The 72,089-nt window shown below is 35.9% G+C and overlaps 1 protein-coding gene across 1 annotated transcript; it reads left to right on the top strand.

Moving 5' to 3' along the window:
• Window positions 1–284: 284 nt before the first annotated feature.
• Window positions 285–32,512, top strand: LOC149808600 (cytochrome P450 2D28-like). The gene is made up of 8 exons (XM_089979791.1): window positions 285–900; window positions 11,201–11,426; window positions 18,528–18,666; window positions 19,517–19,655; window positions 25,221–25,357; window positions 26,553–26,649; window positions 27,807–28,013; window positions 29,686–32,512. The coding sequence occupies exons 1-8, from the start codon at window positions 534–536 to the stop codon at window positions 29,868–29,870; spliced, it is 1,497 nt and encodes a 498-aa protein (XP_089835917.1). The 5' UTR covers window positions 285–533; the 3' UTR covers window positions 29,871–32,512.
• Window positions 32,513–72,089: the final 39,577 nt, after the last annotated feature.

A 72,089-nucleotide genomic window follows, 5' to 3' on the forward strand; every position in this document is an offset into this window, starting at 1 on the left:
CAACCACGTTATGTACCGTTTCAATCTCGAGTTTCCTACAAAAACATTTGTAACTTTCTGTCAGAACGAATTAAAATAATTTATCTATTATAACGTATGATGCCCTTCCGGGAAATAACCATGTCGAAGAACATCATGTGCATTTCAATACCCCAAGGTGATAGGTTTCTTGTGTTTTAGAGCGATAACTAAATTGCAATCGCCAATGAGCTTTCCTCGATCGCTCCCAGTAGAGCCCAGTAGTGCCTACTTGAATTGTTTATCGTAGCACGTGCCAGTATAAATATGGCTGACAGTTATGTATCGCAGGTTTTCGATAATTGGTCATTCTCAAAATGTTAAACCAGATAACGGGAGTCTGAGAATCTGCACCCCATTTCGTACGCTGGAAACATTAGATACGATGGAATATAGTTTATTCTATGATACGGAGTAATTAACTTAACAAAAAGAACTTGGATTTTGTATACAAGAGCATCAGTTTACAACAGCAAAACATTACGTTCTATTGCTAGAGAGTTTGCAGAGCTAAAATGGAATGGTTTGCACGTGCATTAAGTTACTTGCGAATAAGTATGAATTTTATTAACATATATGCTATTATAGCCATAGTTTTCGCATTTTACGCCGCAAAATATGTTGGAGACAAATTATCGAAGTATCCACCGGGTCCAGTTTCTTTGCCTCTGATCGGAAATTATTTTCAACTTGCTGGCTCAGAGAGTTTGCACCAAAAGCTTTTGACAATCTGGAAACAATATGGCGGTATTTATCGTTTGAACATTTTGGGTTACAATTTTGTCATCATCAATGGTCATGAACTTATAAGAGAAGCGTTGATCAACAAAGGTGATAGTTTCCGTTTTAGACCAGTTTCGTTTCCATCTTGCCTGGGAAAAGGTAAGTCCGTTATCATGACAGTAGAACATATTTCCTTATTTCTGTAACCAAACAGCCGTAGATTTTCCTTTTATGATATATTCTGAACTATATAAGATTTAGAGACCATATGGATGCTAGGATGCTAGTTTAATATATGTATGTATGTATGTATGTATGTATGTATGTATGTGTGTGTGTGTGTGTGTGTGTGTGCGCACGCACACACGCATGTATGTATGCATGTATCTATGAGTGCATGTTATCACTAGTTTACCATTATGATAACTTATATATTATCACTAGTTTACCATTATGATAACTTATATATTATCACTAGTTTACCATTATGATAACTTATATATTATCACTAGTTTACCATTATGATAACTTATATATTATCACTAGTTTACCATTATGATAACTTATCATTGATTGGGAAGCAAGCGGTTATATTATTAGGCAAGTGGACAAATATTTCTGGATCACGGTGTTTCACATGCATTTGTCTGTCCGTGCGTTGACGTAGCATCACTAAAACTTGAATGTTGTTTAGGCCACCACTGGAATAGCAGCATACGTGTTTCAAGTATCATTTAGCAGTTTTAAGCTACGGACTTGATTGAAAATGTACCCTCTAACACTGAAACCATCTGCTGCACAATTGTGCCTCAATAACTATCAACATGTATTTAATTTGCATGCTTCTCAGAAAATAGAAATCTAGAATAAGCATGGAAAGATGGACGTGAAAAAGATGATCCTGTTGTGAATACCGCCTTTCGATTAATTTTTGACCTCCTAGCCCACAGCACCTGAGTATTGTTACAACTCGTGATGTCATACCACGTAAAGGGAAGCTATACAAAATATGTCATCTATTACGGAGTGACAATTGCGTCGCAAATAGTACTTTAACGAAGAGGAAAGTGGACCCTGAACGGATCGAATTCCCACAAAATTACTCACTATGCTATACGCATGAAAAATAGAGTATGGGGATATTCGACAGTCGCTTTTGAACACTGTCGACAAAACCTTAGTCTGAAATATGGCTAGCACAAATGTTTCTCTGTAAAAGAATAATGTACTTGTGCACACAACATTCTTGACTCCGCTGTAACCAATGGAAGAGAAACGCGGAGAAAACGTATGGATGTCATTTCAAGGAAGAATATATTGCATGGCTTATCAAACGAAAATGTTCAGTGCTGCACCACCATGATCAAGCAAACGACTTAAACGTTGATGATAACAAAATAATTCAGCATAAGTTGTTAACATAAAATTAGCTGTCCAGTGTGTTTTTGGCAGGCATGTCCAACGTCCTACAGGGCACAGCCTGGATAAGCTGTTTTTAAAGTCACACCCTATGATGTAAAAAAACAGATAAAACCAGGTAGCTGGAGGGATCTGGCCAGTACCTACTTAAACTTCAACCCTTTTGTATACGCATCGTCTTTTTCCAAGATAGCATTTTCATTCCAGGACCGCTGTGGTGGCCTAGTAGTTAGAGCGTCCGCGAGGTCACGGGTTCGAACCCCGGCCGAGTCATACCTAAGACTTATAAAATGGTACTAATAGCTGCCTCACTAGGTACTCAGCATTAAGAGGTAGTGTTAAGACTGGTCGGCGTCAGGATGAGTGGGTGGGACATCATGCTACATATCTTCGACATGATACTCCAGTGCTAGGCATCACTATAAACTGCCACACTGCAGATATCGTAGCGATATGACTGAAATATTGTTAAAGCTACGTTAAAAATCAAATTCATAACACACACACACACACACACACACATATTTCCACTCCAAGCATGACAAATACGCATAGATATGTTGATTATTATCTTCCCATCCATACGTGCATAATAAAATCATTAAGTCCAAGCAATTGTTCTTTTAAATGAGTTTTCACATAGAACGGAAAATAATAATGTCTTTAGTTACCTTTTTCTGTTTTCTAGATAAAAAAAGTAAAGAGACATCAGTATAAGTCTCACGGGTTTAATTTCACCTTTTGCTTTTCATAGACGTACTATTTTCTCAAGGATCGTCCATCGGCAAATCCTTTTATCTTAAAAAGTAAATGCGCTTCAGAAAGTTTTAATGTCTTATATAACGAAATACTTAACATCGAGAAAAGGAGATAGGTGTTCTATGACATCCTATGACTGGCAAGAAAGGAGATATGAGTTCTGTGACAACCTATTACTGTCCGAAAAGGAGATATATGTACCGTGACATCCTATTACTATCGAAGAAAGACATATCAGTTCTGTGACATCCTATTACTAGTGTGTGATGTGTGTGATTTGGATTTTTAACGTAGCTTTAACAATGTTTCAGCCTTATCATACGTTGTCTGCAGTGTGACAGTTTACAGTGATGTCTAGTACTGGGGCATCATGCCGCTGACCTAACTTTAACCTGTTAATGCTTAGTGCCTAGCGAGGCAGCCGTTAGTACCATTTGTATGTCTTTCCTATGGCTCGGCCGGGGATCGAACCCACGACCTTCCGCATCCGAGGCGGACGCTCTAACCAATAGGCCACTAGGCAAAAAGGAGATAAGAGATCAGTGACACCCAATTACTGGCAAAATGGAGATATGAGATCGGTGACACCCTATTTATGGTTGTAAAAAACAGGAGATTGAGCTCCGCGACATCCTGTTATTGGTATAAGAAGAGATTGAGGTTTTGTGTTCCCTATTACTGGCAAGAAAGCATGTTGCAAAATTTATGTACATTTCAATTTCTTTATAAGGTAGCTGAATCACTGGGTCGTAAAATCTTAAGCCCTTAGTAATACTGGGATCATATAGTTAATATTGAAATCATATAAATTACTGCAGGGAGGTCTTAATTTTGTTTGGTATCCATTACGCGTCGTATTAGCAAAATAAACCCGAAGAAAGTAGTGAAATTAAAAGTATGGATCACCTTGTAGCTCAGGTAAATTTGCTTCGAATTTTCTTTGCCTGAATTTCAGTCCAGTCGAAGTTTAGAATTCGTGCAAAAAATAATTTCCTCCCATACTATGGCATGATACAATAATGACCCTTAGGCGTTTGTTATGTACATGACAGTTAAAAAGGGAATGTCAATCATCCAATATCTACTTGAGGCTAAAGCAACATTTCCAAAGCTACGCCATCAAAACCTCTGCCCGTAGACACAAAGTCAAATAAGGAAAATATCAAACATTCTGGATGTACAGAGAACATTCCGCCCGTTAAATGTGACGTCTTTTGATTTTAAATCTATATTTAATCGCCGAAATCAATCATAGTAATTAGTATAATAGCTTTAAATAGTTTTCGAAACAAATTACTTTGTGCTTTAGTTTTGGCTCTTGGCTCTTAAGTATAGTATGTTGTGCGATATGTTTGCTGGAATCAAGTTCCTTCCGTGGTGCCTCGGTTGCACAATTTCATTGCTTTATTAAGCGAATTTAGAATACGAAATCGACGATCCTTGTCAAGTCTTCTCCTTATTAAATGTTCCTGCTGCTGTCGTTGTTGTCGTCGTTGTTGTTGCTAATTGCTGATAGACGGTCTGGGCTTTCTAACTGGTTACCACTCTCGTCCAATACTCTTATAACACAAGCTGAGCGTCCATAGAATTAGTGACCATTTAGCATAACAATTTATTTTAAATCGATTGTTTTCCCCTTAAACAAAATCATACTGGTTGTCACAATGCATTTAAATAATTTCTGAAAATTTCATTTACGTTTGATGGACATATATGAATCTACAAAGATCACATAGCCAGCATTGTCTTGGTTGGACAAACTCTTGTCTGACCACTAATCTATTCCCGTATAATGCAAATCGGTAAATATTGACATCTACCTGAGTGATCAGATTGGGAAACCGTTAATTTAAATGTTTGCTATGCGATAGTTTATTGATATATGCCAGTCTTATCTAAGCTGTCATATGAAATAATGTTTTTATGTTGTGTTTAAAAAACATTCACGTGATATTTAATGATATTGCTTTGAGTCCAGTTAGAAATAGACATTTTTTAAATTAAATTAAGTAAATATCACCATGTATTTTAAAATTCCAATAATGTTGAGAAACTACTAGATATTGTTTCCAGCTTAGATATTGAGGTATTAGTTCAGCTCTGTGCTCAAGTAGCTTAATGTCTACATGGCCTTAGACACGCTCCGTTCAACACTAAATCATATCCCAAAATTATGAAAGCATTCTCGTGCTCAGACTCAAACTCCGCAAGAAACTGTGACATATGCCTGGCTTACGTCAAATCACCGATCAGTCTCACATCATACGTTTGAGTTAAGTATAATTTAAAGCACGGGAATGTTGTTTATAACTGGAAGGTCAAGTCATCTTAAGCGAACTCCCGTGCATAAACAAACCACGTACGGGGCATTTCATTTTTTCCATACAATGTACAGATGGTAAACAGTTTTTATACGGCTTGTAAACAATTCATGAACATCTAAAAACCTTATGAACAATAAATCTTCTGTCGAGCATATGGCGCCGTGTTCTTGGTCAGTCGCAGATGAAAGATTAGTAAACTTTCGCTATAGCAGATTTAATTAAAGAACTTGCAGTTAATTCATATAATACTCAAAGATGCAGTGGCGAAGATACGTCACGTGAAATGTTGGGGGTAATTAGCTACCTTTTGTTCTAGAAAATGTGAACTGATTTGCAGCTTTTGGCACAGCTGCAGTCACAGCAGGATGGTTCTAGTGAAGAAAAACATTAGATGAAGCTTTATATCAGGTTTCACTCTATAATTTCGTATTCTGAAAAGGAGTGACTTTCTAAGCAAAACGTAAATGCCAACATTTGACAAATAGGATCGTAGGTTTCGTTTTAAAGTAGAACCAATGATGATGGCGTCAATCAGTTTAGTTTTAGTTTAGAATCCATGCTACTGATATCTAGCTCAGTATGTCTACCGTATGGTTCGTATGCGGAAAGTTTCGTCATTTTTGGCTAGGTCCTGTGTTAGACTGAAACGGGCGTGGAATAATTCTGACTAAACGGTACGACAAAAAGATATGCTAGAAAGAGATATTTATTTTGGATTGTAAAAGACGAGAAATGTCACAGTTTCAAGCAGTTTGTTTACCGCAAATATTAAATATCACGCATACATAAGAAAGTGAATTTTATTGAAAATTGCGGAGCCTTACCTTCATTATCGTATATGTTCCCTCCAACAACAAGTCGTGTGTAACGTAATATTACACAGGTATGATTTCCTTGTCAAACGAAAGATTAAGATATGGCAACAACAATAGAAAGCCACAAAGTTATGCATAATGGTTACCAAATACGAGTCGTCATGCATATGGAACCGAACCATGGTAATAAAGAAACCTTCAAGCAGCAAACTGAATAAAATAAGATCTCCACAGTCATGCGTGTAGATCTGTTGAACACCAATAAGAGGTCATGTTCTGTTGACCTTGTGGTTTACCAATCAAATCACAACTTTCAAATCACAACTTTCACATTTCTGAAAGTGACGCACGCCATTCAGAACAAACATTCACTAACCATAACTCTTCCTGGCACGAATTTACAATGTTGTCTCTGATAGGATAATAACAATAAGTTAACCGGAAATTCCAAATGGTCACCAAAATATTCAATCTTTCATCAGTGTCTGTCAGATCCGGGATTGTGGAGATCTGATTTTAATCAGATTGCTTCGACAAGGGGAGATTTCCATCCCAGTGCAATGTGATTTATTCAGTTTCCATGATAAACATCACGTATTATCAAAATGAAATTAGATATATATATCGATATAAATAAACAGGCAATAAATAAAGAAACAAACAAAAAGAGAGAATTCCGCAACAGTAATCACCACGCGTTTGTGCTAAGTTTACTGTTTTGGCCGTAACATAGCAATTTTGAGGTTGAGGAAAATGTTTTAAAAAGGCGGGGTTAAGTTCACCTTCTGCGGAGATAGGTTTTAAATCAAGACTTTAGAAGTTGTGTATGATTGTTGTATTGATATTAGGTGCGGAATATCCTCTGGTATAATTTTTAACAGTACAATATCTCTCCAGCAAATGAACCGAAATTGCATTGTATGAACTGGTTTTCAAACTATTCAAAGTTTGGAAGCCACAATATAAACGTCGGATTTTGGTTTCTGATTTCATTCTTACGAGGCTCACGGTAGAGTTAGTACTGATTTTTGCCATATTATATACAAGTTCAATTTGAATGCCGATTAAGGAAATATTGATAAGAAGGCGCGTCTTGATAAATGGCAAATCAACAGAATATTGAAAGAGTAACTAAACCATAACATAACTAAGAGAGAGAGAGAGAGAGAGAGATGTTTCAACAATTACACAGCACTCTTTACTTAGTTATCCACTTCCCTCACCAACCCACCCACATATTCATCAAACTCTGTAATTGGCACGCAAATACTAATAAAACAATTGAAGATTAATTAGTTTCACTGCATGTGTTCAAGAACACATTTTTTAAAGGTAAAGCAAAATGCAAGTCAGCATTTTCTTAGGTTGTTATTTTTATGTTCCCTTTTTTTATGAAGTTGTTGGTTTTGCTGAAGTTTTCTTGCACTTTTTTAGATATTTTACCATACCAAATATAAGCGGTATTTTTTACTTGTGTGTGTGTGTGTGTGTGAGAGAGAGAGAGAGAGAGAGACAGAGAGAGAGAGAACATTTTGACAGTAGCTTTCACATAAACATTTTTCACATGACATGGCTTTTATGACATTCATAACTTGCGTCTTGCTGAATTTTGATGCTTTAAAAGGGTTCCAAGCATTATATCCGATTCTGGCTTTGGAACCCAAACTAGCAGTTTAGTTTTGGAAGTATACGCCAGGAAATACGGTTAATCATGAGAAGAAAGATGCAAAATTCGGCAAATATAAAGAGATCCTTAAAATTGTCTTTATTAGTTAAAAATTCTTTTCAGGATAGTTCAAGATGTTATGAATAGATTCCGTAATTACTGCTAAAAGCTTAGTGAGAATTTATTGTTGCCAATCAACACCCGGCACAATTCGCGATAGGCTACCTGGGAGCAATAGGGATCTTGGGGGAAGGATAAATACGAAAGGCGAGCAAGAAGACAATTCGTGTGTTCTTTGGTTACAAATTTCATGCAAATATGCCGAGGCAAAATCAAATAATAAAAGGGTGAAGTCGCTCTTTACGATTTTACAAACTTTTTGTTTATTTCAAACTTTATTGGTTTTTATTACTGTTATTTTCTGCTGAAATTCTGGAGCTAAAGATTTAAAAGTATAATCTTTCTCTAGCAAATTTGCCAAAACTTCTATTATGAAATGGTATAAAAAGTGTTCAAAGTTTCTAATTTTTTACAATCTTTTTCTCATAAGGTTAATCCGGAAGGTCCATTTAGTTTAAAATTTAAATGCCGAGGCCACAACATTGAAGTCCGATTATGGCATCTGCTTTAAGTCTTAGGCTGTCCGCTGTACAGTTTTTCGCTATCTGATTTGCATTTTGGCTTCAGTTCTTGCTTCAAGAAATATTGATAGACAGGTGCAACTTTATCAATGTTGACGCAGTCCACACATGGCCTGTAATAATATTGGTCATTAGGACCTGCGATCACCGATAAGCAGCTGTAGTTGTGTTGTTATGTTGTGTAAAGCAGAATGCAAAGCACTTCATGATAAATTAAGGATATAATTTTCACGTCAGTTTATTGCCATAAAAAGATAGTGGCCCGTGTCAAGTCAGTCGTGCTTAAGGATATAAGAGATCCGTACATATTTTGGCCACCGGTCGGTTCAGATTCTTGACTTTTAAGCTTTTACTATTGAAAGATGTTTTATTTTAAAATTCTTACTCTGCATTTTTAGCTGAATCGTTGAGTACCATTTGCAAATTTCTCGAAACCTGCCCTTTATGTAATTCATTACCAGTGCTTGCTTCGTATGGACGATACTACTACAATATTTAAATTTGTACAGTTTTTCGTAATGTGTCAGTTTAAATTAAATCTTTCCTAGATAACCTTGACAAGCTGCAGGCGATGAGTTAGTGTATGGAAAGGTTGTTGTTACTTTGTTTTTAACTGCACTGTCTGCTTCTCATCGGCTATCGGAAATTAAGTACCCTTTCAAATGAACCATGGATTAAAAGTCCGACAATCTACCATCTTAGATACCGCTCCTCCCAGTTCATTTATCACATTTGTCTTCGACTAGGAAAGCAGATTACTAAAACCTAGAAGCCAAGGTCCAATGAGTTCCAGGTCGCTCTTCCCCAAGTTCCCGAAAACATCCCCCCCACCCCAGTTCCGATAGCTTTTCTCCGATTCCATGATAATGAAAAGATGATCACATGAATATGTTAATCCAAAATGTTAACACCTTTATACACCGAATCATCGCTCTCAATTTGATCCATTTGATGATGGGAGGTTGTATTTTTATTTTTTACTGTCATATTTTGTGTAGACACCATCCATACTAAGAACATATTTTTTAATGCAAAAACCAGCTGTGCAAAAGAGCTTCTTCGACCTTTTAGTTACTAAATTTTGACTAAAAATATTTACACGAAATCCTAGGTGCGTTATCTACATTCTATGTGCAACTGGCAAGCGTGAGCAAATATGGACAGAAGAAATCCATACATTTTTTTACGGACAATTGTCATACAAATCTTGTTGTTTTATTTCTCCGTCTTGTTTACATGTCCCCAGTTCCAATCTCACCTGGGCACCTAACACCGGGTTGTCCGAAGTGAACATATAATGAGAAAATGTTTCAAAAATATGAATTGATGATAACAATTTAAGATAAATAGTAAACGTAGGTCAGTCATGACACTTGGAGCACGTGTACTGTATCGATTTAGTGTACTAGTAGAGACATTATAAAGAGAGACTTTTGCTTCTGTTGGAGTCTGTCGGTATGAGATCGGTATGACAACATGGCACTGCCGGACAATTTGACAGATGCATTTGCATACCATTAACTTCCAGATGAGTAGCAACATGTAAATGTTTTATTTGCATATATTCATGTATTTGTCCATTTGTATGTATGTGCAACTCTTCCTGTTTGCCTATCTATGCCTCTGTTATATTGGGGGGTCTACATATATTATGAACTTCTGAGAGAGTGGTGGGTGTAAGGTGAAGTTGTTTACATTTGAAACATGCACAAAGGAGAGAATATTGGTATACGTCTTGGGTACTTTCATGTAATGTGGCTGAAATGTCACTGAATATTGTATTTGTGCAAATTGTAGATGATCTAAGCACACTGCAAACTAAAATGACTGCTCTCTTGTGGTAAAAGAATCAGCCTGATTTAGTCTAACGTACACTATCTTTAGCAGCTATTACAAATGTAAAAAATGAATCTTTCCAGATAATACAAAAGCAGCTTCTGAAAGTGCAATGACTGAATCACCAAATATAGAAAATGTAGAATAAACTTGCTGGCTCTCTTCTTGTTACAATTTACCTCTGATCTCCAGGAAGTGAAAATGACCAAGTGGAGCTAGCAGATATTTTAGATGTGCACATCTGAAGTAAGACCGAGCTGTATACTCTATAACCCTTATTACACCCATCAATCATACAGTAAAATTAAGGGATTTAAAGGTTCTTTGAACAATACCTAAGGTATACAAAGTCATTTATAAATAGCCAGTAAAATCAGTGAGGAAACCCGGGAAAATTCGTTTTCCTTAAAATTCTAACCCCCTACGCAAGATACGAAACTGGTGTGCGCCACCTTAACCATATCCACTTCATAAATCTGAAACCTGCCTTCAGACATATTGTGTTTATACCTGACGGCCGTAAACACAGTCACGCGACGTAAAATACTGCATAAAAGTCAATTCTTTAATCGTCAATATAAAGGTCAAAATTTAAGGCAAAACGTAAGTTTTTGTCGTATCTATGGAAACACCCTGTGTATCAAAAGAACATTTACAGCTTTTGTTTATCTATGGAAACATCACTGTATGCTATAAACATTTGCAGCTTTTATCATAAATCTATATCGGTTACCGCATCTTTTATTTTGATTGTTTATTGTCTTCTTTTATAGGAGATAATTAGATTCATATTCTTTTAAAATTGCTAAACTTTGATATTTTATAGAATACCTCTTTATAAAAATGCCGAAGCATCTGTTATTCTAATTATATTCTAGAAGAGTATTATTATTGTAATTATTTTTAGTAGTAGTAGTAGTACTTTGCATTTAAATTTTTAGAGTAACTGTTAATGATCTTAACTCCTGATTTCATTCTAATAGAGTGCTGCATTTTTAGGCATTATCTGGAGCAACGGAGAAGAATGGCAAAAGTTTCGAAAAATCTTGCAGTTTGCCTCGCGAGATGTGTCTCTCGGACGTCACGTGATGGAGGAATACATAATGGAAGGCGTGCAAAATGTCGCAGAGGAGATGATAACGTCAATGGAACAACCAACCAGATTGAGGAACATTATACAGAAGGCGGTGCTTAGTGTATTTTGCAAATACATTTTGAGAGTCAGGTAAACTGTCACAATGGAGTGTCAGGGTTATAGTGGGAGAAGACATCAGTGCACTTGATGGTGAAACATGAATGTCCATTGGACTTTAATCCCTTTCGGTATATATATATATATATATATATATATATATATATATATATATATATATATATATATATATATATATATATATATATATATATAAGATAGATAGATAGATTATAAGATTCGGTCCATACAAGTTTTATTTAGAAATAGTGATCGTCATGGTCGGACCGTTCCGGAATCGACCTCTAACAAAATCGGTCCATTAGAGACTTAGTCCATTCAATATTAATTTTAAGTTAGATTTACTGTCACGGTTGGTCCATACTATCCAACAATGTCGATTTCGATAACAGCTAGCAGTTGTTTGTGATCCTTACCTTTGGTTTTGTTGTAGCATCACGATGTCAGGTTTGGATTAGATGTAAACAACGACGCTAAAACACTTTCGTGAATGAATGTTTATTTACAATATTATTGAACTTTGAATATGCATAGCGTGTAACCGGTTGGCTGACCAGAGAATATGGGGTGAAATTTGTAGCAATAATGCATATACTTGGCAGCCCGTATTGACAGTGCTAAATATATTGAAATATATTTGCTTCGCTCGGACTAGGCTTTCCAGGTCTTTTCCTGACGGAACAAAACCCTGACACAAGAAGTCGGGGCGTTTTCAAGAACCGTCGACATACATATCTGTTGGTTGAAATGAAGCGGTAGCTGATGTCTGTTAAAATGTGATAAGTTTCTTTAACGAAACTGGTCTGTCTAATCACTTTTGCGAACATCAGTGTGCATCTCTTGCAAATGTTAATTTCATTGGTTATCAGGAGGAGCAAATAATAATGAAGCATGTTTGCTTTTGTTGGAAAAAGTTAAAAAATTTGTAAAGGGAAAGCAATAAAAATGATAAAATGTCAGAAGAAAGAAAATCGTATGAAAGGGTCTAGAACATTGAAAAGGGAACACAATCGACTCATAGTAAATCATACAAGTAATTATGAAAAACATCAGCTGCAAACATATTCTATCGCCGAATCTTTCTTAATGTCCTTGTAATTATATTGACCGTTTGTTTTTTCTTGATAATGCTCATACTGGTTTTAATAATCAGTGTGATAATATGGCAAATTAAAGCACAACTTACTAAGATATTGTCACTGATTTTAATAGCTCGGATATGTGATTCAAAGAAAGGAACACACACACACACACAAACACACAATATTTCGCACACAACAACAACAAAAAAATAACAAAACGCGCAATAGTTACAAAACTCGTGCATGTATACTACTGTTCACAATTTTAATTTCTCGAATACTGCGTTTCGAAAAGTAATGCCCGACTTAATTACAATTACACTGATTTGCAAAGGTGGAGCACATAATTATTGGGACTTTGCACTCCAGTGAGTATATGGATTCAACCATTTAATTTATGCAAAGGGTGGATGGGTGGACTTTTCTTTCGAATCGAGATACTTGTTTTTGTTTTACATTACAGTCGTTATTTTTCAACTAATATAACAGATATAACAAGTTTAATCAGGATTACAGAATAGAGTTTCCTTCATATCTGGATTGTCGGTTGATTGAACGCCACTGAATCATAGTCCTTATGGTTTTTCTGTTCGGCCAATTAGAGGGTTTGTATGGTTCAAGTTTAATGTTAAGAATTGTTTTATGCATTTGTTGTCATTTCTTGTAATAATTGTTTATACATGAAGACGTCCGATCACTTCCGTTACTTTATAGGCATCTTAACATTAACAGAAATTCAGCTGTGTGTACAAGTTTCACGCTATCTAATTCGCTATCTCAATAACCAGTATCTGTTTAACATATAATCCTACTCTATGTCTGATTTACGATACCGACACAAATAGGAAATGAAACTGAAGCATTCAAGTTACGCTGATGACAATTTCATATCAATGATTGAAAACAAGTTAGCTCAGTAGTCAGCATCCGTTTTAAATAAGGTCATGCACTCGTGTTTCCGTACTTTGTACGATTCACGATAGCGACTAATGTCATGTTGCTGGCAATTTCATATCAACAATAGTAAATGAATGGAAGCAATTTCTCTAATACTGAGTAAAATGTAAACAATCAACGCATCCTGGTAGTTTGTACTTATGTATGCATTTCGTTTTCTTTATTGGATTTTGTCGTGCCATTGTATCCCTGTGTAATCGAACCTTGTTGTACTGTAAATATCTCGTAAGCTTAATCATATTCGAGCGCAACGAACACGGCATTTGAATGAGTCAAATTCATTCAAGCAAAGTCCCGCTTTTTTAAATGATAAGGATTTGTTTCGTCCTTGCCTCATGCTTTCAGAAATACCAAATCTGTGGAGACACTTGGTTTCTATTACCACATGACCATTCCGGATCAACGGATTGTCGCATCAAACCAGATCTAGAGGATTTCAGTTTAGTTTCCTAGGACAATGTGTTAACTTCTTGCATCATCTGAATGTGATAGGTTTCTTACGGGCAATAACTTGACAAATTATGTTTAAATCGTGCTTGATCTAACAATTTATCCAAGATCAAAGATCTTGTTAAATTGCAAATACACGGCAAATTTTGTTGGAAGTATGGAGAAGAAAACAAATTGCCTAAATATTCATAATTCCTTGATGTGCTTTAGGTTCTTGAAGGGCAATATCTTGGCATAATAATTTGGCGGATAATAGCACTGACAGGAAACTCTATAGGTGAATGATCGTAGTATCTTATTATTATAACCAAAACCGGTGCTACCTGAGTAATTTATCATTAAGCCCGTTAACATCGATTATAACCAATTACTTTTAACAGCACGCTAATATCGAAGTTATTTTCATCCGTTTTAAGAAAGAACTGTACAGGTAATTTGATCAAATTTAAAACAGAAAAAAACGTAAAGTCTACAACGTTTGAAAGCTGTTATGTTGCAAGATATTCGGGAATCAAACCTCGAGAAAAAAGATGAAAATCTTCCAGTGATTGAAGATACGATCTTGTAAAGATGAAAGTTGATCATATATTTGATTTCAACAATATTAGAATGCTTAATTGCTAACATGTCATTCGAATGCCTACTGTTTGGAGAAATGTAGCCATTAGCTCGAAAAGCGTGGTCACAATATATTGATTCACCTAAATATGTGATTCGCCAAAGCTTTACATCAACTTGGGTGCAATAGGAGACCAATATTCAATTATTGACAAGGCATTTGGTTGTCGATTGGATGCTGGTGAGGTGCCATAGCTGTAGGAAATGAAAGGCCTGTGCTCTCGAAGTCTTTCCCTCGGCTGTAGCAGCATAGTGTTTTTAATTAATGCAACAACAAAAAATTCATACGCATTAGAGGTTTCCAGTTTTTTCATGGATGAATGCGATTAAGAAGGGACGTAGTAATTTACTTAAGCAAAGACGAACTGAAACATATTAAAAGAAACAAATACAATACACGGTTTTAATGTTCACTCCACTAAGCGGTGAACGATGCAGTGCAAACGAGAGCGAGACACGCGTAAAATATGGTAGACATTTCATTAGAAATGAAGATGAACTTTGCCTATTCAAGCTTGATGCATATTTAGTTCACTTGACAAAATGTGCTTTCGATAAATTCAGTTCTAAAGGACAATTTGTTTTCGGCAATAACCTAAACAGCAATATGTTCATGTACCTGGCACTTTCATAATGGCAACGTGCTTTCTAAAGATGACGATTACACATAATCTTCATGTACAAACTCCTTGAGCCCCCTGGCCTAGCAACATACTTCAACAGGTTTTGTCTTGGTTCGGCGAATCACAATTTTACAAATACAACAAAAGCAAAATGGTCGATATATATATATATATATATATATATATATATATATATATATATATATATATATATATATATATATATATATATATATATATATATATATATATAATTGCAATAAAGGAAAAGTAGCAGGCATAATAACTTGTCTTAATCCACAAAAATGAAATACGCGTTGTTATTCGGAATCGAGACGACGCCATCTCAGCTCTACTATTATTGTACTTAGCCGCTTGGGGGGGGGGATAAATAAGATGTATGAATCATACTTAAATCATTGAATAAATGAGTCAAAATAATCTGAATCTAAACTAGAGTGAGTAAGAGAGATTGTAAATCTGTATCATCACTGCTAGGTTTCAAGCCAAAAGGCGAGTTCATTTCTGCTCCACATTATGAACGGAGATAAACATTGGTAAACTGACAACGGGGTATCCATTTGTATATTAAAAAGAACCATTTATAAGTTTGGAGCCATGCGGAGTTTCCTAGCGTGTACTGTCTGTGAAGCTGGTATACAGTAAAGACTCAAAAAACAAAACCTACATAATGCAGTACCTGAAAATAGTCTTTAAACTTCCTTCTGAACTATTAATTTCATAAACATACAGTATTTGAGTAATATGAAAAGAGTAGTTGCGTGACAAGATCAGGGCAACTAAATAACACTGCATTGAAAATGTAATGGAGTAAACATAATTCAAATCGTCTCCTTTTTGCACTGCAGGAGTAGGCGTTACATCACTGTTTTGTGGAAGAATCCAAAGGTACCCAAAAGGCAGCCAATCCAGCCGATCTAGATTACATTACTAATTTTCGCACTACTTCTGTGTTTACAAAGTTGGTATTGTACTGACATTTCAAGTTGGTATTGCAGTGACATTTCAAGTTGGTATTGCAGTGACATTTCAAGTTGGTATTGTAATGACAGTTCAAGCTGGTATTGTAATGACAGTTCAAGCTGGTATTGTAATGACATTTCAAGTTGGTATTGCAGTGACATTTCAAGTTGGTATTGTAATGACATTTCAAGTTGGTATTGTAATGACAGTTCAAGCTGGTATTGTAATGATATTTCAAGAAACGTTTGGACGAATATTGAAATTGCTAGACATTTTATATTTAATCAATATTGCGGCAATTAAAGAACACGCTATACTATGGAGGAATGAACATTTACAGTGATGATAATCATGAATATCACTCAGCATCTAAATGTCATCTTAACAATGAACAATGGTTTTATTACAGACTTAATAAGTAAAAAAAAAATTCCTTCTATGTCGGTTAACTGAAGCACACAATTTATATTTAATAAACTAATACAAAATGAGACTGATAACCAAATAACTGGACAATCGTCTTCTGCACTGATCCGCACTACTTCTTTCTGAGCATGGATATCACTCGCTATGTACAGTTTAAATACTACTAAACGCAACGTAACAAGTGATGGATCTAATGTGTAATAAAAACTCGCAAAAACAACACTGCAAATAATCAAAAATTCCTCTTAATGTTCAAATGTTTCAGTTTAGGTTAAATTAACGCATATAATATAGCTACAATAATTAATAACTTAAAACACCTTTGTTCGAATCTGAAAAACCAGCTCACAGGTTAATTGAGAGAACAAAGGATCACTCCCGGTGAGGAAATAATCAACGTTTGTTAAATACAACACACATATGTAGCCACGATATCTAAAAGAACAGTGTTTATACGCAAACTATTCTCTGATACTGGCTTTCACGATATTGTATCTACCATGCGAGCTATATACTCCATGGGAACACATGGCAGGTAGCGAGTACGTTCGACCTTCTGAGTGCTTTGTTATATGATCATTTCTTGAAATTGTTACTAATATTGTGGGGTACATACCTATGTATGCATGTCTGCCAGCCTATTTAAATATATATCCCTTTATCTTTGTTTGCATTTATATTGGTCTTTCAGTCGGACTATCAGTTGGTATCTCAGTCAGACAGTCAGACACTCTGCATGCATGCTTGTATGTATGTATGTATGCATGCATGCATGCATGCATGCATGCATGCATGTATGTATGTATGTATGTATGTATGTATGTATGTATGTATGTATGTATGTATGTATGTATGTATGTTTATGTTCGTTTGTTTGTCATCCATGGCCATGAAGAAACAGACGCCATGCTGGGATCGCAAACAGCTCTGATACGTTAGAGTTGTCCTTGTAGTTCGATGATTAACTGTGCTCTTTCATAGCAGTATAATATCTTTGTTATTTCAGTCTTGCATCTCCTTAGCAAAATAAACAAACCAGTAAACAAAAAACACCCCCCATACAAAAAATTTCGCAATCTTCAGCTCTCGAAGAATGAGACATCGGTAGTCCGAAATAGTTTATACTATCAGCGTTTTCTGCTGATATTCTGTTTTACACCTTTAGCAAATGTTACCTGTATCATTATGTAATTCTTATGACCTCAGCTTGTGTATTTCGCTCGTAAGTATAAGTTCTGTTAAGCATCAATTTTGATTGTATCTTAAAGAATTGCCAGAACATTTTGTGCTTTAAATATCACAGAACAGAGAGCCGTTTGTTCAGGTCAAATATTGGTAACGTCTGGATGAGTCGTAGATTAGTAGTAAAATACTAAAGATCGAGATCCTATCACTTTAATATTTGTATATGACTTTGGATTATTTGAGCCTAATGGTCAAGCTTCCAAGGCAATATCAGAGACTAATGACCGCTACTGTAAGACCACCTTTTTCTACTCCCACAACCCGAGTTCAAATCAGCAGGGATATATTTTTTCCCATCAAAGTCTTGTATCTTGTTACTTTTAAATATGACATTAAATGAAAATAAAAAGACAAAGCTATGATAGCTTTGGTTTGGTTTGGACATTCCAATGCAGCTAACCTTGGCTGGTCCAGTGGTGGGATTCGAACCAGCGCCTTTCTGACTACATGTACATGTTCCACGCCTTCAGCGATGACTTATCACTTCCATTAAACTAGTATATGACCTGATTTATTTATTTATACTCCAAAACAACATTTTTTCTGTTCTTGAATTCATCTTTGTCTTTTAAGTTGTGATTTTGTTAATGGTCGCGAGCCCTTATATCTGCATATATTTTCCACAATGCATTTATTTCATTTTTAATGAAAAAGAACCAAATGTAGTAGTAATATTATCAGTATTGTCATTATTAGCATCACCTGTACTATTATTATTATTATTACAGATATAACTTCGACGATAGACTGTTTATAAAACTTCTGGAATCCATTCGGACGATCTCTGATTCTGCTCTTTCCAAGTTCCCCGAATCCTTCCAAACCTTCAATCCTATCATTCCTCTGTCACTTCAAACCAAAATAGAGGTACACATCTAATTCTCTATCGTCTGCTGTCTATATGTCATGTATTGGTATATTTGTCACTTCTGTTCATTCACGGTGATTAATCTTTTATCGTTTTACTAATTCTGTATGCTTTTAGAAAATGAATAAACAAGTAAACAAAGTACAAGGTAACACGTGCTGCTGGATTAGTCAGCGTTAGTGATACAATATTAAAATAAACCTGAAAAATATGTCACAGTGCCTTATTTGTATGCGACACTCATTCGTTCTAAATGTAGTCACATTGTTTTTGGCAGTAGTATAATGAAAATCTGTTCTAACCCAGCAATGTCGAGTTAACTTCTCTAAATTTTGTCTCTTGCACTAATGCATGCCAAGAATGATAAACAAAAATGAAAACTTGGTTATATTAGTGAATTTTGGACTAGTGTCGACAGGAAGAACAAACGAAATGACGGACAGAAACAGGACAGCGAACGAGAGTAAACAATTATGCGAGGAGTCTGTGGGACGGACGCATTTGTGTGGACAAAAGAATGCGCAGCCCACGAACGCAGCTGTATTTTACGCGTTTTCAGGGCATAATTTTAACCATCTAGCCGTAAAGAAAACCTAATCATTGAAACTTTCATGGAGCCGTAGTGTGTGTGTGTGTGTGTGTGTGTGTGTGTGTGTGTGTTCGCGTATGTGTGTAGGGAAGCTATGTCTCGTCACCCATCAATATTACTATAGTCTGATTTAGCATATGTACTGGTATACACGTTCACCTGGAAGATAATTTGTAAATGTTTCTTGAGTTTCACAGGATTTACATTGTTGTTCTAATTATCCTATTGACAAAATACACTCGTCTTATTTTATTTGTCAGAATAAGAAATACAAGGAAGCAGCTGATACGGTGAAGGGTGTGATTCTCAGTATAATGAAGGAAATAATGAGGATTCCTTCTGGGCAAAAGGAAGGTTTAATTGGAAAACTTTTGAAGGAAAAGGACACCTCTATAACTGGTGAGATCATCACCCACCCCCACCCACCCCACACAAATACACCCATATATATTTTCATTTCCGTTTGTTTTACGAATTCTTCAGGATTTACAGAAATATTTTGTTGTCCTAAATTTCTTAATATCTATTTGCACAGAATGTATATATCTTAATTATGCATTTAAAATGACCTAACTGAATGTCGCGTACATAAATAGATGTATTGTTGATATCAGTAAAGCTGTTAAAAGATAACGCGTAAGGATACCGTACATACTGATAACTCGAGTTTCACGTAGCATAATGCGCCAGCAGATCTGTTTCTGTGATGTTTAGGAGTATTCAGTAGAAACAAACACACAGATGACCTGATTGACATGTGCATTATGTGCGGACATATCAGGGTCTATGTTGTTTGCAGCTACACTTGACTTCTGATCGAGTATAGGCGGCATTTAATTACTTTTTATTCTTCTCTGGCATAATTGAACGCAAAGTTGAGGGGAATAATGAAGCAATGCTGAATTTTCACCGGCTGATAATTTTGTTATTACCCAGTTAACTAATCCGTAAATCGTAATTTTATGGTCGCTATTTCCAATTTTTCTTTGTTTCGAAATTTGGCATTGAAGAATGAAACTTTTAGTGAAAATGTCTTTGTTGTTTTGGGTTTAACACCATTTTTCAGCACATGATACCTTATATGGCGGCCAGTATATTCGGTGGAGAACCCGGGAAAGAACATGGAAGAACCAATCTACTGGCAAGCTTTCTCAAACATCCAAGGAATGAAAAAGAAGCAGACATACGAAAAGATGACATATTTTGTTATAAAAGAAGTTTCGTTGCTTTTCATATATATATATATATATATATATATATATATATATATATATATATATATATATATATATATATATATATATATATATATATATATATATATATTAGCGAGCGAGCTCTTAAATTTATTCTGCATTTATACTGCATATGCATATAACCGATACCTCAGTTTCATCAACGCTCGTAATGTTTACCTTTGGATTAGGTAATCTGAGTTCTCATTTTTACATCAGACCTGAGTTTTACCTAATACGTTTGCTAGTTCGTACAAGTAAGTTTCAACACCCCAGGCCCATATTTAAGCGACATAAAGCTTAAGTTGTTTCTAGATTTAAGGTGAAACATCCTTGGTTCTATTGGCTATAATCATGGAAGGAAATGGCAGCAAGACCCCTTTTAACAAGGAAACACCGGGATAGGCTACCCGGGCTGGCCAGCACTGGTATGGAACTCGCAACTCATGGAATAAAATTCAGACTCCCTACCAGCTGAGATCGGTCTCACAATAGTACATTTTATAAGTATTTTAAGATAATACAAATTTATAAAATTGTATAGGTATTTTAAGATAACACAACGTTTGCATTCAATGTATGTTTAGCCAAGAAACCTCACCCCATCACTGAAAATTGACATGTCTAGGAACCGGAAAAGGACAGTGGATAAGGTGGTTGTCTACATTGAAAACTTTTGTTTGATTTGAAAGCGAATAATTTCTACGTTACAGATTAATGTATGCAATGACTAGGTTTATATCCTAGATTCTTTTCGTTTTTAGCATCGCAAATGGTAGGTATATGGGAGTACAAACTGCGGGGAAGGGAAGCCACATTTTAGATTAATTATATGCCATAATATATATGTGCAATGAATACACGTTTGCACTGAAGAAAATATAACTGAAACAACTATAATATTTGTTCTCTGCATAATGATGAACTTGAAAGTGAAATTTAATAACTTTTCCAATCTTTGTGTAACAGTAGCGCTGGTGAGCGAGCTGTGATTGCGCAAAAACATAAATCATTATTTCAGATTTTGGCTCAACATAGGACTTAATCACTGTGCATGTTTATGATTCATTTTCCGAGTTCAGATTGTAATTACGAGAAGAAAAAAATAGCTGCAAACTTTGATGTTAATTGCGAATTTTGAGAAAGCACGCAATAGCCTCTGAAGCTATGTTTCAATTAACAAAAAGAAAAGAAATGTGCACGCAGCAGTCCATTGATTTGCAATTATTTTATGCATTCAAGTTTGTACGTTATTTTATTGATAAATTACGAAAACAAAATTAAAAGAATGAGAAAATAAAGCAAGAAATGTCCACACTTCTCTTCGCATAATATTTTTCTTTCTCACAACAAATTGGGGCCCCGAGTGGTCAATTGGTCCAAAGAGCTCTCCGTTACGGATTACTGCCATCTCACCTCTGTCTGCGTGGGTTCGAGTCTCGGATTCGGCTAATGTGGGTATGTGAGAAAGCTTGCCAGTAGCTTCTCGTGGGTCGGTGGTTCTTTCCGGGGGTTTTCTGGGTTCTTCCTCCACCATTAATACTGGCGGCCATGTATAGCCTATCGTGTGCTGAAAAATGGCGTTAACCCTACAAAAACAACAAATCTCACAACAAATTGTGTTTTATTGGAAGACATTTCTGCAACATTTTGCACGAAAATAACCGAAATGAATATATATTGTTATATTCATAATATTTTATGAATTTTTGATTTGCTATGAAAACACGGAGAGCCATTATGTCCTGAAGGGACATCATAATAAACAGTCGTTTGTTTGTTATTGTTGTTGTTGTTGTTTTCTCTTATTTTACTTTTTTTAAAAATATTTAAAAAGCCGGGTTCGTTGGTTTCATCTATAACAAAGATGAGACATGGGTTAATCTGGATGCTACCGACACTTACTTGATGTATACAGACACTTATTTGATAGATACCGACACTTACTTGATGTATACAGACACTTATTTGATAGATACCGACACTTACTTGATGTATACAGACACTTATTTGATAGATACCGACACTTACTTGATATATACAGACACTTATTTGATAGATACCGATACTTACTTGATGTATACAGACATTTTTTTGATAGATACCGACACTTACTTGATGTATACAGACACTTATTTAATAGATACCGACACTTACTTGATATATACAGACACTTATTTGATAGACACCGATACTTACTTGATATATACAGACACTTATTTGATAGATACCGACACTTACTTGATGTATACAGACACTTATTTGATAGATACCGACACTTACTTGATGTATACAGACACTTATTTGATAGACACCGACACTTACTTGATGTATACAGACACTTATTTGATAGATACCGACACTTACTTGATGTATACAGACACTTATTTGATAGATACCTATACTTACTTGATGTATACAGACACTTATTTGATAGATACCGACACTTACTTGATGTATACAGACACTTATTTGATAGATACCGATACTTACTTGATGTATACAGACACTTATTTGATAGATACCGATACTTACTTGATGTATACAGACACTTATTTGATAGACACCGATACTTACTTGATGTATACAGACACTTATTTGATAGATACCGATACTTACTTGATAGATACCGACACTTGATAGACACCGACACTTACTTGATAGATACCGACACTTATTTGATAGAAACTGATACTTACTTGATAGATACCGACACTTACTTGATAGACATCTTGTTTACGCTGATCATTGGTCTAAAGATACTTTCTTTGACACCTAATGGTCGAAAACGAAATATATTTGATAGGGCACGTAGTAGAATTGTGAGTTTGTTAACAAGATAGTCCACAAAAATGTACAACTCATTAATGCAAATCTAATCTGTTTTAAAGATGTCAGATCCAGCATTCGTCATGCGTGTAACTGACACCTATAATTGAATTTCGGCTATGGTAACGCACTGATTTTGTTTAATTTTGAATAACCTTCGCATTAGCTGTTAGGTCAAATCAAGTGAAGTAATTTCCATACGTTGCCAACGTTTGCAGCATGTTATTATTTAAATAACAATGCTTATTCTACAGTATGACAACACTCGCGCATGCGCTTAGAAAAACGATTACAAACAATATTACTCAGTCATACATACATACATACATACATACATACATACACACACACACACACACACACACATACATACATACATACATACATACATACATACATACATACATACGTACACACATGCATGCATGCATGGATACATACATACATACATACATACATACATACATACATACATACATACATACATACATACATACATACATACATATCGCAGGATATACAACAGATATGCAGTTGCGTGCACGCTGAAATGATTAAATGAGCTAATTCAGCTAGGATTATTTAAGCCAATGAACGGTACATGTAACAGAAGGAAACAAAATAAAGAAGCAAATGTAAACCCATGCATACAAACTGATGAGTTATAGCTAAAACTAAAATATACGGCATCAGTGTACTATGCTCATTCGCATACAAAACGCATTACATCTTTTAATGCCTTTCGTAAAATCAACACAAGAAGCATCTGTTCTAGCACTATTTGGCAATGTGTTCCAAAAATGCCGCAGCTAAGCTAGACATTTGCTTCGCCATTCCTGGCTGTCCGTAATTACTTTATCTGTTTTCGCATCGCCAATACTGATTTTCATTTCTTGTTTAGTATAGTGCATATCCTGATGCTCGACATGTACAGCAGGTTTTCATTCTCTTTCAACCAAGGTTCGAGTCTAGGATTCAGCCAATGTGGGTATGTGAGAAAGCTTGCCAGTAGCTTCTCGTGGGTCGGTGGTTCTTTCCGGGGTTTTCCCGGGTTCTTCCTCCACCATTAATACTGGCCGCCATGTATAGCCTATCGTGTGCTGAAAAATGGCGTTAAACCCTACAACAACAACAACCAAAGTAATAATCTTTAATTATGTTGGAAAGTATACGATCAACAAGTTGTCTACGATACTAGCGTAGGTCAATGATTTCTATCGGTAGTAATTTGCAGACGAACCGTGTTTAATCTTCACAATGAGATTTATCCCTGATTTTCTGGAAACCATTATTTAATAGCTGGTTAGTACATGGTATCTACGGAATTTAGTTGATGAACGTTTATGAATTCCCACACTACGTAATATAGAACATTACTAAAATGTACTACACGTGTGACTAACTTCTAAACAAGGAAATAAATAAGAAAAACGTCAAGCAAGTATCGGCTAGATTTTGTTTCGACAGAGTATTCGTGTCCACGATGTATCTATTGACGAAACGTTGCGCACGTCTTGATACGTGACATGAATTGTTAAACTTCGTACAATCGACTAAAGTAGGTTTTGAAAAGCTCTACCTTTCTCATGATCGTGTTTTATATTGAGATGTAAAAAATTGTACGTCAATACACAAACTGCAGCTGCCACCTTTCTGTCTTTTAACCTAGTATAAACTTCCATTACATTTTGTTGCGGACGAACGACTCCTGACGATGACAAACAATGTCACCAAAAGGGACTAAGAGTCCAGCTCATTGACACAGCTAAACATAGTCCTGATGTCTCAGCTAGTGGAATTAACTCTTCAAGGATGACAACTTTTAACGTAGAGACAGACGATTCTCAGTTTGTGCTGATCTCACAGGTGTTTCAGATTTTATATGTATTACATTTAATAGAGGACCAGTTGGTTGGCGTTTTGGTGGACATTTTGACGCACGGTTTTGAAGCTAGCAGCAGCTGCATTTTATGGTGTTTCCTGTATCTCCTGCAAAACAGTGACGTTCAGCGTCATTGTAGAATGGAGATTGCCGAGGTGAGGATTTACTAAATTTTACATACTACACTCGTTTACTACACTGTTATATAATTGGGCTAGTTTAGTGGACTTGAAAGTCCCTCTTGATGGGGCAACCAATAACTCTTATACAAGCTGAATATGTTTCCTCAAAGCTATTTAAGCTGGCTGCCCCCCCCCCATATCTATCTATCTATCTATCGATCAATCGATCTGTCTGTATGTCTATTTACCTATTTATCTATTTATAAGATATATAGATTTGTGCGTGTGTGTAATTGATAGGCTGAAAGACATCAAAAGGTCTTCGCTTTTACCTGGTGCATATGATTTGAATATAATGTATAACAGGATTTTCTGAAAACCATGCAAATTCCTATTTTAGTTGAAGAATCTATTTATAGAAGAATATATTCAATGAAGTATATGCAGATTGTACTGATGAACTTCACCCCAATACACACGTTCTTTTGCTTCTCTACTGAGTTTTGGAAGGGTGCAACGCTAGTATTTCAACACTTGTCAAAAGAAGGATTGCATGATTGATTTCGCAATGTAATTCCTTATTCATCGTTGTTATTGCTATATCAAAATCGAAATATTGGGAAGGGGAAGGATAGAGAGAAACAAACTGACCTGCACTTTGCTTCATTCTCGATTTCTTATTATTTGATAAGAAAATATATGGGCGGGGTTTGGCATAGCATATGGAATTCACTAATTGTTTTGTCCTCAAACAATTGGGAATAGACAACATTAGAGCTACAATCATTGTCTTAATTTTATCTTTACATTTAACGAAATCATCCGAATATAAAGCAGAGCACAGACTGCTTTCAGTTAATTATTTTCATAACTGTTCATAGTGCTGTCACTTGGGATATATGAATAAGTTATGAGAATACATAGCTAATACGGTTCGAACCATATGACAAAAATATAATTCAGAAAACATGGTTCAATGATATGCCATTCGATTAAATAAAACATAAGCGCTTCGTATGCACGTCCTAACATTTATTTAAAAAAAATATAATATTACTTATATAATTACCATGATGCAGCTAAAATAAGTAAACAAAAAAACTATCTAACTTTCTTTTTCTTTTCATAAACATAAATTAATTATTTAGTACTCACTTCCTTGCCTACTTAATAATTAAAACCGGTACCTTTTATTCGTTTATGAATTAATTAATCCTTAATTCTACAGAAAATCGGCTTTAAACGGCCTATCAGTTACAAAGATAAGGATGCCTTGCATTTCATCAACGCTACAATCAATGAGGTCCAGAGAATTTCCACTCCAGGTAAGTTAATTAATCACCCTTTCTCATGACAACTTCCACGTACGTTCTAATAAATGAAAATTAAATTGGACACAATAATTGGTTGACACAGCGTGCGTTGGCAAGTCGTTCATAATGTAAACCTACACGGTTGGCATTTATTTATCAATTGTAACTATATTCACAGTATTTGTTGTAAACTGCAATGCTTTGTGAGATTTAACAGATAAAGAAAGGAAAATTCGGCGATTTATATTGCATATGTCCATTAAAGACACTGAAAAGCGTTAAAAATTAAAAAAATTAAAAAAGACAGTAGAAATATCAAAAGTGACACATTGTTACCTTCGTCTTTTACGGTCATGTGTTCCTTAAGAGGCGGAGTCCATTGAAGTAAATTTAACTGTATATAGGTCGACATTTAACCTTGTAGTGTATCACCTCTTGAAATAAAAAGTGAATCGAAACTGCGGTATCTGATGAGTTCAATGCAATGACTGATTTCTGATTAGGCTAGCAAGGCAGATTTTACAGTAAGAAAATCTGGATTTGTAAAAACGTTTCATTTTTTTAGGTGTAAAAATGCACCTGAAAAATGTAATTTTTTTTTAAAGGTATAGCGGTACTTAGCGGTTCTGATTTTATAGCTTTGTTTTGGGCAGGGCTGGTGTAGGGGTGACAATTCTGACACTGGCTAGGGTAGGCAAAATCATAGTTCTTAGATACCGGTGATGACATCATACTACAATCATTCATTTTAAAAAAAAGATTGTATTTGTATATAAATAAAAAACGCGATGTCGGTCATTGTTATTTAAAATTATCGCTTTCATTACAATGCATTCCGTTTTTTTTAAAAAAAACAAACTTTATGGCGTTTAAATATTAGAGGCTATTTCACAATTTTAAATTCCAGTGTTTCACTTTACAATTGATTCTTTTATTCATATTTATTTATTTAATTAATTAATTATTTATTTATTTAATTATTTATTTAAAGTTGAAAAGGATAATTGTTATGGTAAACGATTCTTCTAGTTTGCTCTGTATATCTTAATTAGCGAAACCACAAATCATAAAGAAAGAAGTCATATCCCCAGTTCGTCTTGAAAACGAAATGACGCTGTTTTTAATTAAAAAATCTCTGCATCATTATTCTTTTCATTTGATTTCCTCAGATCCAATCAGCCGTCCTTACTTTACCCAGGAAACAGTGACGGTAGAAGGGTACAACATCCCCAGTGGATCGTATGTCATGTTCCACACTTATTCCGCACACATGGATCACACATACTGGAAACGTCCACATGAGTTCCGTCCAAATCACTTTCTCGATATGGCAGGAAGTCTTACAAAGCATGAAGCTTTCTTCCCTTTTGGAATAGGTACTTGCTTTCTACCTTAGTTTTTAGTGATGCGAAATTCCAGTGGATATAAAAGTCTCTTTTCTCTCATTAAGGCAATAGTATCCTACACTTATTCTTGCAAGGATCATGGATGCAACATAAATCAGACAAATTTGAATTATTTCCCTTTTTTGCAGCATTTTGAATTTCTTTTAGAAAATGATATAATGGACTCTACGCCGATTTCATTCACGTGTCTAAACTGAACGCCAGCACAGGACTTGAAAAGGAGATTAGATTCTAATCCCTTTCCTGATAAAGATGCATATTCCGTAGACTGCATGGTGAAAAGGAGTTGAAAAGTTGATAGACCCTAATAAAATTATGCCCACACCAAATCCATCGTAATGCCTTGTCCATGACTCGTTTCAAGCCAAGAAATATTTCATTATTATAACGTCACGTACAGTACATTTATGTATTTATTTTCCAGCTATATTAATTCGAAACTAGACATTTCAATTTAAAACAATTTAAACGTATACTAGAAACGAGAGACGACAAAAATTCAAATAAATGAAATCAGTTGTTGGATAGATTGTGACAGCTTTTTAATCACGCATATTATGTCACGTGTCTAATTACGCTTCAAAATAAAAATATAGACATTGGTTGAGGTGCGTAAGACGTTTAATAAACCAGTTAACTTCGCATTGACTGACGTGAGCAGACGTGAATATGATAGGTTTGACGGTTTAAAAACTTCATATTTACGGAAACCAAGGTCTCTATTTGTTTTATTACATTTATCTGAGGCAAAATATTGAATTTTAAATTGTCTCGGAAAAGGGATAACGCTATTTCAGCTGCATGAAGGTAACACTTCACGTAGTGACTGATTGAGATTTGACAGTGCTATGTGATGAATTATCGCAAATCACATGACGTCATTAGACAAAAATTAATTACAAGAATTGTTTAATAATAGCTGAGAACTAAATTGTAAACCATCATCAAAGGCATCATTAAATTATACAGATACTGAAAAGTATATTTAATCTGATAAACGAGAGGACAAACAGTTTCATTGAGCCAGAAGGATCACTAAGGTTCGCGCATGTTTGAACCTTAGTGATGTTGCTAGAAAATGCATTTATTTATGTTACGTACATTTCAAAAATCTATTCCATTTAAAATATTTAGAATGCATGTACACAAGACGTTTGTAAGGTATGCAAAATTACTTTATATATATCATGAATGTTCATGCATTTTAAATGCTTGTATTTATTAATTCAACGTGGTTGTTAGTTTCTGTTATGCAACTATGGCCTGTACGTATCGAATTAATGTTGCTGGCATATATTTTGTCAAAAACATAATGTCACCTTTCATTTAGTCTCGTTCAACCAGCCCCCGTATTATGTCAACCAAATAAGATTTCACTGAACAACGCGACAGTCTGGTGCAACGAGAAAATCTGGCATTTATACTTCGGGATCATCGTGGCCCATCCTCTTATTGCATATCAACATAAACAACCGAGTAAAATGACGAGCTCAAATTCAAGTTGAAAATATTATGAAATGATAATACTTTCTCCTATATGTTTCTTGTTTATCACTTATTTGCTGACATAATGTACACTAGGAACCATTCTGTCATAAATTGTACAACATTATTTCGATTGAAACTTAATTCTACTTTACAGGTCCTCGGTCTTGCACAGGCGAAGCTTTTGCATCCCAAACTGTGTTCTTATTCGTGAGCAACCTGCTGCAACGGTTTCAATTCATGAGTCCTGTAGGCGAGCAAGCGCCAGCCGCTGAACGAGATCCCATGGCCAGCCGATATCCGAATAATTTTGCCGTCTGTGCAATACCGTCTGAACTTTAAGACGATCAATCCATGAAATGGCTTAACGTCCTTAGGATTTGTTCTTTGAGAGGCGGATAAAGATATATGTTTGGATGTTGTTTGCACCTGACTGGAAGGAGTGCTTTTTGTATTTTGCTAGATGAAAATGAAACGATTCTTGGTAGGAACGAGCTGATTAATGTTTGATAAACCTGTCTACAGACAGTGTTATAGCTATTTCAGTTTAAGAAATTAGGTGAAAGATATTTTAATTTCAAAAGGCTTGTTGACTTTATGTTGTTCTGTATCTGTTGTTGGTCGTGAGCACTTTATGACTTTCATCTTTATCAAATTAGAGACTAATTAGTCGTCGGTTTGCTTTGTGAAAAATAGTTTTCTGGTTTAAAAAGAAGCAATAGAAAGCAAAATAAAACAAGAAGATGTGTGCATTTTTTTAATAGAAATCTTTGAGTTTGTTGTAACAGATCAACACTCGAGAGGCAATGTTCTTCAGTAACCCGTAATGAGCATTTAAATATAGGCTACCAACACAGGTCTTGATGAGTTTGGTATTGTCGTAGAGTCTGTAGCTCTAAATAGTTTGAATAAAGCTTGGAATGTCAATCAAAAAAAAGGTAAGAATACATCTAGAATGGTTCAAATAATAAGCCAGATTCATGCGTAAAATGTCTTTGATCTAGATGTTAGCATAGGTTGCTTCTAACTTTGAACTTTGAACCGCTAAACATTATTTTAATGAAAACTAACACATGGCATTCATTTCCTGGCTTGAAGTATATGTTCATTACTATCATAAAACGTAAATAAGTTCATGCGATTACGTTACATGTTTCAGATGAAAACTTGAATTTGATTTAAACCAAAAACTCCCAAATAATGACGATTCATGGAAAGCGAGACGTTTTGGAATATGAGCCCGAGTTCGGATTACGGGCACAACAGTCATCGAGAATATGACACTTTCATTTAAATGCTGAATTTATACTTATCTTGATGATGTCTGCATAGATGTGCATGGTAATATGTACATGTGCTTACATAAGCAAAGATTCGACACATTTTTAATTAAATCCAGTGTTCATTTAAATTTAATCCGATATTGCTGTGTTTAAGTGCGCTTAAATGGCGTTCATATTCAAATACATCTAGTTGTGCTGAGCGTAGAATAGCGTGAGAAAATTTCATAAAATGTTATAAAAAGACAGGACCATTTGTTTTCAAAATAGACACAACTCAGTGGTGCTCAATTTAAAACTCTAAAACGTTACATCTGCATGTTTTGCATATTTGATCTCTGATTCAATATACAATAGAAAATTCGAAATTAGACCGGCCTCTAATAACAGCCTACCTCAAAAGTGAGCAGCCAAATAATTTTGAAGTAAACAAAAATACATAAGAAAACTAAGACGCAAAACTAGAACCAGGAACAGGTTCAAAAGTTCATTTCTAGAACGATCTATGATGTCAACAATACAAGGTCTATTGCTAAAATTATAATAAAGAGCACGGCAAACATCAGGTCAAGGTCCAGTACAAAAAACAGATATATTTAATATATAATCATTAAGAAATACCAACAAATAATACAAATAAAATATACATAGTAAAATAATCTCTGACATATTTTCAACAATAGTTTTGCAATGAATTGCGAATGAATTGGTGGATATGTTGTCTGATTTGTGTACTCGTAAAATAAATTTTAAAAAAATAATTGAAAAGAATACGCAAGTATAGTTTTTATAGTTGTAATGACCAGGATATATCATTAAATACCAGATTAGGTTTTGTGGAAATAAAGATTTTAACCTTGCATGCAGATAGGTTTGAATACACACTCATACATATAATTACCTAAGGGAGTAAATCAGAAATGCATGCATTACTGTCGACAATACAGGTAAAATGTATTTTTAAATTCTATAGAATCATTGATCAATACTGCTTCTGATAATTCCCACAGACAATCATAATATAATTTACACAAGAATATTCGTTGGTTTGATGGTGGCTGCACATTTTTCAGGTAAAGATGTAATTTTCGAATTAAATTTTAATCTGACATGAAATCAATATGAAATCAACAACAAATTTAATAAGACTTTTAAGTTTGACTAACTCGGAGAAAGATTATCCATGCTGTTTCTGTTGATCTGATTGGGATAACTAACATTACTTTGGGAAAAAGGATTTCTAAACATTAGTCACACATCAGATACATAGATCCAACGGTAAAAGTAGAATTAAAATGATACGAGAATTAACCGTTCAACAACATAAACGCATGTGAGTTCAGAGAAGAATAATCTACTTATGTAATGCATACAAAACATCAGTTCTAAAATTTTATAGAATCTTAAGAAATTAAATCTTCCTTGTGTTCTGTACTGTAATTTTCCAAATACCATTACACTTAAATATGATTGCAAACAAGACTAAATCGTGGACAGTACCGACAGCCAAACATATTCCGTTCGTATGTGTTGCCTATTACATCTCTACATAAACAGTACAACCTCATTCATGAATGCTGTATTGATTGTATTTAGGTCTTTAACGATTATCCATGTGAAATATCGAAATTAGTCTATGGTGTAGAAAAAACCACATTGCTGCTAAAATATATACAGATGAAAATAAACATTTTGATTCCAGTACGTATACAATATCTGTGTTATCTATGTAAAGAAAATCAACGAAACCAAAACAAAAACGAGATCATTATTGCATAATGGTAACTCTTGCGACCCTGCTCTTAAAATGTATAAATTACAGACATAAAAATGCATTCCATTATCCATAATCTGTGTGGTTATGATTTACATAGATTCACAAAGTCGTTGGCGAAAAATGATTTTCATCCAAAGGAATAAATCATACCTAACGATTATGAAAATTATATAATTTTCCTTATCAATTTAATTGCTATAATAGTAAAAGAAAAATCGGAAAGAGATTTAAAAGATAACTATTAGAGTTTTAGATAGCTTTAGATTTACCTGATAGGCTCTATATACTAATGGAAAGAATCTAAGATATGATAGTTTTGTCAAACTTGCGAGACTCTTTAAGAACATGGAACCTAATTATTCGATACAAGGCAAAGGTAAAGAAGATTCAGCAAGTTGCTGTTGAGAAATTATAATTCCAGTCTAAGAGAACCAGGAATTAGATAAGCGCATTGTCAGTATGCAAGATATGCGTCGAGCTTGTTTCTTTAAACTGAAAACAGAAAAAGAGTTGACTAGAAATATTCTAAACAGTTGGGTCACAGATTTAAAAAAAATAGTATTGTATGTTTACAACACTATCCTGCATCTAGGACAATGTCATTTGCTATACACCTAGAGACTACGCATTTATATGGTTTGGGGGACTGAGATAATAAATGCTCTTATCAATCTCAATTGGGCAAATGAAACAGGGATTGTACCAGTATGTATTCGGGTGGGGTTCTATCTAGAAAAGACAAGCAAGAAATCCACCTGAATGAGATATTTATATATGAAGTGTAAGTTAATGAATATATCTAATCGCTAACACTACAACTCACGCACAAACTAATTGCACTTTGGGTATCTACAGATAGATAGAAAGACCTATCCTAGGTATGCAAACAAATACCACGATTCTAATGACGAGCCAAATCCTATGAAATTGTATAAATAACCGTTTCTGTCCACTTTTGAATGCATCTGTCCTGTTTTGACTTGTGACTGATAATTGTCTTGCTGATGCAACAGAGAGATGAAATTGCTTAAACGATCAAATTATGAATCTCTTGGCTTCGTGGACAGATGAGAATCAAACTCAATTAAATAATAGTATGCACAATTACTTTAATATCCTTGAACGATTGTTGGCATAATCACCAATAGGTGCGAGTAAATATACAAGCGCATTCATATATATGATAAATGCACACATACTTTATCTATCGAAATGATAAGTGTGTGATTTTCGATATGTATGATGACTTCAATCGAGTCTCATGCGTATAATGACACTGACCTTTAGGTGAAATGCCAAATATTCCCCAAATGTGATGAAGTTATTTCATGAGTCCGCACCATGACAATGACTAATCAAAAAGTCAACGACTCACAACGAATCATTTAGGAATGATTTCGCGTATTCCACTCATCAACAAGGAATCGCTGATGATTGATTTCGCGTATGCCGCTAATCCACAACGAATCACGGAGGAATGATCCGCGTATTTCACTCCGCCAAGACGAATCACTGAGGAATGGTTTCATCTATTTCATTCCACCATGACGAATCAATGAGGAACGATTCCATGTATTTCACACCTCCACGATGAATCAATGATGAATGATTTCGCGTAATTAGCTCATCCACGACAAATCAATGAAGAATTATTCCGCGTATTTCACTCATCCATGACGAATCAGTGAGGAATGACTCTTTGTATTACACTCCAGCAGAACTCTTGAAGGATCCAATGGGAACATAGCTACAGTGCAGATCCTTTATTCCAGAATATTTTGTCCCTTACGCTGAGTCGACCTACATCACCCGTTTTTCAACGTCACTGAAGTTACCATCAGCAACGATATCGGAGTTGAACAAACCTACGGAGTTCACTAACTCGGAACAGCAAAATGCAACAAATGAACTGTTCAGTAACCAGTCACCAAACGTGTCTAAGTAGTAAAATAGTTAGATGTATTACGCATGCGCACCAGCAACTAAAATGGTATAGTCGTTTGGGTATCTACAGAAATTAGTACGAAAAATTAATATCAGGCGACAACGTTTGGTTTTGCCCAAACTGTACAATCTTCTCTAACTACCACCGTTGATACACATGTTGAGTAGATCAGATACGTTGATACCCAGGATTACAAAGAAAATTTGAAAACTAGTTTGATGAAGAAAACTTATGAAAAGCGAATAATACCGGCAGTGAAAAGTAAAGAACAAAATGGTACAATTAAGAGATGAAATTAAAAGAAAATAAAAAATATTCAAATAACAAATAAGTCATCAATATGATAGGAAACTTAACAACAGATTTGAAATAATTATGAAAATACAAGAGCCAGAACAAACTTTCTAGGGCATTCCTTCACTTAAGACAAATATATAATTAGGAGAAACAGATAAAGGGAAGGATGAAACACTGAAAACTAAATTATGTAGTCTATTTGTCAACTTCTGTGACATGGCTTTAACATATCTATATTTCCAAGAGAACAAAACAATTAAAATATAGTAGTAACGAGTTAAGGAGTTCCAACGCTGATACATGATTTAAGCCAATCAAAAGCTTGTTGACCACATGAGATAAATTAAATACTTAACGGAACTGTCTTATTAGTTGGCACAGTTGCATAACACCTCTTGGTACATTATTTGGAAATTTGCAAGATCATGATGGATTGGTCTCTGAAACGTTTATGCCCACTGTTATTAAAGATGATCTAACTCATTCACGTTCTTTGCAAAGGGCTTGAGTATAATGTCTTGTTACGTGCTGAAGATCGTAGGTAACCTTAATATCATACTTGATAAACAACATGCCTTCCCGAAACTACACGGCTGCCAAAATGATCTGTGTTGCGTTATTAATAATTGGGATAACATTTTGATAAAGGTGACTAATTAGATATTGTTGTATTAGACTTTCAAAATGTTTTTGACATTGTCCCCCACGATCTCTCAAAGAGTAAATTATTCCATTATTGAATTGCAGGCAAAACTCTGCACTGATAGACTTTTTATGTTTTGGAAAACAATGTGTGACGGTTACGAGTAAGATTGGTCCAATATAGCTTCTGGAGAACACCAGAGCACTGTACCTGAAGCGGTGACATCATCCAGGCAAATCAATGACATGATTCAAATCGATTCGGAAATTCGCCTCCTTGCCAGTGACTGTGTATGCTACAAGAGTTAACATTGAATGATACTATGAAGTCGGATACGACATTGCAAATGATTGACGCATCAGCTATGCACTTTTAGAAGAGATGGCTACAATTTACAAAAGACTGAGGGTGTTATTAATGAGAATGCAGATATAGGTCATTTATATCTTGTTCATCTTCTGACTTATTTAAGCCGAAACAGCATGTACAGAGTTTTCACTAATTAAAGACAAAATACATATACACAAGTTAAAAGAGTTCTTCAAATACGCTCTAAAAAGGCAAACAATAACACCATGAAAAGTAGAAGCTTTAAAATCTGCAAATGTATTGCTGTGGACATTTTCAATTTGATTTGATATATACTTTGGTGGAGACGTCTTGTTGGGTTGTTTGTTACAACATCTATAATAGTAGTCATTATTGATGCTATAATTGACCGCATCAACCGCTATGCAGCCCATGCAAGTTCATTTGTTCTATTTTATATTGATTTTCGTTTCATTAATTTGTTGTTACACTTTATCATTTAACGATCTTTGAGGTATCTCCAATTAGGCACCATTAGTAATGTTTATGTTTCAGCTTTTGTTCAGTTTTTGTTTTCTATTCAGTTCTTATTAATTGAATAATGTCAAGGAAATATTTACACAATTTTACTATTTTTATCTTTCCAACCTCCGACCATAAATCTCAGTTCTTGTTCTAGCTTTTTACATATTGAAATAGTTGAAAATAACAGAGGGTGTTGCACAAAACACCTTGCAGACAATATGTCGAGAATACAATTTCGCCAACAAAATGTCTATGTTTTCGAAATTAGGCTGATCAGCAGATATTTTCTTGATGCCGCAACCCCATGGTTGTATTATTTGCGTCCATAGAAAACATAAAGGCATTATAGCTCTGCTCGTGGACTCAGAATTATGCACATGCGATGGATGCCTTGACAATCTAGTAGAAGGAACTATTTTTAAGTAATCATATATCCAAATCTGCTTGATAACCATAGTTCTAGATCGAATCATATTGCCAGACAATGTTGTCAGCCCCATTGTGCCCCATAATGCATTGGTACCCGGTGTGTCCAATAATGCATGCTACATGTAGCTTTTACAACTCTGGCTTATTTGCACATTGAAACTTCCAAGTTTAAATAAATATAAATTTTATTCAGAGCTGTAAATTTTAGTAATTATCTTTAGTTAGATTTGCCTTCGTGACTAGGGTCTGTGTTAGGAATGTTAAATGCGTAAAATTACATAGGATCTCTCTGTGTGTGTGTGTGTGTGTGTTTGTGTGTAAGAGGGTAAGAAAACGCACGGTCAAAATGGGGCTCAACCCCGGGACCTCCGTCACTATATATGCCTGCTTCTGTGAGATAAAGAGGTAACAGATTTTAATCACCATTAGCATATTAAGGAGGGCATGATAATGTATTATTGGTCTACTGACTAAGCTTCATCTACTTCTTAGCATCTGAACAGTTCATGTCTTATTTTTACATTTTACCCGTTTGTTTAATTTACAGTCTTTTACACATATTATATAAGGAACTCCACAATTATGTACCTCTAATGAGATTTTGCAGCGCCAGAACAAACAGGGTTAAATGCAAACTGACGACATTTTTTACTTTCAGATTCAGAAATATTGACCATCTGGCAATTTACGGAGGAAGATTAAAACTAAACGAATAGCTTCTAGGCGGTTAGAGAAGTTAGTAAATTTGTTTTCTCTATGGATACAGCCATTAAAATCCTTATTTATTACCTAATTACTACAAGAAACAGAGTCAGATTAATCAGATATTTTTAATGACTGTATTAGAGCCTTTAATCAATCATTAACAATTCAACCTCTTTATTAGTGAAAATCGTGTTCGAATTATCGGTAATGTACACGCGCTATGTACTTTGTACACAAAAGAACATTTTTGTGCGAGTACATTTACTACTTAGAATGGGGATGGGTGAGGGAAGCAGATGGCACCAGTGAACTTTATTGCTTCGAGATGCAAATGAAAATGAACTGCCAAAGATTTAGACATGTAAATAAGATAACAGCTTACAATAGCATTTCTTTTAACATGACGCATGAGATTATTATACAAGGAACAAAACCACACTGATAAATGTCAAGCTTATCTTCTGTGTGGCTACTCTGATGTATATGCCTATTACGTAGGAGAGATATTCTATCATTCTGAAAAACAATTATGAAAAGCAATGAAAGAGATATTATATCACTCTGAAAAACTATTATAGAAAACATTGAAAGAGATGTTAGAAGGAAGCTAAGACCAGTATATCTGAACTAGTCTGCCCAGTTCGAGCGATATATCCAATATTAATTAGATTTCGTATTTGAAACTGTTTACAAATATCGCCCTTAGCTCCCGTACACACCCACCTGTTGGTACCAAAATGTCAATTTCATTGGCGAATGGTTTAGAAGTTTGAGTGCATGAACCATAGAAATGAAAATTCCGATAAAAAACAATCAGAGAAAATTCAAAGAAATGTGTATTAGTTAACTGGCGACTTGTTGAATTGCGTGATTTAATGTACAAATGGACCATGCTGACATTCGGCGTGGAAATAGATCACTCTCGACGGTTTGGGTAGAAACAGGTCAAACTGACATTCTGGATGGAAATAGATCACTCTCGATGGTCTGGATAGAAACAGGTCATCAGTGATTGTCTGGCTAGGTTTTGAAGATACTATATGGATTATGGATAGTTAGAACAACACAATACTAAATCATTTTAGTTTAATTATAGGATCTAGAGGCAATGAAGGACCATTCCATGCCATTATTCTCATTCAGTTTTAACGGTACAAACTTCGCTTAAGTCATTACAAGAAAAGGTTGGAAGGAAAAGAACAATACATAATATTTTCAAGATTTACTGTTTATTTTGCCTCACATTTATTTCATTTTTATGAACACATCATGTGATAGTACTTTACCTGGTTAATACAGATATGTCTTTATTTTATCAATTTCACAAACAAACATTTTTTCTGTGAATTTCTTCAATATTTCACTCAAAAACATTCATTTACAAAACAATATAGGAAGAACCAGTTGAACTATTTTCAAAACACATGTTGGCTACAAACGATATTTTGACAGACTTAATACAGAAATAAAACAATATCAGTTCTGTATAAACAGTTGATTCAAAGCACATCAAGAAAAAATAAGACGTGGGCACAGGAGTCCATGATTCACGGGAACACCATGACCATGTTCGATGTATATATAAAGCCAACAACTGGATCTTAGGCAGAAGGACAAACGATGAGCCATGGACTTTAACCTACGCGGACAGAGGTGAGATGTCCTTGGTCTAGACACAGGTGAGCACCTCACAACATAATACAACACAGAGTCCACTTGTGTAACAGAAAATTAGTGAATGTGGCTCTAACTTTTGGGGCTGGTTCGGAATAATGCGTAAATTGCACGAAGACTTAATGCCCAAAGCTGAAATCAGCTGTTGTAACACAGTTTTACACTTAAATAAAGACCGATCATGACGCAGACGACGTCGACAGCGCTGACAGGTCTAACGACACCGACGACGCAGGTTTAGTTAGCATCAGCTCTCTTGCACTTCGGGCAGGTGAGGTACCAAGTGTGTGTGTGTGTGTGTGTGTGTGTGAGAGAGAGAGAGAGATAGAGAGAGAGAGAGAAGGGGGGGGGGTAATACTTAGGGACATGAATAACATAAGAATGTCGTCTGCTCGAGTTTCAATCTTACGATAACAATACAAGCCACTTAGAAATCTGTTGTTTTTTTTTTCAATGTAGAATGTACGTAATTTTTTTTATATATAAGATCTCAAAGAATGGATGCATTTAAATTCAAATATTTTCAAATCATTTTAGTCTTAAAAAGAAAGTACTGAAATGTAGAAAAAAGTAATTAAATATTTCCTTTATACAGCTTCAAATTATAGAAATCTTTCGTTATCCATATCTATATTGATATCCCATGTAACATATATTTTTCGCGGTGGAAAAATTATGCGATTTAGTTCAAAACCTAAGTATTTTACTATTTACTAATTATATGTTGACTATTGTGGCACTAGAGATTTAGTAAATTTTATAGTGTAACTTCAAAATCATTTAAATTCTCCACTTCTGTGAATTCCCGCTCTACAGTACTCTCAGAATATTTTCATGTGCATCAATATTTCAAGAACATTTTAGAAAGAACTATCATTTGTCAGGATCAGTATATTAATCAGTCCAAAAATCAATCAAAAAACTCATTTAGTCAAGTGATTGAAGAATCGATTTATCACTATGATTTATAGACTTCTCTCTGGACACACACACACACACACACACACACACACACACACACATATTTTTGATCATATATACTAGATTGGATGTCAGATCCTTCGAGGTTTTATCTCTCTTGTCTACCTGCTTAGGGAGCTTAAGCTGAGGCTATGACTCATGTAAATAATAGTATTTTGGAAAACTGGCCTAGTAGAAAGAAAAAAATGATACATTGCTATAAAGAAAACAATAAGTCTACTTGCATAGTTGTACAGATGTCAGTGAAACAGCTTCGTAAATCTGCATTAAGATGTTAGGTACGTTGGACAGTATTGTAACATGTTGATAAATTATTTGTGATATATTGTATATGCATATAGACATATTTATAATTCAGCCATAATCACAAGAATTCAGAAGCAAGATAAAATAAATAATATACGTGCAGGTAATGCCGATTAAATCAGAACCTTGTGTTATTGTAGTTTGCCACTGTGCCGACAAACTGAATCAGCCGTTAATTCTATTTCTCCAATAAGTACTAATTCCATGTAAATCAATAAGTGACTCCGTATGAAACCTGATGTCAATTGCTATCGATTTATCCATGGGAAGCAGGTACCTTTCACTGTTTAACTTCAAACGTACATTGTGCATGTCAGATGAAGTGTTATAATACGTTGCATTTGCTACTGCGCTCAAAGTTGTAGACTAATTATTGGAATAACTATTTACTACATCGAATAATGGATGCACACATGCTGCATAAAGTTTGTGACGAGACAGAGAAACATAATTACTTGATCTTGGACAGGATATTCAGAAGAAAAAAAAGAAACTCCGCATTATTTTAGGATTCGGTGTTTGATGCTGTCACTGAGAAAGCGCCTTCAATAAACATGAACACTCGTAATCGTGAAATCATGGAGGATACAACGCAATGCGCAGAAGCAAAGGAATTGGACAATGTGGAGAATTACGTCTTGGACACAAACTTAGTTCCTGAAACTGAATCAAATGGAATTTTTGGAAAAGTTTCGTCGACTGAAATAACCAGTGAGGATAGAGACTTAATAAAAGACACATTTAGTACTGAGGTTTTTGATTGTGAACTCAGTTTAAAGGAGTCTAGCGTGAGCATAGAATCCACTAAAAAAGGGCCAGTTCATGAGGTAAGTCATAACGAACTGGATAAAATTGGCGCAACAAATGACTATGGGTGCCAGAAAAAGAGTACGGTGGGCTCGTGCGAAAATGTAAAACGTTTATCAGCCAGGCGTAATGCACTGTGTGACCCTTTTAAACTCCTGATTCCACAGGAAATGCGAGAACGTCTTGAGCAGGAGACTGCACGCCGGCGTTCTTCTATCGTGCACAGAGTGACTACATTTTGTGTTGTCAAGCTGTCTATTCCTACCGAGGAATATCTCATTTAAGTAGCTAACATCTCTCTGTTGTCTTACAAATTGAAACCTCAGTGTATGACGCTGACGAATTTGTAGTTAATTCTCAGTATGATGTGATTTTATCAATAGTACTCTCTATCGTAAATGAATAGTTTTTCTCATGCTGACAGGCTGATATATGTGTGAACATTTATGGATAATTGAAGACTTCGTGGAATTTACTGGAAATGACACTTCGTGTACGACTTGGGAATATCTCAAGAATTGTATAAAGATATTAGAGATCGATAGATAACTGAATATTCCTACCAAAAATAACAATTATTAGAAATGGTCTTGTAAATAAAATATACTCAAATTTTCAAATCAATAAGCAGCAGAGAGGGTGAACAGACCACGTGCTCGAATTGTCATTTATGAAAAATAAAACTTCATGTGAAAAAAATGAAAAAATATAAGCGTAATAACGCCAAACCGAAGCATCTAACTTTACAGAGAGCTTCTCTAATTGGGTTAGATTTTTGTGTTACTTTTATTTGTCGTTAGTGTTTTTTGGTAATGCTGAACGATGTTTAACTGGCTCTTGTTTTCGCGTCGCTGTGAAATCAGTGACATCCATGTTGTAGAAATAAAATAAATAATATGAATCTATATTTTGTTCGATGTAGAGCATCCACCCCCACAAGTGGATTAACAACAATAATAACAAAAAATAAAAAGCGTGCACTTACAGGTAATTGTGTAAAATGTGGTACAAATAAAAAGAAATTTATTTCTAATAATAAAACTGGTGGTGATATCGCTACTTCATTAGGAAAATTATGAGGAATTCAATGGGCTAAATACCCAGGAGCAAAACATCTTCCGGGATATAATTATTGCGATCCTGGAACCAGACTTGATATTCGTCTTGACGAGCGAGATCAACCAAGACCTGGAGAGTATCCAATAAAAGCGATTGATAAAGCATGTCATGTCACGATGTAGCTTATAAAAGTAAAGATCTGCAGCAACGACATTTTGCAGACGTAAATCTAATTCATGCATTAAATTCTATATACAAAAACTTTCAGAGATTCATTAGCTAATTGGTTGGTAAGATCTGCGATGAAAAGTAAATTATTATTTGGAGCCGGTAATTAATCAGCCAATTATTATAAATTAATATAATCGATCTTTATAGCCCAAGATGATATTGGAAAGGCAGAGCAGCGATTAGTATACTCGCTGATGCAGCAAACGTTACACGTTCTGCTGCTGCAAAATGGTTAGCACGATAGGCAATATGGCAAATCTATCTACCACCACCTAAACAAATTCAGTAAGCCCATGTTGATGTCAGCACTCCTAATGAAGCTCATCAAGCAGAAAATATATTTTTTACCACATGGTACTATTGACATTGGAAGACGTAAATTAACATTCAAATACGCGTTGACTGGCGTTGACGTTGCAAGTAGATATAAGGAAGCAGAGAGGTTACCAGCTAAAACAGCAACTGAAATTTCTGCTGATTTTGAACGATTTTATTAACGAGTACGCCTACAATAGCCACCACTATTAAGGGAAGATTCTGGCAAAGAATGTCTTGGTGATGAAAACACATGATGTGAAAATCAGACGAGGACATTCTGCAATTCATCGTGATCAGACAATTGTTGAACGATATAATGGAACGCTTGCTGAGCGGATATTTGGATATCAATATGCGAAGGAAATAATTCAGAAAGATACGATATCTCGCGAGTGGGTTGCAAAATTATCAAGTGTAATAAATGCATTAAATAATGAAATTTCTCGAACTACTGCCATGAAACCTATTAATGCGATTGCAAAATAACATACCAATACAACGACATGAATTTTCAAAACAACCAGTATTAGGTAAAGTTACTGTAAGATATTTATATGAACCCGATGAACTTGAAGGTGGTAAAAAAAGAGCGACTGATCCTATTAGGAGTATTACAACACACAAAAGTTATAGCGTGGTAAGATCCACGGGTAGACCTGCAATCTACAGATTAGATTCAACTGCTCCTCAACGTGTATTTGTACGCAAGCAATTACAATTAAACAAGAATATGAGAAAAAACTTGAGCAAAGCAAAAGAAAATTGGATTGGACAAAAGTGCACAGAAATGGAGAACAGTCTGATAAAGAATAACAGCAAAAAGCATTCCAAACTGTGAAAGACCTCACCAGACAGAAACAACCAAGAGTCAGTACCATTGAAGACAAAAATGGAAAATGCCTCACAGAAGCGAGTGACATTGCAGGAAGATGGACCGAGTATTGCAAAGAACTCTACAACCATCAGTCCACAGGAGACCCAGAGGTGCTTGAAGTTCCAAACTCCACAAGTGATGATGACTTCCCCATTCTCAAAGAATAGGTGGAGTCAGCAATAAGAGCATTGAAGAATGTGAAGGCAGCTGGAGTAGACAACATCCCAGCTGAACTTATCAAGAATGGGGGAGAATCAGTGAAAGAGCTACTAACAAAAATCTGCAAGAAGATCTGGCAGACAGGTGAATGGCCACCACAATGGACCCAGTCACTGATTATAACACTTCCCAAAATAGGCAATCTCCAGCTGTGCCAAAATTACAGAACTATCAGTTTGATCAGCCATGCTAGTAAGGTAATGCTGAAGATCATCTTGAACAGACTGAAACCACAAGCAGAAGAAATAATCACTGAAGAACAGGCCGGGTTCCGTAGTGGAAGAAGCACAACAGAACAAATATTCAATCTCAGGGTTCTGTGCGAAAAGTACTCGCAACACCAACAAGACATCTATCATGTGTTCATAGATTTCAAAAAGGCCTTTGACAGAGTGTGGCATGAGGCATTGTGGGCCACAATGAAGAAGTATAACATGGGTCAAAATTTAACCAATACCATCAAGCAGCTGTACGCCAAGGCTACCAGTGCAGTAATTGCCCAAGGTGCTGTGGGGGACTGGTTCCAGACAACAGTGGGAGTGCGTCAAGGCTGTTTCCTGTCACCCACGCTTTTCAACATCTACTTAGAGCGCATCATGAGCAAAGCCCTGGAAAACCACTGTGGGACAGTCAGCATTGGAGGGCGTAACATCACCAACATCCGCTTTGCAGACGACATTGATGGGCTGGCAGGCAGTGAAGACGAGCTAGCCACCTTAGTGAAGAACCTGGATGAAACATCTTCCAGATTTGACATGGAGATAAGCGCTGAGAAGACAAAACTGATGACAAATAGTGGCAAACAAATCTCAGCCAAGATTAAAGTCAGAGGACATGAACTGGAAACAGTGAGCCAGTTCAAATATCTTGGTTCCATAATCACTGAAGAGGGATCAAGAGCAGAAATTTTGTCAAGAGCAGCACAAACAATGGCAGCTATGTCAAAGCTAAGACCCATCTGGAGAGACAAGAATATCTGTCTGAAAACTAAAATCAGACTATTGCGAGCTCTAGTCATCTCAGTCTTTTTGTATTCATGTGAGGCATGGACCCTGACAGCAGAATTACAACGAAGAATCCATTCACTTGAAATGAGATGCTACAGAACCATCCTTGGCATCTCTTACATGGACGACATCACAAATGAAGAAGTGCGTAACACCATCAGGCGTGAAGTAGGCCAATATGAGGACCTCCTCACCACCGTCAAAAAGAGAAAGCTGAAATGGTATGGCCATGTCACTAGAGCCAACAGTCTATCCACAACAGTCCTGCAGGGCAGCGTCCAGGGTGGCAGAAGGAGAGGTAGACAGAGAAAAAAGTGGACTGACAACATCACAGAATGGACCAGGAAAAGTTTTGCGGAGACACAGGCATTGGCACATGATCGAGACAAGTGGAGGGAACTGGTCAGATGTTCAGCAGCACAGTGCCTCAACGACCACACTAGGTCATGAGACTGATGATGATGAATTACAATTAATTCCTGAAGACACACAGATGGTTAATCTTTTTGATGAATGAATCGTCATTGCGTATCCTAGCGTCTATTGAGTTTTGACCATAGTTAACGCGCTCTCAACAACACTGACAGGAACTAAAATAATATCATTTGATAAAAGATTTTGTTTTTCTGACGATCCTGGTGTATCAACATCGATATTCTGTCGTCGCGTATCTGCTGGTCGATAACACAATGGTACGGGTAGTTTTGAATTTTTTTTCTTTATGTAACATAAATAATTGGTGTTGAAGTGTATCACGAACTATCTTTCTACTTGCAACTATCAAATAAGTTGGTCTCCATAAATTCCAAAAATTGTTAATAGGCGTTTCTGAAATCATTTCACTCATTATTCCACACTGAATTGTATTCAGTTGTAGTCTGATTAACTTCTTAAACTCTCTTAATTCTGGATCAAGCTCTCTAGGATAATCAGTTATTTCTTCTTAATAATCTAGAAAATTCCTCAGCCATCCACGTGGAGACAATCCAGCAAAAGGTGGTGGTTGACCATGATCACCACATATTATTACAGCAGTATTTTTGTCAATAACCAATCAAGAAATAACTTTTACATTTCTAATGAAACAGTGCATATTTCATCCCAAACAATAATCCTTAGATATATTTCTCTCCCATTCGCTCATGAGTCCATGTATCACCCTTCCATCGAAAGAATTTATGATAAGTGCATGATTTAATATTTCGTTCTTTCATTTCTCTTGCGAGTTTGAGTAAGGCGTTAATACAACTATTTCTGAACAACTGTTCAAGAATAATTCGATCACACGAGTAGTTTTACCACAACATGCAGACCCGTTGAGATAAACTGTTTTACGTCTAGCTACAGGATCATATACCGATGGTGCAGATGATAATTTTGATATTTGATTTTTTTGGTAATAGATACCATTATTTTCAACGTTGGCGGATTTAGAATAATTGAGTATATTTTATTGCTTTATTATCCATTCACACCATGATGCATAAGTGCCGATAAGTAGTTGTTCTAGCAATCCCGTATTTTTTATTAATATAAAACGAATCTTTAGCAACTCTGACAGCAAACTCAGAAACTCTATTTATCATCGATAATAAATTTATCGACATGTACGCGAGCATTGAAGACCTTAAATGAGTAAACTGCGGTGACTCACCATCAGCATAACTCACAATTGTACCTAATATAGTTCCATTTGGCAAGAAAACGGTTTCTCGTCTTATAATTCGTTCTATCAGCAATTATACAATATAGTTCAGCATCATCTATAATCAATCTTGTGCAATGTCGTGCATGATAATATGATCCACCTTGGGTAAATTTACCAATTATGTTTCTGCCAATATATTTTGCGATTTTATTCTCAAAATCAGTTATATCAGGATTTTATCATCAGAATATTTATGTTGCTGTGGTAACCAAATTTCTTTTTGCGGACGATATGATATAATTGCTTTACTTACTGTTAACAACAATAATATTTTTACATCGATCATATATCGTAATAATACTGTAGGTACCAGCATTTACATTCTTTATTAAATCCTGATTTTCTAAATCATGCGTGGATTTTTTCAAAATCATTACTTCGTTGTAAACTTTAATCATATTTACAAACTCAAAGTCTGATACTTTTCGATCACTAAAACTTGTTGATAATAGCGAGGATAATTTGGAATATGCTACCGTCACTGCTCCCAGTTTCACTGTGTGATCATGCAATTTTTATTTTGTACACGTGCATATTTTTTGCAATGATATTAAGAAGGGCATCAATCGTTGTTACAGCTGAAACACACATTGATAAAACTGCTGGTGATGTCATTGTTATAGTTGATAATAATACTCCAGTTCTAGCAATAACATCAGACACTGAATATGCAATTATGTCAACAACAACTACACGTATGTGACTTTTTTACATTTTATATATATATTCGTCAATGATATTTTTTAGGGGTTTTTTTTGCCATTCACGTGCTTGATTACATCTATAAAATTTAACATTGATTGGGGCGTTCATTATATTTTAAGTATTTAGTAATCAATTGAGGTGTTTCAGCGACAAATTCCAGACACCAACAATAATACGCTGGGGTTAATTTTTTTATCAGATGCTTCCAGTATAAATGTTTCTTCGTCTCCCTTATTTAATACAATGACACAGTTTCAGAAAAAACTATATGTTGTTTGACGCCAGTGATACCTGCTAAATATACTAAATTTTGCACCGCTGAACACGGACAGCCTATACACACCAGTGACTTCCGCAGTATGCTTGATAGTGTTATTTTGCTGTGACCATGTTGAGAATCCTAATGACACTGTGTAAACTATGTTGATAATCTGCTTGTGGGGAAGTTTAATCAGATTAAATGTTTTAACGATATTGCATTCATAACATCTTCTAGTCTTTTTTAATAATCGTTTCAATATCTGATAAAGCTATTTTAATATCGCCAAGTTTTGTATTAATTTTAGATAGTTTAACGTCAACAGTAAACGGACTTCTAAAGAAATCATCTGCGATTTCATTAATGTTTCTAAATTTCCACGAAGATTTGTAAACATATTTACGTGAACGTCATACTCAGCTCGTAGCGTGGTTAATTTAGTATCTACTGTCTTACAGTTATTGTGTACATAGTTTTGTTGTTGCTGAATCTTCATCAGATGTTGTATTTCTTAAAACAACTATTTTATTTCCATTCATGCTGAGTTCACCCGTCCTTGTATCTTCGGTAGATCGTAAACGATTACCAACACTCTTTGCAATTTCATTTCTAACAGTTGCGATTGATATATCTGAGTCTCTGATTCTACCGCCGTCAGTAAATACTGGAATGCTATCCGTAGACGCACCGAGACCTCTAAGAACTATGTCATTCTGTTTGATATTACTCATCTTTAAACACTGTATTTATCCTGAAAAACAACAATTTCATCTCGGTCAACTCCAGAGAGGTTAATAATATCGGCAAGTTCATCTTTATTCGCGTAATTTGACATATCAATATCATCTTATTTTATTGTCTTTGATAGAAGAACCGAAAATATATGTAATTATACTTTAAGATCTATCTAAATCCTCTACTCGTATACTCGTGTACGACTTTATAAGGTGGCAATTTTGATGAAGATATAGCGTGGCGTACAGAAATTATTTCACCGCTACATATTGACGGAATGGTTATTGTTTGTGTTGTTAATGTTGAATACCAGACTGGAACTTTTATTGTGTTTACGTAACTTATAAATTCGTTTGGTGGAGCCAATCCATAGGAATGAAAATATATAATTCCACGTGGATCAATTGCGTATGCCACCCAGTGAGTTCCTGGACCAGAACTATTATCAAGATTAAGGATAACTTTTTCAATATTTTTTAGTTTGAAGGGTACCTGATCAGTTATAAAAACACCTCTACAATTTTTTTATATTTAATATTTTAGCAGCATCAAGTAAATCAAAATTTGACATTAGAAGAATTAACGAAGTATTCCTAGAAGTCTCAATGCTTTTTCGTATCGATAAGGTGTTCGTGGTAATCTTAGACCTTTCCCTCATGTTTTAAAATCCTTTTCCTGTAGCTTTCTTTAATGCCATTGCAGCAGCAGTTCCATAAGCACCAACTGCAACTGCTTTTGCTACAGCTGGACGCGCTACATGATTTTGATCAAAATGTAACAATATATCATCAAATGATTCTTGATGTCCGTTTATCCGTTAAGAAACTTCACTAACTCCATGTTTGTCAAATATCATATGACTACGTGTTTGTGAATTTAATCGCGCAAAATCCTGAAAAGCAACATGTATATGTCGTGGTGAAGAAACACCTTGCTGTGATGCTATATGCCATGTAAGCCATGTAAGAAAGCCATTAACGCTAGTTTGAACACTGTCCTTTGTCACTGTCAACCATGATAACAATAATTTACCACCCTGATTCATAAAAGAAAGTAGTTTTCGTTCTTCGGTAATAGTTGGAGTCATTACTGGCATCCACAACGAAAGTTTCGTTTAGTAATACTTTACCAGCATCACCAGTATGTCGCAAAATTGCATCATCGTTGGTAACTTTAATTACAAGTGCAACTGTATGTCTAGCCCCAAAGATAACTTTTCTAACGGTTCTACAAAATCCAAAGATGTGAGATAGTGGAATTGCGTATGAAAATCTTCTACGATTATCTTTTAACATTGATCGTCGTGATAAAAAGTCCTATGTTGTAATCTGGATTAGCACCATGAACCACCGGCCACACATCAGCTTCAGCATTGTCGGCAAAGTTTCTCGGTCGCCTCATATTATAGGTCTGCTGTCAGGGTGATCAGTACCGTCTTCGAAGAACATCATTGTCGGGCCGGCTACTCTTTTATAATCATATGAATATTTTGCTAGACCTATTACCGTAGTAGCAACGTCGACGTACTTCTGAATTGATTCCATATTTCTTCCGTCGATGATATACGTAGCACTGTCAAAAAACGCCATGATACCGTTATTAACAAAACCAATTCTAACATCACCTGCGTATTCAGTAACATCTTTTTAATAATTTCAACTTCGACTTCGATGAATGCTTCAACGGGTAACAAATATCTGTTTGTATATTGAACTTGTAATTCAGCTCGTCCACGTTGATTTGGTTGTCGTGCGTCATGAGAGTAATACTGATAATTACGTATAGATTCATCCTTGAGAACCAGCGCATCCATGTTCAACGCGGGATCGGATATATTCTTGAGCATTTTTATTTTAATTATCTTCGTCTAACACGAAGACCACTTCTTATCAAACTTGAAGCTATATTTTTTCTGCTTCATCAGCCAACTCTGCTATTTTTTTATTTGCAGCTTAATTTATTATTGTACTGGCATAACTTCAGTACTGGGTAATTTTACTGGCTGAAGTTTTCGTCGAATTAATCGTGTTAGTCTGTCCTTGATTGCCGAGAATGCTTTACCGGCAACATTACGAAAAGCACTTATACCTTTATCGCGAATAGCGTCAATAGCTTTCATCTCTAACTGGTTTGCAATCGGTATTGTGTTTTTTTTTATAGCTATTCTCTTAAAAAACCATGAACAACATCACCAAGTCCATTTCCGTAAATCGCTTTGTAAGTTGGTAATCGTGAGTTTACCACCCTAACTATTACAGGTCTACGCTGAGCATTGTGTATAATCATTTTATTAATGATCAGCCCACTGATTTCATTATTCTCAATCGCTGTAATAATCATCAACAATTTCAATAATGAGAGAATGATAAAAACTGATGTCCATGATGCCGCCTGTAAATAATCTTCGACAAATATCAGACATTTCATTAATAATATCTGGAGAATTAATTCTTGCGCGTTTTCCTCCGATCAGAATTTCTAATCTGTCTACGTCAGAAAGAACACTGTCAGGAGAAGCAATAAAACCAATCGCCAAAATCTTTAAACCATTCTTCTGAAGGACGATAAAGGTTTGCTTTTTCTTCTGATCTTTTTTCTTTTTCCTTTAATCTTTCATTCTTCCTCTTCGTATTTTCTTTAAAAATTCTATATCATGTTTAAAAAGCATAAAACTCTTGTCATAATCATTGGGAATGTTATTACTTTTAACAGAATATAAATCCTTAACCAAATCGTATTTATTTCTGCATAATCATCAATATGTCCACGTTTTATATATTTCGTTATTCTTAATGTAGCAATTCTTTAAGGTCTAAATTATCAATTTTTTCAATACCTGTGGGGGTAAATCTATCTTTAATTTTAGCTAGTTTTGAATCTTCTTTCGGCTCAAAAATTTGTGATTGTTGTTTTATTTGTTGCTGTTGTGGAGGCAGTTGATAAGAAGGTTTTTGCTGAGGAGGTTGTGTTTTATTTTTGTGGCCGAGAAAAATCGTGAAGGAGATTGGGTTTATTTTTTTGTCGTTCTAATTGTTGCTGCGGTGGATGAAGTTGATAAGAAGGTTCTTGCTGGGGAGGTTTTTTTTTTAAACTTCCTCATCATAAAGTCGTTTTATTTCTTTAACAAAACTTCCATAATTTAGATCATTATCTCTAGCTTGTTTTTATTATAATATATACGATATACCCACTTGACGAAATTATTACCAGTTAAAGTAGCATGAACAGTTTTATAAATTTTGGACTTATTAAAACTATGCCCCCCACCATGTTATACGAGGTAACTCTTTTTCTTTAATATTTTTAAGTTCTTCAATAACACCTTCGTTAAATTTATTAATCAGTTCAATATTGTTTTTTTTTTTAAACTTTAGGTTTAGGTGCAAGATCTTTCTTTATTTCACTAATACTTTCAATTATTTCTTCACCTACAGGAGGAGGCTGGGCAACAGCTATTTCATGTGGAAGATCTCTTAAAATCTTTTACGTCTGTTTGGTTCGTTTTGCTATCTTTTCAGTTTGTTCAGCAGCGTGTTTTAACGTTGGAAGAAGCCTTTCAGTAGTTGCTACAACTCTTTCATTTACCTTTGTAACAGTCTTAAGCAATTGTTCTGTACCTTCTGCATATTCAACTTGTGCTTCTTGTCGTTCTTGTGATTCTTGTTGAAGAGCATCACAAACAGGAAGAAATTTTATAATTGCTTCTAATCTTTCTCGAGCTAATCTAGCTGCAGATTCCGTACCTAGTGTCATTATTTTATCAGCAATGATTCTGTTTACACCACTCGGATTTATAACAATAAATTTGCACGATTCCAGAACAGTATATCGTGTAGGTCTTCATAAAATATTTGGTTGATATAATAATGATTTAATTATGGCAGCATAGAGGGTGCGACCTCAATAAAACGTCCGGTGGATAAACAAAACATACACAAATTTAGAAAAACACTTTCGATAAAAATAAACTAACGAAAAAGCTAACACAATTAGAGAAACTCTAAGTAAAGTTACAGGCCTCGGTTTGGCGTTATTACGCTTTTATTTTTCAATTTTTTCGTATGAGGTTTTATTTTTCATAAATGACAATTCAAGCAAGTGGTCTGTTCACCCTCTCTGCTACTCAAGACAAAAAAAAAATGGCAGCCAGAGTAGTCTAATGATCACATTCCTCAAGCGTAGCTCAGCATTGTGTGTGTTTATTTGTTAACAACATCAAAGAATTTGAAAACATAGTGTTTCTCTATTGATCATGCACGTGTAATTAGAATAAAATGAACACTTTAATGAAGTTCTTTTGCTTTATCTTGAAAAAATATAGCACTTGGAGGATGTGAAGCATTATTATTATTATTATTATTATTATTATTTAGTTCAACAAGATCAGCTGAGTTTCATGGGTATGTTATATTTCTAGAAACATTAAGCTGTTGATCCTTCTAATGGTTCTCTTACATTTTGTATTTGATTTGCTTATCTCGTCTCGGGCAGCCGAGTTGACCAACGTGCTCAACTTTAAAGATCATTCGCATCTCACCTCTGTCCGCGTGGCTTCGAGTCTCGGGCTCGCGCAACGTACGTATGTGAGAAAGTTTTGCCAATATCTTTTCTTGGATCGGTGGTGTCTTCTTCCATCAAATATACTAGCCGCCATATATAGCCTATCATGTGCTGAAAACAGGCATTAAACCCACACAACACCAAAGTTAAAATTACTTTATATAAACGTTTTAGTCCGTTTAAACCATATTTATTTCAGAAACTTTGTCAAATGTAATTACATACACAAGATTTCGGGGAATTCAGTGGAGAGCATAAGCGTATTAGAACTGTCTCCCCAATAGTAACTAAAAACAGCACCGGTAATCTCGATGCCGGTACAAACGGTTAAACAGAAAATGTGCATAAACTTACATATCAAAGAATAAGAACTAATTAATTGCGATTCAAAAGATTACGAGTTCAGTCAGTTAATCAAATCTCTTGGCCATCCCAATATAATTTTGCATATTTAAAAACATTTGTGTTATTTTCTACAGCTAACATAGGGTTGCCACATAATAATGTTTGAATCGTAAGAGCGAAGTGGAGTGTGTGTAGGATTTGATATTGTAAGATTCGAATATTTGGAACAGTTTAGAAGAAAGTATTTTGCATTCACAATGTCACCGTAAGAGCAACTTTTATTACTAGATACACGATTCGTATATAAATCGTAATTTAAATTACTACAGTTCGTTCTTAGCCTAGAATGCATAACTCGAGACATCATATCACCAGCGTAGCAATAACATGAAGTGATGGTTTTTATCGCGTATTCAAATAGGCTTTAAAATTATCTATAGAAGGATTATTTCTTACTTCAACAGGTAACGAATTCCATATTCGAATTGTAGAAGGTACAAATTAATTATAGAACAATTCGTTCTATATTAACGTGTATACATGGCTCCTAACAAACATGATATTCAGAATTGTCGGTGAACACGATTGCCAAACTCTTTATCAGGTTGGAAGCAAATTAGCTTCGTTATTTGTTTTTTTTTTTTCTTTTTAAAGGACCATATGTACAGGTAACACTAAATTATATTATATTACAATGATATGAAGGTACTTGTGGACATTGGTTAGCTGTAACGATTTTATTAATTAGTGTGTTAGCACAAAGAATTCCATCTATAGTTTTAGGATTAGAATCACTCTGCTCGTTGCACAATGTCTGTTACAACTCTAAGCATAAGGAGATACATTGAACTACGAATTTTAAGCTTAAAACTCCTAATCCACAGCTGTCCATATCTCCCTATACTGTTTCAATAAAGTTATTTCTTGATAATTGTACGGTTTTGTGATAAATGTAGTTATAATTTTACTGTTTTGTGGTACTTGTACTGTTCTAATTGTATTGTTTTGTGGTAATTGTACTGTTACAATTTAATTATTTTATAGCAATAATTGTACAGTTTTGTGGTAATTATACTGTTACGATTGTACTATTCTGTGGTAATTGTACTGTTCTAATTGTACTGTTTTGTGGTAATTGTACTGCTATAAGTGTACTGTTCTGTGGTAATTGTACGTTATAATTGTACAGTTTTGTGATAATTTTACTGTTACGATTGTACTGCTTTATGGTAAAGGTACTGTTGTAATTATACAGTTTTGTGGTAATTTTACTGTTCTCGTTTTTAGAAGCCTGCAACCAGCAGTCTTAGAGAGAGAGAGAGAGAGAGAGCCAGACAAACAGACAGAGTGAGAGACAGAGTGACACAGAGAGAGATAGAGACATAGAGATGGAGACCCAGAGAGACAGACAGACAGACAGAACAGACATACAGAGACAGAGACAGAGAGACACAGAGAGTTATAGAGACAGAGAGAGGGAGACCCAGACAGAGAGAGAGAGAGAGAGAGAATTACAATAAATATTAGGTATAAATAATATAATAATTTATTGTACTAGTTTCTTTATTGACGATCTCCAAGAAAAATATAATTTAGGATCAAAGCACGACCGTGAAATTGATTTGGTTACAAGTCCGTTATCACAAATGTTACTATAGGTTTCTACTTCAGGAGACCGCAATTTATAGTGAATGAACAATGTTCAAATCTTGCACCCTGCCCAGTCAATGTGATCGTATTAAAAAATGGCGGACTTTTGAGGAGCAAGAGAAAGTGGTACTATGAGGGTAAACAAATCCAAACGGTATGGTGGTATAAATTCATATGATTATTCATCATCCTAAACTCATTTGGACGAAAACAAAATATGAACAATACAAGCATATAAGTCTCTACATACACTGAGTATTAATCAAAATACGTTAAGCAAACATTATGAGACAGGCTTTCAAACTATTTAATGATCTCATCACATCTGTATTAACATATCCCGCTGACAACGGTTACAATTACGATATAAGTACCAATATTGGACTTGCAAACAATATCGTCATCGACGGAAAATAAATCGATGCATGTTTGGACCACGTTGACGTTGCATTTACGATTCTTGAACTCGCCAAATACAGCTACGGTTATGCAGAATTCGGTGGACCGTATATAATGTTCGTCAACGATACAACCAATCATGCAGAGCAATTCCCATGTATCAATCAGCAACTTTCACAGTCTGCTTTTGTGGAACAAAAACCTGCTGGATGGCTTGTAATTGGTGCTAACAGCGTCACTATGCTGTTTCAAGGTGGATTCGAGCAGTGTCAAGCGCAACTTCGTGGAAATACATTGTTGTTTTTGTGTGCTTTTCCTCTCAGTCACATATTTAGGTTTTTAAGAAATGTCTTTTTTCGGAGCCAAACACTTAGTCGTAGTGCATAGAAAAGCCACCGCCAACGTTAACTTTGGCATGGCGACGGCGTGGGTGAATATGAAAATAACATCGCTGGTCACACAATGGCGTTTGTTGTTGTTTCTAGACTCCGGAAGTATGCCAATGTTGATGTTTCCCTCACTCACCACAAACGCGGTAGAAAGAAACGTTCAGTACATCTTCGCTTGCTTAGATTCTAATATGTTAACCCTATCTACACCTTGGCGCGTCGAGCAGATATTTATGTGCTTCAGAACCCTAAATTCCACCGCATCCAGTCAAAATTAAGTTGTTCAAATTTGAACACTCTTCCTACATGATCGATACAAGGGGAGCATACAGCTTGAATGGACTCGTAAATAAATAATTTCCCACGAGCGGTCCATGTTTATACAAATGCCTTTCACTCAAATACACTTGTAATTGGCTTCTTTGTGGTACACAGTCATCCTTTCGATGATGGACTTATAATGTATGCATTTGAAGTCAATTGCCTCTACCATTTTTTGGCCGATGTACAATGCACCGCTGTTGCTCGCTGTTGGTTAGTCGGTATTGCATACTGAGGGAGGCAACTGATGAAATCTAACAGATGCCGCTAGGACAAAGCACTAAAATATCTGCTCGATCCGCCAAAGTTTAGATAGGGTTAACATATTTGAACCTTGGCTTGCGAAGATGAGTTCGGCAGTTCTTTTGGCAAATAACTACTTATCAAGGCGTCCTCGCATTAAAACACGTGTTTGAGGCGTTTCAAACTATGAATCGGGTAAACAGCGGACAGGCGAGTACTATGGTCATATTTGACTCGTTCGGAGTATGCGAAATTTCTCTGCGGTTGAACTGTCACCAGGAGCCTCGGAAAATACTTTACCTAAGTTAGAAAACAAGCACATCTCACGTGCAAATCACAAGATATAGCCGTAAGTGAATCGGGTTTTAAATATCCACATGGGTATGCAGATTTCGCAGAGAGAGACTTCATTACATTGTACCCGATTTATTACTTTTTGTTGGAACACCAGGACCTAATTAAGCAGTGGACATGTACTTCAAAGAACGTGTAACTGATGTCCACGCCGTCGGTTACGGAAGCATGGTTGTGATTAACTCGGACAGGACTTTGTCCTTGGAGGGCACACGTAGCCGAATGAGGGTCATTGACACCTCAGTGGAAAAGTTTAAGGGTTTACTCAAACTCGTGGGTGAGCAAAACAATTAAAAATAATGTCACATCAAGAAGTCAAGGTTGATCTTAGTGAAAACAAACCTTCGAAAATATAAAGCGCAAGAAGAAATGCTCCTGGGGGGGGGGGGGCACACTGAAACATTCTTCGAGAAACATGACCAGAAATGATTCCTTGTGGCTAAGCAAAACTCAAGTTGCTCAGCTTAAGACAGCGAAACAAAATAAATCCTATCTTGGAAACATTAAGCTGTCAAAGTCAAAGGTGACGCAAATACAAAAGAGGAGATGAATATTTATCGCGACGATTTCCGCGCTGTCGACTCCTGTGTTTCTGGACCATCGCAACCGGATAGCTCCAAAATCAGGCTATTAGTGGCGGTTCTCGATAAATTAGAAAAGGTATCAAATTGCCCTAGCGGAAGTGTCCAATCCTAGCGGAAGAGGTCCATTGCCGTTACATCGCCATTTGTGACCGCAGTGCGTCCGCTAACAAATTTTGATTTGCTCGTGATGGCAAACTCAGTCAAACATTTTGCTTTGATGATAACCCTCACTCAGGAAAGCGCTCGTTCAACTTGAATACATCAACAGACGTCTTATTCAATGAGTCGCATACGCGGTGATATCTCAGTAGCTTTTGTATTTTGACTGGTACGGGCTTTCCCCGTCTTGTGAAGATGTATATAAGCTACGCAGAAATGGCACATCGAAAAACAAAGTTCCTCCACTGCTGTTTTGAACTACGCTTCAGCTGCAAAATCCAGAAGACGGCCCATTATGTGGAAAATTCAACATTGAAGCACTGCGTGAACTTCGAAATGAAAATCGCTGCAGTCGGGAAAATATAAACGCGTTTGTGTCATCGCAGAAGCAAATTTGTAGATTTACCGTGGCAACCATCGTTGGCATTGTGTATCAGGAACCGACACCCGTCAACTATCATAGGCACACGAATCGGCTTTGCTGTTGGGGCTATATCGATAGTAACCGGCGTTGTGGGCGGCGCTTGCAAAATAATTTCGTTACGGGGGCAGGGTCCAGCTTTTATGTACAAATTTAATGCCGCAATCAGCGACCTAGTATAAAAAATCATAAAAAATCAAATACACAAGTGAGGTCAAAAAGGTCCATATTTTTAGATACCTATATTAAAACAAAGCATAAGAATAGCAGTTCATAGCAGAAGAGGTTTATGCACCCCAAGCCCTATTTTATACATGCATTTTTCACATCCAAATGCCATTTTTGACAGCATGTGGTGCTCACAGTGCAAACGCAAGCCCTTTCCCTGCATGAAAATTTTGAAAAACATTGTCTTCTAAATAGTTTGATGCAATTCAGAATAGTTGTCATCCAAGCCGTTTTTGAGATACTCTGCTTGCCTTGAACCCATGTGTCTACTGCTATGGGAGGCTAGCTCTTCTTCCTAGCCAACTATTGGTATTTCACTATCAACATACTGCAGAGCAACTATGGAAGGTGTACATACCTGACATCAATTTCAAGAACAACACAAGCCCAAAACACTAAGTTCACAAATATATCCATATCTATAAATAGTAAACAATAATAGCTGAAAAAGTCACACCATAGCCTTAAGTTAAGAAATTTGCCAGGGGCCAATTTACGAAACTGGACCCTGCCACCTACGGCTGCACATGCTAATACGCGTATATTTAGAACTTCTCGCGGTGGCTCAAAGAAGTCTCAGCACTATTACCGACCTGTAGAATGTGCGAAAGTTTGCCAGTAGGTTCGTGTGGGTCGGTGGTTCTATCCCAGGTTTTTCCTGGCTCTTCCTTTACAAGTTTTACTGGCCGCCATGTATTGCCTATCAGTTCAAAACAGTGTTTGTAGAAAACTTGCGACGAATCCATACGTAGACAGGGAGCCAGTGAGCTAACACGTAGAGAGAACCGAAACAGGCAAAGGATTTGTATGCAGTAACAGTTGAATAAACTGTAGCAATGAAGCGATCATGTGTTGTAGCTGTGCACGCACTTGCGGAGTACCAAACTGCGAGCTTTACAAAAGTGACCAATGTTTGCATATATGTAATGTAATCTACTTTGTCATCTGGAGATCGCACTTTGCTCGATATCGTAGCTAACCTTAAGCTATATATGTGTATGGCACGGTGGTGAGTTTTCCGCGGGTTAGGGTTTGGAAACTGTGCGGGTTTAGATTTTTCAAATTCGGTGCCTCTCCTGCGTTTGTGTGTTCGGGGTAATCTTTCTAGCTGCACGGTCTAGCAAAAATGCAGTTAACTTATGTGCGGGGGTGGGGGTTGAATGCGCGGGTCTGGATAGGCAATACAACCTAAACCCACAACTATATAAATACTACGCTGGTACACTTAACAAATGACGATGTCATTCTTCCGGCGGTTAAGAGACATAATTCTCCGCACAAACACACACACACACACATACATATATACATACACAAAGACACACATACACACGGACACACACCAAACTATAAAGATAAATTAAAGTTTTCTTTAAAACATTCTGGTCACCATGAATCCACAGATTGTTTGGGGTTATAAAAATAAATATTAAGAAAAACCCACTTTTTTTACTTGTTTCGGAAGTTTCAGCTGTTTCGGCTGTAGCTTTTTCAGACTGAGAAACAGCAAGCCACATTGTTTTCGGCTATTTCAGGTAGTTTCGCTATTTCAAGCATTTCTGTATTTGTTTACAAACCTAACAATATCTGCTCATTGGTATTTTGAATTTGCCGCACACCAACTCACATATCAATCATTCACGATAGATTCAAGTTTACTTTTCAAAACAACAGGTCACTATTGTCTGCAATATTTGGCAAATACAGTTATTGCTGCCATCGTTTTGTACAGATCGACAAACACCAGCTCAACAATTTCCCGCGCAGACCCAGAACCACCCTATTACATATATAAAAAAAATTAAGCGGTTAAAGCGTTCTAGCCACCGTGAACCTACATCAAAATATGTTTTAGAAAGAAAGAAAAAACTCCTTTTTTCTTCTATTTCAGCAATTTTGGCCAATAAACAATGGCTCCCTTTTTCAGCTGTTTTGGCTTTCGCCTTCTACAGTCGATATACACTTGCTGACTTTCTTCAACTACTTTGGGGGTTTTCAGCTGTTTCGGCCTTGTTCTTCACAGACCAAGAAACATCAGCTCAGAAGATAATACACAGCAGATGAAATCCAGAATATAATATCCAACAGATAATATCTAGAAGAAAATATACAGACGATAATATCATTAGTATCTAACAGATAATGGCCTGCAGATGATAGGAAGAAAAATAATATTCAACAGATAATATCGAGACGATATATTTTAGAGGATAATACCAAGGTGGTACTGTGCAACAGAAAAGATCCAGAAGGTAACATCCAACAAATATTATCTAAATTTCGATTGCACTTAAAATCGCTATAGCTACACTGCTTTGTTGAGCCATTGCAATAATGTCGATAACATCCTTTACAATAACGTCGACAACATGGGGATTGCATTATCCTGGACTGGATTATTCCATGGATAAAATGCAACATGAATTACAATACATTAAGGATGTTCAAATTACTAAGTACTGCAAGCAAGGATTCAGAAACCAAACGGCATTGAAAGGACATGAAACAATGTGCTCTCTACTAATTAAAGTATTTCCGAAACAAAAACCACATAAATAAATGTTTATTTATCCTCTTGCTTATTGTACTGCTGCTTCACGGCCATTTCGTATTTTGCGTTTGACTTTGATTCGAATAATTGTTCGTTTCTCTCATCTTCTCTTTTGCTTGCTCTGTTTCATGTCATCCTCCATTCGTATGAGATTATCATCACTTGGGTCTAACTGTATTTTGTTTGATTCGTTGCAAAATGAAAAATCAGTTCAAGGTTGACTCTGTCATGAAGTTTGCCTCACAAAGGTTTAACTTTTCACTTTAAATCTTCAATTAGTTTGAAAGCAACTAGAGAGCTCCATCATTTATTTGGTTGTTAGCCACCAGATTGTCAAACATCCTTTATTTAGTTGTCAGTCATTAGTTGCTTGGTTGTTGGTCATCAATTATTTGGTTGTTAGTTATTTTTTGTTGACTTTTGATAAGGCTTTCGTCTGCAACATTTCCAATTTTAAGTTATTGTGTTTTGCATAGTTGCTTTTTATCTGTTGTTGTTATTGGCGGCTTTGTTGGGATGTTTGTTTATTTCCCCTAACTAGTTAAACTCCACATTACTCTTGCTGAGCAAGGACAGCAAGGACACTGCTTATGCATGCTCATTTAGATGATGTCAAAACTGAGTACCTAAGGTTGCTAAAAGTTACAGCCGAAATCTCACTAAATCGTCATTTAACGTCACTTTATTTGACGTCAAAATTTAGTTAATGCTAATATTTGGGATGAAATGTTAGCCAGGACCTCACTAAATAATACTTTTTTCGTGCTAATGTTTTATGGGAATTCGCTTTTTCTACTAGGTAAATTAGTGATATTATTCAAAGGTAAGTAATTCTGAGAAATACGTGATAAGATTTGTTGCTATTTGTGGCTATATTTTAAACGTAAGCAGACAACCTACAATAAAAGTCTTAAGTGCAGTTACATAATATAGCTATATTTCTGATATAAACGAAACTATTAGACGTTTATCATCAATCACTGTCATACTCTTCTCTCTTCCATGTGTTAGATTACAAGCCCAACAATCAATACAGGGATGACACTAAATCACAAGATTGACAAAGTTTTCACGTTTCGCTCATTTGGATTCTGCGATGTTTCATATACGTATAGTTACATATATAATATCACAAGATCGTGTGTACGCCTGCGTATTGCTCTTTTAACATTTCATTAGGTTTTATGCATTTTTCTGCAGCGTCTCCCACAATTTTAGTTGCAAATTAGTTTTGTACACATTACATATGTTCGTTAGTTTCATCAGCGTTGATCATGGTCTATTAGAACACCGTCTGAGTGGTCTAAGAAACCATTTGTACAGAACATGTAACATCTCATCTCTACAAGCGTGGGTTCGAGACTTGGCTCGGCCAGCGTGGTTATGTGAGAAAGCTTCCATTGGGTAGTTGGTCTTTTCAGTGGTCTTCCTGGGTTCCTCTTCGGCCAACACATTTCCCCATGTATTAGAATATCATGTGCAGAATTTTTGTTTGAGGCCCACACAACTCACTAGCCATCAAACACCACCTTCTCTCTCCCTGTGTCTCTGTCTGTCTGTCTGTCTCTATCTCTTGATTATATTTACTGACGACTAGTATCTAGTATATCTGCTGCTTACATTATTACCTAACAACAGTACAGTTTATTGCCCATTTTCAGGAGATAATAGGGTGGGGGCGCTCGACGAGTCATCTCGATAGAATCATTGAGATTTAATTTTGTTAGGTTCAGTCTTGCAAATAATTATAGTGAATTCAATATTATTTATTGTCATGACTTATCTCCAAATATATATATATATATATATATATATATATATATATATATATATATATATATATATATATATATATATCTTCTTTTCACTGAAAAAACTCTAATTTATCTGGGTACCGTATAGCCATAACTCGCTCTTTCACGCCTTCACAAATAGCCCCACGTGGCCTAGGGCGCACACCTTTATTTATCACTCAGCTATCTCAACTATATGTTCGTGAGTTCGAGTCTCGGATCGACCAAAGTGGATATGTCAATTCGCGTGGGTCTTTATTTCTTTCAGGGTTCTTCCTCCACCAATTCTGGTCATGGTATGCTGAGTAATGGTGTTAAACCCCACAAAGTCAAAACCAAACCATACCATCCAAAATGACAAAGTATTCTAGTTGCTTGTCTGACCGCGATTTAGTAATGCGCCTTTTCTTTTCCTGTATTACTCACCATTTGATCACCTTTCCAATAACACTGGTCAACAGTGAAATCATTACTGACTTGAAAAGGCCCTAATCTGTAGTATTTTGGTGTGCCGAACACGAATATAACCGTGAAAAATTTGTATTGGCTCTCGTTTTGAAGATATTCATATACCTCATTTTCTATGTTTCACTGTGTAAATTTCTCCAGTAGGACTGCAGCAACATCCGGAATAATGATGTAACATTGCATAATACCATCATGCTCACATCATCCACAGTTGATTGCATCATTTTCTGATGCAATGCAATACTAATGCCATGCGGCTGCTGAAGTAAGTTGACGTCAGCAGTGTACTAGACATGTGTAGGCCTATTATACTAATGCCAGGCGGCTGCTGAAGCTGACGTAAGCAGTGTACTATATAAAGCCCAATCAGATAGGTTCAGCATTTAAAATATTTTAGACGTTGTGCGAGACAGTTCAAGCTACTGTTACATAAAACTTATTATTTTATCCATTTACGTACAATAAAGAACAGTAATGCCTCGAAAGTGTGTTAATACCGCGGACAATTTTTGCTATATTTGTGGGGAAGTGACATTTGCCAACCAGAAGAAAAGTATCAATTCTCAAGTGAAGAAGGCATATCATCTTTACTTCGGATGCAAGGTTGGTGACCAAGACAAGCCTTGGGCTCCGCATATATGCTGTGCTACATGTACAACACAGCTTTCACAGTGGTTGAATTGCAAAAGGTCATCAATGCCGTTTGCAGTCCCAATGGTGTGGAGAGAGCCAAGCAACCACCTAAATGACTGTTACTTCTGCTTGGTTCCTCCTCTTTCCGGCGGAATAACGAAGCGAAAGAAGTCGAGAATAGTCTACCCAAACATTCCGTCTGCATTGAGACCAGTTCCACATGGTGAGGGACTTCCTATTCCAGAACCTCCAGCAGAATATTCTCTTGATTCATCTGACGAAGACAAAGGTGAGTCGACCTGTTCTTCTCCTGGTCCATCAGCATGCAGTGATCCAGATTTTCACTGTGGTGCATCATCAACCCCACACAGAATAACACAGGAAGAACTAAATGACCTGATTCGTGATTTGGACTTATCAAAGAACAAGGCAGAATTGCTAGGATCAAGACTCCAACAATGGAATCTTCTAGAAGAAGATGTCACAATTACTGCATATCGAAAGCGCCACCAGCAATTGGAGCCTTTCTTCAGAAAGGAAAGTAATCTGATATTCTGTTCCGATATTGAGGGCCTCATGAATGCTTTAAAAATCACTCATGACCCACAAGAATGGAGACTATTTGTGGACTCTTCGAAACTGAGTCTCAAGGCTGTGCTTTTGCACAATGGAAACATTCTTCCATCTATTCCAGTAGCGTATGCTGTCCACATGAAAGAGACATACGATAACTTAAGGCAGCTACTGAATTCCAATGAGTATAACAAGTACAGCTGGCACCTCTGTGGTGATTTGAAGGTAGTTGCCCTTTTAATGGGACTGCAGCAAGGATATACAAAATACATGTGTTTCTTATGCGAGTGGGATAGCCGAGCAAGGGAAATGCACTACATGAGGAAGGAATGGACTCACAGGCAGAATGTAGCCATTGGAGAGAAGAATATCCAACACCCAGCTCTGGTTGAGGCTCAGAAAATCTTGCTACCACCCCTTCACATCAAACTAGGTTTGATGAAGAACTTCGTGAAAGCCATTGACCGGACTTTGCCAGCATTCCGATACCTGCATGAAAAATTCCCTCGACTCAGCGAAGCAAAGATTAAAGAGGGAGTTTTTGTGGGTCCTCAGATTCGAGAGCTTTTCAAAGATGACCGGTTCAACAACTTGCTGGAAGGTGACGCGAAACAAGCATGGAATGCTTTTCGCCTAGTTTCTACAAACTTCCTCGGAAATGTTAGGGCAGAAAACTATAAGGAACTAGTAGAAGACATGTTGATGAAGTATAAGAAACTTGGCTGCAATATGTCTCTAAAGATTCACTTCCTTCATTCCCATTTGGATTTCTTTCCTAGCAACTGTGGTATTGTTAGTGATGAACACGGCGAACGTTTTCATCAAGATATCGCAACAATGGAACAAAGATACCAGGGAAAATGGTCCACTACAATGCTGGCTGACTACTGCTGGACACTCCTCAGAGATGCTCCCGAACAGCTGTACAAGAGACAGGCGAAGAAATCTAAGATGTAGTCGATGACTTGATTTTTTATAGGTAGGCTATTACAGTTGACCTTTTACTATTGGAATGCATTTCGTTATGTAAACATTAATTTCTTGCAGATTACAAAAAAACTAGAGCCAATTTTGCAATTTGACTGTCATATTCGTGTTCAGCACATAAAAATTGATAAGAATTGACTAATTTTATTTCAGTAACATGACTTTTGTAAAAATTTGTTGTCCAGTGTAATACATAATATTGATTTTGGGGGCAAACATCGGATAATGAGAGATAAAATATTAGTGCAGTTTATATTAACACCGTGTTTTATGCAAGTATTGCCATCATTGGCTTTATTCCTCATACAGTATCATTTTCTTTTATTGCCGGAAGTAGTACCAAAGTTTGTTTTGGGAATGGAGAATTATGTTATTGATATTATGTCATATGTGTGTTAGAAAGCAAAAGATAGCACCATCACTGGGCTTACCTTCCTGAGGCGATACAAACATGGATTATATCTGACTACCCATTAAATCTTTTCTTTACTTTTGTTGAAATGACAAGGCCCTGGAGTTGGGTTCCTCCCCTTCTTCCAAAATCATTTCCACAATCTAGTAATGTCTTATTTATTAGGCAGACGGACAAAGAGATAAATAAATAGAAAGACAGATAAATAGATGTGGAGATCTACTTATAACTACATATGTAGAAATAAATAAGCACTGCAAATTTAAAAAAAATAACTATAACATATTAATAGTATCAATTATAAAATACAATGTACAAAACTTTGAATCATGGACGAAACGGATGGCTTATATGGTAACAAAACTACTTAAAGTGTGACCAGTTCAATTTTATACAAAACAAAACAAAACTTAATGAGCTACTGCTTTCTATTAACTTTCTACATAAAATACAGCCACGAAAAAAGTATGTCGATTTTATTGACCAGGTTTGCTCGATTTGTTTGCACGACATTTTCACTTCGGGTTGTGGGGAGTCGTGGTAACTCAGTTGGAATGTTCCGTAAGCCCGTGTCGGCTGCCTCTGTGTGTTCTCTGGAAAGGCACTTGGCTTCCGTTTGGGACCTATCCGGTGGCCTAGTGATAGAGCATCCGCATAGGACGCGGGAGGTCTAGAGTTCGAACTCCGGCTTTAGCCATACCAAATGCTTTTAAAAATGGTACTAACAGCTGCCTGGCTTGGCGCTCAGCATTAAGAGGTTAGTGTTAGGGTTAGTCGGCCTGGTGTCAGGATAATGTGATTGGGCGGATCACCATGATACATGTCTGCGGCCTGATGTGTATGTGTGTGTGCGATTTTTGATTTTTAACGTAGCTTTGCTAATTTGTCAGTCATATCGCTACGATGTCTGCAGTGTGGAAGTTTATAGTGGTGTCTAGCACTGGGGCATTATGCCACAGGCATGTAGAATGATGTCTCCCACTCACATTATCCTGACACCACGCCAACGAGTCCTAATACTAACCTCTTAATGCCGAGCGCCTAGCGAGGCAGCTGTTATTGCCATTTTTAAAAAAAATAAAGCTTTGGTCACCGCATCCAAACAGAATTAAGCTGTTCAAATTATAACACTGTTCCTAAATGATCGAGACAAGTGGAGCACACAACTTGAATGGAATCATAAATAAGCAATTTTCCACTGCCTGTCGTGTTTGTAAAAAAATATATTTCACTTAAATAAACATAAAATGGCTTCCCTCTAGTAAGTTGTCATACTTTCAATGTTAAACTTAAAAAATATCATTTTAAAGTCAATTGCCTACACCTTTTGCCGCCCATGTAAAATGCACCGCTGTTACACGCTATTAGTTAGCTGGCATTATATACTAAGGAAAGCAACTCATGAAACCCAATAGATGTCGCTAGGACAAAGAACTAAAATATCTGTTCGATCCGACAAGGTGTAGATAGGGTTATCATATTGGAACCTTGGCTAGCCAAGATGCCAATAACCCTGCAATCATTAAAGCTTCACTAATTCTAATTCATTCGTATTTTTGATTTTCTTGACCTATTTTTGTTATAATCCTTCAATACGCCAGTTTGAAATTGAGATCCAAATATTAGATCGAAATAAATATAAATTTATGACACGTATCGCTATCACTCTACAAACATCAAGTACATTCGAAGGTTTGACAACCTCTTAAAATAACGTAGCCAACGACATACAGTGCTTTATAAATATACTAGTAACTGTACACGTGCTACCCATATCCATTTCACGCGCTCACTGGTATCTTGACAACCAAACAGCCATACGCCTTTTGTATATATTAAATTCTCTCAAACTAGTGTGACTAGGACCGATGCATAGGTATTTGGCGCCCAGTGTGAACTTTCCACATTATGTCCCTTCGGGGCATCGTTTATTATAACCTTCCACCTTGGGACCCCAGCCCTTTTCGGGGCATTTCTTATTATATAATGTTGTTTAGTATGAATATATGTTCGGCTTGTTAATTTATTAATCTCATTATTTAGTCTACACATTAAATAATTATAACTGAATAATCTGTCATGGTACTTCATTTTTCCCCTTCCTCCCCAGCCCCATCTCCAAATTTTGGCAACCCAGGCGGCCGCCTAATTCGCTTGTGGGGTTAAAGCAACCCTGATCGTGATTACTACTACATTAGGCATTTGCCTTCAGTGTGACATTGGTTATGCTAATCCTCATTTCGCCTTTGAGAAGACTTTTTCGGGTTGAACTAATTGCAGAGAGTCCGGCGGCATATCAGCACAAATGAGGATACTTGGAGATAACTAGGACGTTTCAGATTAGACAATGTTTGAAAACATACGATGAATTCACAATATGTTAATAATCACATAAACATTTTTGTAATTATTTAAATTAAAACTCGCGGTTGATAGAGATCCCAGTAACTTCTACAATTTCCTCATGCCAGACTTATTATAATATAGCCGTGTTTATTTGTATGCTAGCGTGTATGTAATATTGCACTGTTTCGTGTAACAGCAAAAAGCAATGTCTTCTTTTTGATGGAAAGTAATGTTATAAATGAATAAATTGTAAATCCCTCCTAAGCATTGACAGTAAGTACCATAAGTGCTTTTTGAATACTAGTATGGAAACCAGTACGGATGCTATTCGTGATTAGTCCTTAGATTACTTTTTCGTTTAAAGAATAAAACTGACAGTACAGTCTGAGATAACAAATATGCGCCGTTTGACACTATTTTAATGGGACCTTTTCAACAAAAAAAGAAGCGCATTAGAAGTCATTGTCGAAATGCCGTCATCAATGTAGTTGTAAGCAGAGATTCATAATTCGGAATACTGTTAACCAGTGTGTTATGTTCTGGGCAAATTGTTCATGTGATGTTGCTGAATGCGTTTATTATTGTTAGAAAGCTGGTTTCATTTGCTAAATTGTAATATTAAGTTTTTATATTTTCATTCTAATTACAACAAAGTGAGCAGTTTTGTTGTTGCAAATCAACAAGATGTGAAATTGTTTATGTATATGGTTTAGCATCATGCGTTACTCTCAACTTCATGGATACCTGTCTGTAAAAACTCTTGTAGTCTTGGTGTCAATGGGTTGCCATGTTGATATTTCAGTAGTGGTATCTTGGTTTGTGAATATCCCGTATCTGTCTTCACGAAATACCTCTACGTCAATGTGCACACTGACATAAGTTTTGCTATTCTATAACAGACACAGAGAAAAATAATCGATATTCTTGAAGATTTAAATTTCATCCGATGACTCGTGTGGTATGGTTTAGAAAGTATTTTTCTGAAAATTACTATTTGTTAATAAAAACAATTGAAATAAATCAGAGAAATAAATACTGGAGTTTGGACCAAATTTTAGGAGTTTCGTGACGGCGCCAATTCTTGAATTAATTTACGTTTGAAGTAGGTTGGGTGCCTTTGTAAAGAAAAGAAAAAACAGTTAGGCGTTAGATTCTTTACATATGAACACGTTAGCCAAGCTTCTCCATTATTTCCATGGGAATTTCCACATAATGCAATCTTACAGTTTTTCCGTAAAACGATTTTACAGGGGAAACTCTTCACAGTGGGTTACGCCCCTTACAGTTTGTTATAGGACTCACGATACAAATTCAGTTCCCATAGTAAATCTATGCAAACACCATGATATTAAAAATTCAATATCTTAAAATTTCTGAGTGCTCATGATCAAACCTATATTTATCAGTATAGACGAAACCTCGATGTCAGCTTCTGTGTAGAGGAAAGGATATGAGCCGCGGCATTTTCTGGACCTGCATGTGTTTAAAACATGTGCTTTCAATTCAGCACCAAAGAGTCTAATTTTAATAATGAGTGTTCCAAACTCAAGACTGTTAAAGGACTGAAATTCACCCAATAAAACAATGTCTCTATTTTTTTTTACTTAGAAATAGGATAAGCTCTCAAAAGATTCTTTTTCCTAAAACAAAACTTACATTATTAACCAATTCTTGTCAGCCAAACCCATATATACTCTATTTTATGTTCACCCATTTCCAGGCTGGTTCACATTTTTCCATATCATTAGTACCGTGTATTCTATATGTACTGCCATAAGCCAGAAATGTAGATGTTAAATAAAGTATTGAAAAAATCCCACTCGAATAATTGTATATTATATAGTTCTGATAATGTATCGAGGTGTGTGTGTGTGTGTGTTTGTGTGTGCTAAATTTGCATTTCGTGTAAATCGAGGACGTTCGTGAGATTACACACCAACGTACAGAGGATCCACCTCCAGCCAAGGACGTCCTCGGTTGCAGAGAAAGGTAAAATGTTTCATTTACTTACATTTTTAACCTAGGACAATGTATAAACATGATTTCTAGGAAGTCCATGTTTACATGCTTGGTGCGTGTTTCCGATTTTAGATTGTACTTTTCCTCAGAAGCTGGTAATATACACGCCCAAAACAATGTCCTCAATTGCCCGGTAGGAAAAGCGCAGAGAGATCGATGCTATCAAATAACAGGCTTTCAAGACTATTATCTCCCTTTAAATATAAACATCAGTCTGATTAAAGTCAGAACTCCACAGTCATACGTGTAAGTCTGACAGACACCGATAAAAGTTCCTGTTTTGGTGGCTTTGGAATGTCCAGTCCACTTGTTTCTAGTAACGTATTTGCTAACGCATTGCAAAGTGTGTTATCTCGAGTTACTGCTATTAATTATATTTTCCGAATGACGTTGAAAGTTGTGACTTGATAGGTGAACCACGAGAGGGACAGAACATGACCTTCAGATCTCCACGTAGGAGTGTCAATCAGATTGATCCAAACATCGAAATACCAATAACCTGGCTAAACTGGAGGATAAAAAGCAGGTGTATAGAACGGTCTCTATTTCGCAATTCATCATTATTTCGTACATGTGCGTCAACAGCGACGGTAAACTTTAGATAAAATTGTGATATACATTTGCAATAAAAGAGAGAAAAAATCCACGGCACTTGATACATAAAAATTGCATGAAACCACCATTCAAAATAGGATTAAATATCTTGAAAAGGTGTACCAAAATTTCATAATTATCATACATACATACCCACGTTAGCCGAGCTCGATATTCGAACCCGATATTCGAACAGTGAGCTCTTTAGCCTACTAGGCTACTCGGGACCCTCATGTTGTTGTTTTTGATGTTGTTTTTGTAGGGTTATAACGCCATTTTTTAAGTACAAGATAGGCCACTCATACATAATGTACAAACAATATAAAATGATCAGCGGTTTGTAAGTAATTATTAGAAAATTATCTCATCCACCATCAATACATATAAGTGATCTCGTAAATAAGCTTTTTTTCTTTGTATTTCACATAGTAGAATGTTAAAGAACGGCAAGGCTGTTACAGTTGTATGCAGCATAGATTTATTCAGCTGAAACAGCTGAAAAAGATGTTAACGCTAAATACATCGAATGGTGGATACAAACACTCGTTCCGATTTTTAACACTTAATTTTCACGACTCTGAGAGAGATTCTTATGTGTATTATACAACACAGACAGTACTCAATTATACCAAATTAGGTAAATGTTTCGCAGTGAATCCCCTCAGGAAGAAATCTCTCTAGGACAATCTCCCCCCACCCCGTCTAAACTTTTTAAACTGTCACAAATATACCTATTTTGAAACGGGATAGGGAAAAATAAATATGACCTATCATCAATATACCTCATATATAATTTATAATATGATGATTTTATGACGATTAACATGTGAGTTCGAATTCCTCCGACAAATAAAATTAGTCCCAAAATCTTGGCGATAAAATTCAAGTGTTAACGGGCGTGTGGGATGGTTTAATGCAATGCATTAAAAGTGTTCTGAACGATGGGTATGAAAAGCGAGGTGACAAAGCACATGAGCGTTCATTTAGTACGTACATTAAAACCATCATAACATCTCAGTTTAATCTTCTTTTTTGTTAAGATCAAATATCTAACATGAACACTCTACGTCTTTTATGTACTCCAGAGAAGCCGACACAAAACATCAAAGGGTCCAGCCGACACACAAAGATCTATATTTGTGAGTTGGTCCTCGAGAGATTTTGTCTGTATCGCAGGTAAATTATATTCCGGGCCTTAAGTTAAACAAACAAAAAAGTGCAAATCGAACAACAAAACTGCAAGATAATTCAGAACATACATCATTACGAATCTCATACCTCCCCTAGTTTATATTTATTGCCTGTACACTGATACGATGAAAGAACTAATATACAATCCGTTAACTAAACTCTGAGAGAGTTTGGTTCATTTTTTAATGGCAAAGCAACACATGTAGATTATTTCGTGCCGAGGCAACTATGGATAAAGTACTTTTCCCAGGAAACTCGTCCGATCCAGTGACATGACTGGAAACCGCAGCCTTCTGTAGCGACTCCAGAAAGCTAACCACTGAGCAGCCGCGGTTCCTAAAATTCGACCCGATCATTCACTTCTTTACAAAAGTGACAAACATTTATAAACTGAAATACGTATCAGGGACAGTATAGAAATCCTCTTTTCAAATGAATATGTAAAACTGTAATTTTGCCTGTATCGTACACTATAGTTTTAAAAGTATTTATATGTAAAACAAATGCTTTCCCCACCTACGATTCTTATACAAAACCTTCGCACTTAC

Source organism: Sinohyriopsis cumingii, chromosome 1 (genome assembly GCF_028554795.1).
Source record: "Sinohyriopsis cumingii isolate HCF-2022 chromosome 1, ASM2855479v2, whole genome shotgun sequence".
Classification (NCBI taxonomy): domain Eukaryota; kingdom Metazoa; phylum Mollusca; class Bivalvia; order Unionida; family Unionidae; genus Sinohyriopsis; species Sinohyriopsis cumingii.

Coding starts and splice junctions, on each gene's coding strand:
- LOC149808600 (XM_089979791.1), top strand. CDS start 534: ATGGAATGGTTTGCACGTGCATTAAGTTACTTGCGAATAAGTATGAAT. Junction 18,667..19,516: donor CACTTCAAACCAAAATAGAG/GTACACATCTAA, acceptor TTTATTTGTCAG/AATAAGAAATACAAGGAAGC. Junction 26,650..27,806: donor CCAGAGAATTTCCACTCCAG/GTAAGTTAATTA, acceptor TGATTTCCTCAG/ATCCAATCAGCCGTCCTTAC.